The sequence below is a fragment of the Eulemur rufifrons genome, chromosome 28 (genome assembly GCF_041146395.1).
Source record: "Eulemur rufifrons isolate Redbay chromosome 28, OSU_ERuf_1, whole genome shotgun sequence".
Lineage (NCBI taxonomy): Eukaryota > Metazoa > Chordata > Mammalia > Primates > Lemuridae > Eulemur > Eulemur rufifrons.
Genome location: NC_091010.1, coordinates 47,305,714 through 47,362,318, shown reverse-complemented (window position 1 = coordinate 47,362,318; position 56,605 = coordinate 47,305,714). Strand labels below are relative to the sequence as shown.

At 39.2% G+C, this 56,605-nt stretch overlaps 1 protein-coding gene and 1 non-coding gene across 2 annotated transcripts; one reads left to right on the top strand and one right to left on the bottom strand.

Moving 5' to 3' along the window:
* Nucleotides 1-1,758: 1,758 nt before the first annotated feature.
* WNT8B (Wnt family member 8B) lies at nt 1,759-26,672 on the bottom strand. Its single transcript, XM_069460704.1, has 6 exons — nt 26,450-26,672; nt 6,706-6,739; nt 5,486-5,624; nt 4,395-4,520; nt 3,453-3,595; nt 1,759-3,243 (listed from the first exon to the last, which is right to left on the bottom strand). Exons 1-6 carry the CDS (start codon nt 26,515-26,517, stop codon nt 2,698-2,700), a joined length of 1,056 nt encoding a protein of 351 aa, XP_069316805.1. The 5' UTR covers nt 26,518-26,672; the 3' UTR covers nt 1,759-2,697.
* LOC138376727 (U6 spliceosomal RNA) lies at nt 5,205-5,314 on the top strand. The gene has a single exon (XR_011231707.1). It is a non-coding gene; the product is annotated as a U6 spliceosomal RNA (small nuclear RNA).
* Nucleotides 26,673-56,605: the final 29,933 nt, after the last annotated feature.

Below are 56,605 nucleotides of genomic sequence, written 5' to 3'. Positions count from 1 at the left end.
TGTGTGTATGCTCACAGGCCAGGGACAGGAAGGAATCAGTGTTTTGCCCACCCCAACCAGTGTCCTTGTCACTTCTCAGGACCTCCCTCTGCTTCTGTCCTCTGGCTGAGACAGATGTGCTCCTGAAGAGCACACAAGAGGAGGGAGGGGACCTGTGCCTCAGCAGTCAGTCTACAGTAACTCACTAGTTGGCGGAACAAGCCAGTCATCTTTTTCAGCATCGGTTTAAATCTGTAAAACAAAAGATTTGACTAGCTGACCTCAAAGATGTCTTCCCAAGCAACAGTTCTGGAGTTGTCCACTTTGTAAAGGGGAACACAGCCCTAGCAATTGAGTATAAGATGAGACCATAAACTCCATGAATGCGGTGATATCAGTGTGTTGTTCAGCACTGTCTCACTCTGGTGTTTGTTGAGTGAACAAGTGTATGAATGGATAATGCAAGAGGCTGAGAAAAGCAATACAGATCTAAGGTAGCTCAGTAATGTTTTCTTTATAGAACTCAAATGATTCTAGTATCAATCATATCCATTTGGGGATATAAAACAATAACCTATGAAAGAACTTTCTGGCAACATGACATGTTTCGAGTACTGACCTGGAGTTTATCAAATATGAAGCACAATGGTTCTTCTACATTTATGCTGAGAGACCTCCTGGAGAATGTAGCTTTACAGCATTGTACTTTTATATTTTCTAGCTGCCTTGCCAGACTTTCTTCCTGTGCACTATCAAGTAATTCTGCCAAGTGGGACAGCTAGGTTAGTATATGCTGCTGCTTGATTAAGGAAGAAGGTGAGTTGGGAGATTGAGAAGGCCCAGATAAAAGCTGAAGGAAGAAGCCAAGGGCCGTTTGCTAGTAGCGATGGAAATGAAGCACTCAGAGACCCTGAAGGGAAGTGTATCCCCTGGTCAGGAAGGAGACTTTCTCTCCTCAGTAAGTGTTAGTAGGACCAGAAGATATATAGGGATGAGGCCAGGGGCTTGGGGTCTGACCTGGCCACTGCCTCAGTTAGGAATATGGGAGACCTTCCACTCCTATAGGTCAGCCCCTCGAGTCTTGGCTTTTGTTACCTACTTGGAGCCACACCTCTGGTGCTTTCTCCTACTCTGGGAGAGGAAGGTTGAGGTTGTCTAGCATCTGACCAGTTCTGCTTCAGGAGAGCTGCCCAGTGCCCAGACCTGGGACTGGCCTATAGCAAGGGATCTGGCTGGGAAGTTCCTTGGGCTGCAAAGAGTGGTTAGGGAATGACTGTTCCCTCCCCAAGGGCTTGCCCTATTTTATAAACAAGTCTCTGCTGTACTGCTTCTCTCTGAGAATAAAACTAGAAGATTCAAGCACCACAAGCAGCAAGGTCTTGGCTACTGAGCAAATGTATTAGTGGAAGATTTATGTAGATGATTTGCTAATCCTTGGCAGATTAGCCTCCGTCAATCTTACGCCATCAGAGAAGCAAAGATCTAGGAAGGATGATATCTGCCAAGGTGGGAGGGAGGAGAGAGCATAGAGGTTATATCCTCTACCCCACCCCACTCCCAGTATCCTCAAGAATAAGTTCAGTACCTGGAAAAAGGGGAACATATCACAATAACTGCAATAAATTAAAGTTCAAGGTGCTGAACTTCCTATTAGCAACAGTTTCATTGCAGGAAGTTTATTCATTGAAGGAAGATATCCAATGATCTAAATCCTGCCTGTTTGAGAACCAGGTTAGTTAAAAGGAAGGGTCCCAGTTTCTCCTCTTATGACCTGCCTCTAGACCAGGGTCTAAATGGGAAATTGGCTTTATTTACCTCAGTCTTGACTCAGAGGAACAAAGAGCCTTTGGGGAAGGAAAAGAGGTAAAATTGGTTGCTAGGTTAGGAGCCAGAGAGAAGGTAAAACTTTAAAGGGGAGGAAATGACTGGCAATCTGCCTTTACATAGTTCCTAGGCCTTCGGGATATGTGTCTGGAGTGCCTTGGGTGATTGTCTATGAAGGTCATTGCCCCACTGGTAAAATCCATTAGTGATGTGGTATCACAAGGATGAGTAGCACCCTTGGTATTCAGCAAGTCGGCACTCTAGGGTTCCCTCTTCCCATCTTCAGCCTCTGCCTCCAGGAACAAACCCCCCCCCCCAAAACATGCTTTTTCCCAGGCCAGTTTCCTTAGTTTCTCTTCAGGGAAAGAAGGGAAAGGAAGAAGAAAGAGAAAGCATTAGAGATTCCTGGGGAGTCTATGTCAAGAGTTAGCAGGGAATCAGGAACAGGAGGAGCTCCGCAAAAGAGAGATACAGCTATGGTGAGACCTGGTAGCAGACAATGGGCAAAGGAGAAAAGCGTGGCTTTATCTGGGCCCTCCTGTCTGAGAAGTGTTCTTCCAGTTCCTAAGGCTTGATAGGCTAAGGTCAGGCTTTAGGGCACCTAGGAGGGGGAAGGAGGAACACCTATTTTCATCCTAGTCCACGGAAGGTCAATAGCACAAAATCTTAAAACAGTTCTCAGACCTAAGTGTGGTGTGAGGAAGGTTCAGACAGAGCACAGAAGAATTGGGGAAAACAGGTGGGAAGTGGCAAGCTCTGGAGAAATTGCCGTCTCTCACTCTCAGGATCCCTGGGTTTGGGAATGCGGGGTCCCCATTCCCGGGGTTCCTCTATTACTGGGGTCTCTAAAAGAAGCCGAGAACAAATGGGGAAAAGAGGCAGGAGAGGAGACCCTTAGGGTTTTCTCCCGGGTTTGTGCGCAGCGCCTCCCCGCGGCCGCTCCGCGCGGCTACAGAAGTACTTGGTGACCCGCCGGCGGCACTGCTCGCAGCGGACAGCGCAGCACCAGTGGAACTTGCAGTTGCAGCTGGACACTGTCTCCGCGCGGCGCTCCTCCACCGCCAGCCCGCAGTCCCCGCAGAGGCGGCGGCAGCTGCGACGCTCCCAGCGGCCGAGGGCCCTTCCGCGCCGCAGGCACTCTCGGCCTTCAGTGCCCAGCAGCCCCAGCGTTTTGTTCTCCAGGCAGTAGTCCGGGGAGTCCTCCAGGTGCACCAACTCACGGGTGGAGATGGAGCGGAAGGTGTCGGCGATGGCGCCGCGGCCCGCCGCGCTGTTGCCAGCACCCTGCAGCAGGTCCACCTTGAGTGCTGCGTGGTATTTTTCCTTCAGGTGCGCGCCCACCTCGCGGAACTCAGGCAGCTGCAGCCAGCAGGTCTGCGTGGTGCAGCTGCCAGACACGCCGTGGCACTTGCACGTGCGTTTCATGGTGCCCTTCACCGCCTGGGGAAAGAGCTAGGAGTGAGGCCCGGGATTAAGCGTATGGTGAGCCTCTGCCCCTCAGGGCTTGTGAGGTGTCTAGCTAGTCTACTTGGCCAGCTCGCTTGGTTACCTCATTTTCCCCATCTGTTAACTGAATTTAAGAGTTGTCCGCACCTGGGGCTGGTAGTGGATGGAGCCAGCTGTCTAATCCCAGGGGCTGCGGGACTCACCTTGCGGCCAGCCTCGTTATTGTGCAGGTTCATGGCTGCCCGTGCATCCTGTCCTGTTTCCAGAGCATCGACGAACTGCTTGGAAATTGCCTCTCCGAAGCCCACGTTGTCACTGCAGCCTCCCCACAGCCAGCCTTGGCCCCCTGGAAAAGGGCGGGGGAAGGAAAGGTCATTGAGCAGGCGGTGCGGAGGCTCCTGGCCTGCTGTTCCTAATTGGGTTGGGGGTCCGGTGTAGGAGAGGATTAAAGTTGAGCGAGTGCCCTGTATCTGGATTAGTTTCAATCTAGATTTGTTTTTGCCACTTTTGCGCTCCACTTCCAGCCTCAGCCAATCCCCTGCTCAAGGCTCCATGACGTAAGTAGTTGTTGAATGGATTCTCTGCAAGGTGCGCTCTCCGCATACAGTGCTCTAACCCATTTGGCAGAGGGTGCATGTGCCCTGCCGGTGATTGAGGTCCGGACGGGACAAAATGTCACGGAGCATTCATTGAGAGGGAGACACCGGCGCAATTGAAATAACGTGGAACAATCAAGGTGGAAATTGATCGGGAGGGCACAGAGGATTGAAGACGGCAGTGGAGGTAAAGGGTGGAAAGTAGACCGGTCTGGGCAACATGAAAGGAAGTTCCCCCTATGTTTGAGAGAAGGAACAAAGGATTGAGCCCTCAGAGTGGTGTTCCTTTATTATTATATTATTATTATCATTATTATTCTGTTTAAATTAAGGAAACCACTCAATGTGAGAAGAGGTTCCCAAGCTACATTTAGTCTGGTTTGTCACCGTAGGGTTTGGGTTCAAACTGGTTCACCCATCTTCAGCATGATTTTACTCATATTTAGAAGAATACAACTATTCTTCACCCCACCAAGCTACCCACCAACCTTTTCATTCTTTAAGTGAACTTAACTGGCCTGTGCTACCCATCCCCACATTGCTACTTACCCAGTTGCCCATTGCGGGAGTCATCACAGCCACAGTTATCAAAATCCCCAAGGCTGCAGTTTCTAGTCAGGGTGTACATGACTCCAGCAGAACTAATGGCATGTACAAATGCTGTCTCCCGATTAGCTGTCAGGAACCAAAAATCCAGAAGTTAGGGGGAGGGATTGCAGCCTGAACAAATGCCTGTCACGCTACTTTTCTTTAATGCTATGATCATACCTTCATTTCCCAGCTCTCATCCTATTCCCCCATCTTTAAAACGTGTCTTACCCTTTTCCAGGGTCTGCTCCATCCCTGGCCTTAGCCTTACTCCTCTCCCTTCCTGTCTTTGCAGGCCACACATTTTATGACTAGGTGGCTAGGTTATTGTTGACACATATGATTGTAAAGGATTTAGATGGAAAAGAGCCTGAGGAAGAAATGGGGAAGATGAATCTAAAGGCTAGGTTATAAAGAACCCATCCCCACTTCCTCCTGTAACATTGGAGTCTAAGAGGCATGTGTAGTTAGTCTTGAAAAGAACCTCTGACTGGCAGTTCTTTCATCTTTTGGCATGGCCGCTCTGTCTTCTCCATGGGAATCTGGTCTCCAAGTCATTTTTCACTTGCCCAGTACCTCTGCTGAGTCTGCTGAAGGAAGGGGCTAAGAGGTGTAGTAATTATGACCCCCTACCTACCTCCTGATGTTACTTATATTGTGAAGGAACCATTAGCCAAATGGAAGGCCAAGGATGGCATGGGATTGAGGGTGACGCAAGGCCCATTCATTGAGCAGTGACAGCGTTGGGGAAGAAAGAAAAAAACCTCTGTAGTGCTCGCTTTGGCAGCACATATACTAAAATTGGAACGATACAGAGAAGATTAGCCTGGCTCCTGTAAAATTAAATATTTAAAAAAAAAAAAGAAAAGAAAAAAACCTCTATAGTACGAAAGAGGAGGTGGAAAAGGAAGGAGAAGATCTTCCAGGGAGGAAGATGACCTGAGAGAAGAGAGCAGGTGAAGAATAAGGGTGTAGAGGAGTCAGAGGGCCATCGCTGGGGCTCTAACCTGTGACCAGGGAGTCCAGGGAACTGTGGCCAAAGCTTTCCTTACCACTGCGAAGCCCGCCATGGCTGGATAGCTGCAGGGCTCTCTCGGGGCAGTTCCAGCGGTCCCAGGCAAACTGATATTTGCATTCTTCAATACCACTCTGAGCGCCAGCTGCCACACTGCTGGAGTAGATCAGGTAAGCCTGCAGGGACACAGGGGTCAAAATTCATACTGAACTTAGGAGGCATTTGCTCTAACCTGGTCAAGCACCTCTCTTCCTGCCCACTCTCCCATCCCTCTAAAATAATCATGGAGTGAACACTTTAAATGTGCCATCTCATTTAACATCATAAATAACCTTGTGAAACAGGTACCATTTTATAGACTAGGAAACTGAGGCTCAGAGAGGTCATTTGTCCAAGGTCCCACAGCTAGCAAATGGCAGAACTAGAAACACAGTTTTATCAGACTCTAGTCCCCAGTACTATCCTTTATTCATTCTACTGCCTTTCCAAAATGAGCCCAAATCACATAATTCATGAAATTTCATCTATTTTCATTCCATTACTATCTTAGAAAATCACATTTTAGAGCTGGAAATGCCCTTCCATGTACAGATCATGTAATACAAATTCCAGCAGTTTAAAGTTGGGACATTTCATCCCACTATGGCACTGAGAAGGATGTGTGACTTTGCAGCCTGACACCCATGAAAGGCTGTTGACTTTTTTTTTTCCCCCAAGACAGAATCTTGCTCTGTCACCCTGGGTAGAGTGCAGTGGCATATCATAGCTCACTGCAACCTCAAACTCCTGGGCTCAGGGGATCCTCCTACCTTAGCCTCCCGAGTAGCTGGGACCACAGGTGCACACCACCATGCCTGGCTAATTTTTTTCTATTTTCAGTAGACATAGGGATCTCACTCTTGATCAGGCTGGTCTTGAACTACTGAGCTTAAGCAATCTTCCCACCTTGGCCTCCCAGAGTGCTAGGATTACAGGTGTGAGCCACTGTACCTGGCCCAAGGCTGTTGACTTTTATGGCTCTGGAAATTCTGGCCATAAATTTAGAATCAGTGCTCCTGAGTTCTTGGCACTGACATTACTTTGCTGTGTGCTTTTTGGGTGTGTCCCTAACCCTCTCTTGGCCTCAGTTTTCCTATCTATAATGTATATAGCATAATAAAAGATGTGTACATGGTGAAAAGAAATAGACATGTATAGTCTTTGGTTAACACACTAAGATTAGTGAAATCTGTATTAATCAAAGGAGTTTTTTCTTACCTTTGGACCAGTCATCAGGAAATTGTTCACTGACCTAGAAGGGGAAAAAAAACACAAACCACAGTGTATAATGGAGAGACATTAACTTGTTTTTGCTTCCAAGAGTTGTAAGGGTTATTTCAGCAAATATAATTGATAGGAAGAAAAGGAAACTAATTTCACCAAGGAAACATTGTGCATAAAACCTACTAAAATAACTTATTTAGTAAAAAAAATGAATAAAATTATTATGATTTCCTTGGATTTTTAAAGTTAGTTAAAATTCCCCGTACCATAAAAATTGAGAGTAATGTTTGATTATTATTTTGCCATAGGGTGGGGAGAGAGCTAGCATTAACTCATGATTGTGTACCAGATGCTGTTCTCTCAGTATTTTACATATTGATCTTGTTAAGTCCTTACTGCCTCAGGCATTATTATCTCTTTTGCAAATAGGGCCTCTGAGACTCAAGAAAAGTTAAATATATGTTCAATCTCACCCAGCTAATAAATGAAGGAAGCAGGTTTAAATCCAGGTTCATACTCCATGGGATTTTAGAACGATAGTTCTCTAATCAGGAAGAGGCAAACAGTGGAATATCTTTCTAGGGATTGAGTCACCATTAAATTCCAAAAATATATAATCTCATTCTGGAAAATGGTTTAGCTGTTTCTTTTAAAACTAAAATTAGATTTGCCACATGACTTAGCAGTTGCACTCTTGGGCATTTATCCCAGAGAATTTTGTGCTCGGTTCCAAGTCACTGCAAAGATCTAAAAATAAATTTTTTTTAATAAAAAAAGAAATTTATACTCAGATGCTCATACTTGGATGTTTTATTCATAATAGCCCCAAATTGGAAACTACCCAAATGTTCTTCAGTGGGTGAATGTTTAAAAAAACTGGTACATCCACACCATGGAATATTACACAACAATAGAAAGAAAAGAACTTCATGCAATTATGGAGGCTGAAAAAAAAAAAAGGAAGGAACTATTGATAAATGCAACAACTTGAATGAACCTCAAGGAAATTATGCTGAGTGAGTAAAGTCAATCCCAAAGGATACATGCTGCATGATTCTATTTGTGTAACAGTAGTGAAATAATGTAAAGCTGGAGAACAGATCAGTGGTTGTCAGAGATTTGGGATAGGGGATGGGTGGGCTATAAAGAGTAACATGAGAGAGTCATGGGGAGATGGTAGTGTTAAGTATCTTGATGACTGTGGTCATGTTTACACAAGTGACAAAGTTGCATCAAGCTACACATACATGCATGCACACTCAAGTACCTACAAGTGTATGTAAAAATGGTGAAGTCTGAATAAGCTTTATGATAATGTACTGTGGTTGTAAGATGTTAACACTGAGGGAGGTTGGGGCCAGGGTACATGGGACTTCTCTGTACATTTCTTTGCATCTTTTGCAAATCTGTAATTCTATAAAAATGAAAAGTGAAGTATATATGTATATACATGATCTGCATGTTAGAGATTTAGAGAATGACTTCAGTATAGGCATTTGAAAATCAAAATGTGTTATCTATTACCATTCTTTATCAACTATAATGTAAGAGAGTAACATGGGAATCATTATGTATCATTCCATGAAAGTTGGTGTACCCCTGCAATTCTGAAGGCTGATAAGATGCTGTACGTCACCAGAAAGGAGACTGGAAATGAAAGAGACCAAGAAAGTTTAGTCTCTTGTCAGAGGCCAAGAAGGGTTGGCTGACTCTTTTCATACAAAACACACACAACACATAAAATGTGAGTAGTTTTTGAAAAACACTATTAACAAACTGGGAGGCTGCCATATGAAAAGATGAAAAGGATTCTGAAAGAGATGTAATAGAATTTAAGAAAATCATAACAGGTTACAAAATCTAGCAAAACTGAGGCTTACTTTTTAAAGCTGGGCAGGCAAACTTAAGTCAACTGAAAAGAAGCACTATTCTTTTGGGGGTGGTAGTACAAGCAAAGCACAAAAATAAATTCAAAATTATTTAAATGAATTCACAATTGCCAAAGTCATTATGGGTTTGAAGATAAATTTCTGATCCTTAAAGATTGATGTCAGAGGAGTCAGCCAGGCCCTTGGCCTCAGGGAAAGGAGTTAATCTTGACATTAGGAATAAAAAGACTGTGTGTCCTGTGGTGAACACCAAAAGAGGAGGATCTTGTTCTTGATTAATGAGACAATGGCATGGTGTCCTTTTGCGGGGTAAAATATAGATTGCAGAAAGCATAATGAGTGTGTATTGTGAGAAGATGCAAAGAATTTAAGCGTTTGTATGGATGCCACCTAGGGACAGTCATATGACTGAAGGAAAGATGCTAACAAACGTGGAAGATATAAATGTTTAACAGGTGGAGGCTTCCCTACAGACAGAACATGATAAAACCAGTATCCTCCTAGATGGAGGTACAAGCTTCCCTCTTCCCATGAGGATGTATAGTTGCTGATGATACTACCCAAATTTGGGGCCATTCAAAGGGTTTATGCTTTCCTGGACCCTCCCAACTATTCTCAGACCTTTTCTTGAACTCTAGACTTGCATATCCAACTATATTCTTGACATCTCCCCTTCCATGTTTAATAGGCATCCCAAACTTAACATGTCCAGAACTGAACTCCTGATCCTTGCTGCCACCAACCGAAGCCTGTTCCTTATGGAGTCTTCTCCATCTAATAAAGGACAGTTCCTCCTAGTTACTCAGACAAAAATCTCAAGGGTCATCTTTGGCTCCTTTCTTTCCCTCTAATCCTGTAATCAGTCTGTCCTCAAATCCTGCCATCTCCAGCTCAAAATACATCCAGAATCTAACCAATTCTTTTCTTTCTTTCTTTCTTTTTTTCAGAGACAGGGTCCTGCTCTATCACCCAGGCTGGAGTGCAGTAGCATGATCATGGCTCACTAGAGCCTCCAACTTCCCCACTCAAGCGATCCTCCCACCTCAGCCTCCCAAATGAATAGCTGGGACAATAAGCACAAGCCACCATGTCTAACTAATTTTTTGTAGAGACAAGGTCTTTCTCTTGCTCTTACTCAGGCTGGTCTGGAATTCCTGGCCTCAAGCCATCCTCCTTCCTCAGCCTCCCAAAGTGCTGGGATTACAGGCATGAGCTACCATGCACAGCCCAGAATCTGACCAGTTCTTAACACCTTCACTGTTGTCACCTTTGCTCAAGCTGTCATCATCTTTTGTCTGGATTATTGTGAAAACCTACCAATTGATCTCCTTGCTTCCACCCTTACTCTTACCACATTCTATTCTCAAAATGATTTGTCCCTTTAAAGATTAATACCTTTAAAATACAAATTAAATTTTGCCACTCTCTGCTCTAAGTCTTCTAATAATTTCCTATCTCGTGCAGAGTAGAAGTCAAATTCTTATCGTGGTTTATGAAAATCCTTCTGGGCTCCGGTTATATTTTTGAACTGATCTGCTCCCTGCTTGCTGCTCTGCTCCAGCCATACTGGTCTCCTTGTTTCTCTCCCACACCAGGTGCTCTCCAGCCTCTTGCTGTACTTGCTGTTCTCTCTTCCCAGAATGCTTTTTGCCCAGACATCCACACAGCTTGTTCCTGCACCTACATCAAATGTGTCATGCTCCTTGAGGCTTTCTGTCATCATCCTATTTAAAACTGCAACTCCCCATTCCCTTTCTCTGCTTCATTTTTTTCTATGGCGCTTTTTATCATCTGACCGCTGTGTGTTTTACATATTTATTTGTTTAGTGTTTGCTTCCTCCCACTAGACTGTCAGCTTCATTAAGGCAGTTTTTTTTGGGGGGGGGGTGTCCATTTTGTTCATCAAGTATTACCAGTGCCTTGAGCAGTGCCTGGGAATAATAAACACTTCACAAATATTTGTTGAATGAAAGAATGATGGAACCCACATTTAGGGTTGGGAGTAGGAAAAAAATATCATCTAAGAAAACGCAGAAGGAGCAGCAATCTAGAAAGATAGGGAGATAGGAGAAAATTCCTCATTCGTGCCCATGGTTTTAACAATTATGATTAGGTGATGTCTTCCAAATCCTTACCTTCAGCCCTGACTTCTAGCTTGAGATCCAAAGCTGCATTTCCAAATGAATGCTACATTTCTCTACTGGGGATGTTTCAAATTTTAAGACAGTATATCTAAAAGCTAACTTATCTTTCCTGTCAAACTAGCCACTTCTCCTGACTTTACTATGTTTTATTAATGGAACCACTAATTTCCAAGTTTCTCCCAATCTGCTCTCACCATCCAATCAGTTACCAAGATTTGTGTGTATCGTACCCCTATCATATTTTTTACATACCAGCTCCCTCTTTTCTACTCTCACTATCACAGTTTTAGTTGTGACCTCCAACCTAGACCACTGTAGAAGCTCTACTAACTGACTTCTCTAATTACAATCTTTATCCCATTCCAATCAAATGTATAGTCTGCAGGTAGATCACTCTTCTGAAAGCCTGATTCTGATGTCATCCTTCTGAGGACTATCTTCCATAGTTCTCCAACTTTTGACACTCAAGGTCCTCCATGACCTGACCCTACATAACCTTTCCAACCTTGTTTCCCATTAAATATCCCTACTTGTCTAATCCTCTAGTCAAGCTGAACCAGTTGCTATTCATGGACATCCATACATTCATGCCTCTATGCCTTTCCTCATGCTGTTCTGTTAAATCTTACCTATTCTTAGTATTTTCAATCAATGGTGCTAGGACAACTGGATATCCACATACAAACGAATGAGGTTGGATTCTTACATCATACTATCTACAAAAAATAATTAAAAATGGACCATAGACCTAAATGTAAAACTCTTAGAATAAAGCATAGGTTAGGTGTGCATTTTTGGGACCTGGAATTAGGCAATAGTTTTATTGATATGATACTAAAAGCACAAGCAACAAAAGAAAGAATAGATAATTTGGACTTCTTCAAAATTAAAAACTTGTGCTTCAGAAAAGGCCATCAAGAAAGTGAAAAGACAACTCACAGAATGGGAGAATATATTTGCAAAGCATATATCTGATAAAGGGTTAATATCCAGAATATATAGAAAACTCCTAAAACTCAACAACAGAAAAACAATTCGATTGAAAAATGGGCAGAGAGGGCCGGGCGTGGTGGCTCACACCTGTAATCCTAGCACTCTTGGTGGCCGAGGCGGGAGGATCGTTTGAGCTCAGCAGTTAGGGACCAGCCTGAGCAAAAGCAAGACCCCATCTCTACTAAAAAAAATAGATATTAGCTAGACAACTAAAAAAAAAAAAATATATATATATATGTGTGTATATATATATATATATATAATTAGCCAGGCATGATGGTGCATGCCTGTAGTCCCAGCTACTTGGGAGGCTAAGGCAGTAGGATTGCTTGAGCCCAGGAGTTTGAGGTTGCTGTGAGCTAGGCTGATGCCACAGCACTCTAGCCCAGGCAACAGAGTGAGATTCTGTTTCAAAAAAAAAAAAAAAAAAGAAAGAAAGAAAGGAAGAAAGAAAAGAAAAGAAAGAAAAATGGGCAGAGAACTAGAATAGATATTTCTCCAAAGAAGATATACAAATGGCCAATAAACACAGGAAAAGATGCTCAACATCATTAGTCATCAGCAAAGTACAAATAAAAACACAACAAAAGTTCACACGCACTAAAATAGCTAAAATAAAAAAAGACAACAACAAGTGTTGCTGACGATGTGGAGAAATCAGAACCCTCACACATTGCTGGTGGTACTGTAAAATGGTGCAGGCACTTTGGAAAATAGCCTGGCAATTTCTCAAAAGGAGTTACTGTATGACCCAGCAATTCCATTCCTAGGTATGTACTCGTGAGAATTGAAAACATGTGTCCAAAAAATACTTGTACATTAGTGTTATAACAGCATTATTCATAATAGCCAAAAAAAAAAAAAAACGCCTAAATGTCTATCAACTGATGAATGATTAAATAAAATGTGGTATGTCTGTAATAGAATATTTTTCAACTGTAAAAATAAGTATTGATACATGCTACAACATGGATGAACCTTGAAAGTAACATTCTAAGTGAAAGAAGCCAGACAGAAAAAGGCCATAAGTTATATAATTCTATCTATATGAAATATTCAGAATAGGCAATTCCATAGAAACTGAGTAGATTAGCAGTTGCTGGGGGTTGAGGGGAGGGGGAATGGTGGGGAGTGACTGCTAATGGATAAGGGGTTTCTTTTGGGGGTAATGAAAATGTTCTAAAATTGATTGTGGTGAGAGTTGCACAAGTCTGTGAATTTGCTAAAAACCATTGATTTGTACACCTTAAAGGGGTGAATTTTATAGGATATGGATTATATCTCAACAAAGCTATTATTTTTAAGATCTTACTTATTCTTGAGTAAGTACTAGTTCAAAAGCCACAACCAGCACTTCTTGAGGTCTCACAGCAACTTTCTTCTGCCTCATATTAAGGTTTCCCTTTCCTCCCTTTTACAGGCTGCCTTAATTATCTCTATATACCCTCCAGATCCTAATCTAGTTGGTACCTTGAACACAGTAAGTACTCTATAAAAATGGATTGAATTAAAGGGTTTTGAAAAAATAGATGGAAGGATCATCAGATGCAACAGAAATTTTGAGGAGAAAAGGGACTGCAAAAAGGTTTTGAGGAACATGAGAAGGAAGTCTGTAGCAAGCCAGTGCTCCCACCAGTTTTTTAATGTAGTGAGCAGACAACTGTGCCACGTTAGCAGATGATCACACAACAAGAATAATAGACAGTGAGCACCAAGCATATGTACACAGAGGTTAGCGTTATAACCAAACCATTAGCAAAGTCAATCTGACGCACTTAATGCTATGTATAATTGTTATCATACTTCATAGTAATTAGGCATAAGTGGTAAGCAATTTACATAAATAACTATAGTTACTTATGCTTTTACCCTGCCATGTAAAAAGTTTATAATTGTTTCTTCTCCTTTTGTTAGTCTTCCTGTGTATATGTGTGTGTGTGCTGACATCACATAAAGCTTAATTATATGACATAGTAATAGCTAACACTTATCGGGTATATCAGGAACTCTTCTAAGTGCTTTACCTGTATCATCTTTTTAAATTTCCATAGCAACTCCACAGGGTGGGTACCATAGTTTTTTACTGAGTGTTTATTCTATGTACACCAAGTATTATTTTAAGTGTTTTACATATTTTAAGCTCACATAATTATCACAACAATTATATGAGGTAGAAACTATTATATCTTCCGTTTTACAGACACAGAAACTGAAACATAGAGTGGTTAGCCAGCATCTCAGAGCTAGTTAATCAGTAAAGCCAGGACCGGGACCTTGGCAGGCTGATTCTAGAGCACATACTGCTCAACTGCTATGCTTTTCCCAACCCATATTTCTCTTGCTCTTATTCCACCTGCTAATCCAGGACTCCTGATTCTTAAAAAATTCTTGGTAAGTATTTGTGGGAGGCCTAAGTGATCCTAAATAAGCCCACTTAATGATCACATTGTCTCTGCTACTTTTTTTTCAGAAATGAGGTCTCACTCTGTCACCCAGGCTGGAGTATGGACTGCAGTGGCTGGATTATAGCTCACTGCAGCCTTGAACTCCTGGGCTCAAGTGATCCTCCCACCTCAGCCTCTCGAGTCACTGGGATTACAGGTATGTGCCACTGTGCCTGGACCTGCTACTTTTTCATCTCTTCATTGCTCCAGCCCTCCCTTCTGCTTCCATGTCCACAAGACAATCATAACTGCCAGGCACAAGCTCTGCTTTATCTGGGAACTACCAGATCCTCTGGGAATGCTTTCTGGAGACTATTGCTGCTCACACTGGGTTCTATGTATAGCAGAGTAGAAAAGAGTAGGGACAAGCAAGTACTAGAGGACCCGGTGTGCAGCGGTGGTAGAGGGGATAGTCATGTATTGCTTAACGACAGGGATATGTTCTGAGAAATTTGTCCTTAAGTGATTTTGTCATTGTGCAAACATCATAGAGTGCACTCACATAAACCTAGATGCTGTAGCCTGTTGCTCCCAGGCTACAAACCTGAACAGCATGTTACTGTACTGAATACTGTAGGCAGCTGTAACACAATGGTATTTGTGTATCTAAACATAAAAAAGGTACAGTAAAAATATAGTATATAAGATTTTTTAAAATGGTACACATGTATAGAGTGCTTATCATGAATGGAGCTTGCAGGACTGGAAGTTTCTCTGGGTGAGTCAGTGAGTGAGTGGTGAGTGAATGTGAAAGTCTAGGACATTACTGCACACTACTGTAGACTTTATGAATACTGTACACTTAGGCTACATTAAATTTATTTCAAAATTTTTTCTTTCTTCAATAAGTTAACCTTCGTTTACTATAATTTTTTACTTTATACACTTAAATTTTTTAACTTTTTGACTCTTTTGTAATAACGCTAAAATAGCTTAAAATACAAACACATTATACAGCTCTCCAAAAATATTTTCCTTCTTTATAGTCTTACTCTATAAGCTTTCTTCTATTTTTAAAATTTTTTCCTTTTTTTTTACCTTTTAAATTTTTTTGTTGCAAACTTGGATACAAACATACTTTTTTGTTACAAACTAGGACACAAACACACTAGGCCTACACAGGATCAGGATCATCATTATCACTGTCTTCCACCTCCACATCTTGTCCCACTCGAAGGTTTTCAGGAGCAATAACATACATGGAGCTGTATCCCCTATGATAACAATGCTTTCTTCTGGAATACTTCCTGGAGGACCGCCTGAGGCTGTTTTACAGTTAGCTTTTTTTTTTTTTTTAATAAGTGAAAGGAGTATATGCTAAAATTACAATTAAAAGTATAGCATAGTATTATAAATACCTAAACCAGTAACATGGTCATTTGTTATAATTATCAAGTATTATATTCTATACATAATTGTATGTGTTATACTTTAGATGGCTGGTAGTGTAGGAGGTTTGTTTATACCAGCATCATCACAAACATGTGAGTAATGTGTTGAGCTGTGAAGTTAGGATGCTATCATGTCAACAGGTGATAGGAATTTTTCAGCTCTATTATAATTTTATGGGACCACCATTGTATAGCAGTTCATTGTTGACCAAAACATCATTATGCGGTGTATGACTGAATATAGGAGCTCTCTGTATATTCTGCTCAATTTTTCAGTAAATCTAAAAATGCTCTTAAAAAGTCTAGTAATTTTTTAAAAGGGACAAATGTCTTTATCTTACTTTTATACCAGTACCATGCTGTTTTTGTGTCTTTTAACCCCCTTTAGAATTTTACATTTCCACTTGGGTATCAAAAGGATCATTTGTGCACAAGGGTCTTATAGAGTTTTAGTAAAATAGTTTTCTCAGTTTTTGCTTATAGCATCCCTCCTAGTAACCCTCCAGCCCCTCCATTTGTCTGTAACCAAGGGGCTTGCTAAAAAATTCAAATGATAAGCTTCATTGCTGGATCTTCTCAGTTCTCTTCCTTAAGAGCAAATGCACTCTTGGGAAGATTCCATAATCACCCATTTAGATAAACTTATGGTACCCGAAGCCCTACTAATTTTCCTGATATATTGAGATATGCTAAATCTAAGTGGTAGGTCCAACTTGGAGCCCCTTCAAAGGTTGGTCCTTTCAAAGAGTGCCATCCTTGCAAAGAAATGGGAGAGTTAAAAAAATACATTAAATAGAGTCTCTCTGATGTTGTGTTAATACCATTCCTAGGCTCAGCCTTCAGGGACCTCATGTTAAAAGTGCCTTTCTCACCCAAGAGCAGTGTTCATTGGCCTTAGCAAGCTGGCCATTGTTGATTCTCCCACCCTAGACTTCTTCCACCTGTATAATGACTCCCTGGAGAATGAGCACCAATGCACTTTCTGATTTTAGGGAAGACTCTTTAAGACTCTTCAGTACCTTGGGAGCTGGCAGTTTCCACTGATTCAAAAGCAAACACATGGGGACTAGGGTCTGGCCATATTGAGGATCATTCCTCAATAAGACTCTGACTGAAGCTCTAGCCCTTCTGTAGTACCCAAGAGCCTGAAGAGGGTGGCTTTGGTGACAGCATCTCTCCCAGACTTGTCCCTGGCCTTACCGTGAGTTCCAGTGGTGAAGGGCATAAGCAATGACCATGCTCTACCAACTCCCATTAACTGTCAGGTGGCCATAGTGCCTGGCTTAGACAGGACTTTATTCTTTCCCTATCTTGCTCCTCTTTCGTGGAGTCTGTCTTGCTTTCATATTCTTTTAGAGGTGTTCTATCAGCCTAGGACAGTGGAGGACAAAGTGTCAAGTACAGGAGAATCCTCTGAGGGAGTTTATTAAACATAAAGACTCCTGGGCCCCAGCTCCAGAGACTCTTTTTCAGTGGTGGTGATGGGGGAAAAGGGATGATGAGTGGAAGGGACCTGCATGTCCAAGTCCCTGAGATGGTTTCACTGCAGATGACCCTTAGACACCCCTTGAGAAACACTGGGCCAGAGGGAGAACAGGGAAATGCCTACAAGCATCTAATACCTAAGTCATAATTTGAGGGCCTAGGAGACTCAAGTTATTTCTTTAATCTTCTGGAAAAAAATGGCTGTTCCCACTGCAGCAGTAACAAATTGGTGGATATTCTCTTTTTTGTATCTGGATGGAGCACTTCTGGTTTTGGTAGCTCCCAAATCTCTCATTGGTCATTGCCTTGAAGGGATTGGTCTCTGACTGCACTGAGTATTAAAGTCATGGATCTCTTTCCTTCCTTGCAGATTTTCTTTGTAGTATAGAGTGTTCTTCTAGCAATTACCACTGACTTGTTTATGCACATCTTCCCCAATCAGGAATAAAATATTTTTGGGGGTGAAATATGCCTGCAAGGACTCTGAGTCTTTGTCTAGGGGCCATCTGTCCTCTAGCTCCTCCACTCATGAAAGCCTTTAATGCCAGAGCTATTATTTTACATTCTTAGACCACCTCTGCACTCTTGTCACCAATCCCAAAGTGAGTCTTTAACTCACTCTTTGGTCTACACTTTTTTCTATACACTTCTAAGGCCACCTCATACTTCTTCCAAGTTAATTTATCAACAGCAAGAATTTGAGATCTCTCTCGTTTATTCTGAGCTCTCACAGTAATGTCCCACTGTAAATAGCTTCTGCTGACACTTGCTCCTACCTAGGCTGATTAGCCAAACTGTGTCCTTTTGTCCTTGTCTTCACCACCTTCCGCCACAGCTCCTTTAATATGAACACTTACAAGGAAGTTCTTTCCCCTTCCTTTCAATGTCTGTCAAAGTCCTTGCTATTCTCTTTGTTACTAAATATCTTTTCAACTGTTGTTAAACAGCAAATGGGTACAGATGCATTAGTAGTTTTGAGGCTGTGGGTGACCTCTAAACCAGAGCCCTGTAGACTTTTATATCATTGCCTATTGCTTCTCTGGTCTGGGGACCTGTTAAACTTACAACACCTCAGTGGCTATAATCTAGCCAAAATCTAGCCACAGGTAAAAATTCTTTTATTTAGGGCACTATAGCTCCTTAAACATCCACGTCTTTCTGCATTATGTGGCTTCTCTCATGGGCTGTATTGCCTCCCGAACTGCCTATTCCATAATCAGCCAGATCCTCAGTAAGCTTTTTCCCAGGGAGCTGGGACAGGAGGGGAGGGACTTTGGATCAATCCAAATACAAATGCCACAGCTTCTCTTTTAGCTCTTGGAAAGTCTCCAAGTTTCTTTGCTTTCATTTATTTGTTTGTCTGTTTGTATGCTTTGGTTGTGGATTTTGTTGTTTCTTTTTACCTAACATTCATTATGCATAGATACACATACACACTAATAGACAAAGCCTTTCTTCACCTGATACCATTTGAAGAAGTTTATAGTATTTTACCACCTTAGCAAGTTCACAGAAAATTGCAAGTTCTCATTCTCTGTCAATTTTATCTAATTGTGGACAAGGGGTTTAAGCCAGTATCCAATTAGTTTCAACCATTTCTTCCTATTTTGGGGCATTTCTCCAAACTAGCATAGCCCATGAGATGGTCTGTACAACATCACATTGGATGGGTAGCAGTTTAGTGGCCATGGTGAGAACACATGCCTGATTACATAAAGCCCATGCCACAGATGGGCACTGGACCAAGAGTGCCAAGCATCATGCTACGTTTAGACTAACTCCTCCCTTTGCAAAACTAGGACCTTGTTACTAAGCCAGTTTTTTTTTTTCTAAGCCAGTTTTGTGTGTTGGACTTACTCTATCCTTAGTATGAGCATTCTTTCCCAAGAAGCTATGTAGTCTCATGTCTTGCAGGCCACACTCACTAGTTTGCCAGTTGTGCCTTGATATGTTTGAATCCTAGTGGTTGATGTAGCTTAGACTTAAGGCAGGGTTACTCTTTTCCCCACCCCACACATAATTTTAAAAAGCAAAGGTTCTGAATTTGAATCTTCAGAATATGATATTTTCTTTTCAACACCCAGGACTTTCATCTTAATGCCCTCTGATCTCTTCTTTCTTTCTGTCTCTCTTAACTTTCCCCACAAGTCTTTCAGTAACATTTGTGGTTTCTCTCTACCCTTTAATCCCATCTCTCAAGGTCCATAAAATGTCTCTGAGTCATGAGGCTCTGTTTGTCCTTCTCCAGAAGAGACCATCTGATTACTGTAATTGGAGTGATGGCCCAAGGGGAAAGAAGTGGCAGTGAATGAATATAGATTGCAGATCTTCTCCATCTAGAGATTTGGCACAGATGAAGTACAAGGAAAAGGGATTAAAAGATTGAGGGGAGGGTCCAGAGTAGGGACGCTGCCTGGAGCTATAGCTAGAAGGCGCTCCAGTGACACAACTTTCTCTTAGAATGAGTTTCTGACAGCAGATTTCACTCCACAGAACTCTCAAGATGCCTTGGGCTGGGGAGAGCCCAAAGACAGCTCTTCCTGAGTAAGTTTCCTTGTGATTCTTTCTATCCTCCACAACATCTGACCCACAGAACACACATGCACAAGCATATACAGAGATAGGAACACACATACATACAATTAAATAGAAGGTAGATCTTACTAAGAACTGTGAAATAATACCCCATTATTCTCAAATTTTTCTTCACTATCCCTCTCTGACAATACCTGAGGGTATTTAAACTAGGAACAATTCACTGTACAATTACAGTTAAGTTTAAAATGCAAATTTTTTTCCAAGGGTGAACAGTGCAACTAATTTTTATTCATTCTAAAGTATAAACAATTGAAATCAGGCTTTCCTATTTAGCCAGGGGAAGGGATTAGGAAGTAGAAGGTACAAGATATCTGAAGTCTTGAAGGAAAGAGAAATATTAAGAATTTCAAAGACAAATTTCTTCCTGCTTAACAATGTGTCAAGAGAGAACAAAGCTGATATCAATAGAGAGATCTATTTCAGTAGGGCCATGGAACAGAAGCCAGATTACAGAGCGTAAAGAGTTATGAAATGAAAGCAGCTGGTGTCGACTCATTGGAGGAGTATGGCATTGAAAGGAAAAAGACAAAGGAGAAATGACTGCAGTGGAGATTGGAGCCCAGGGAAGGTTTTTGTCGAGATGAATATCAAAGGAAAAATTCGGGAACGGGTACTTTGCATCATATTCCCCCATATCTGTTTCACTGATTTAAATTCCATCTCTTTCTTCAAAGGGAGTTCAGCCCTGTAAATAATTCTAAAAATATTTTTTTATAAATGTGAATTTTGTATCTAATAATGCAGTGCCCTAAAATATGAGGGAAAAAAAGCCTTATAAACCAATTGGCTAAAAAATTTAAATAGGTGTGTCAGTTTTATTAGTAGTCCTTATATTAAAATGTATATTAAAATCCTGCATTATTTCAAATCCAGCCCTTGCCAAATAATTATTGCCAAAAGGCTGTAATAGCCCGCAGGACAACTGTGTATCATGGATCTCTCCAAAACAATCTCAGGCAGATTCCTTCCCAAACAAATCACAAATTTTCAAGGGATAGTCTTTTCCCCTGCAACTGACATGTCATTTGTATTCCAGGATATTTTATAGAGTGATAGGCTGTCTTTTCTTGTTCTCATTCCCTTACTTCTTTATGTGTTGTAGTAAGCTCTGAGAAACACTGAGCTACAAAATGTTTCAGCACTTAGCATCTAAATGAGGATTCTAACGGAGAATAAGCTGTACTCACTTTCTTTTCCTTGGTCTCTAAGTGAAAGCTGCTAAAGAAAAGCTCAAGCCACTATTCCCAGAAAGCCTGGGCTCACAGGACCTTCTTCCACAGTCATTACAGAAGCAGAGAATTTTGTTTTGTTTTTTTCATCTTGTTACCTGTCTTCCTGTAGTACAGACTTTAGAAAATATTCATGTTCTCAATTGCATTGATGTATACAATACCAATTTATTTCAGTATAGTAGAAGGTAGGTGTATGTGGTAACTCTAAGAATTATCCTGTAAAATAACTAGGTGAACAGTTCAAGGTAAGAAAATTGAAAGGCTTTGACACTTTAGTAACATTTTCACTACTTAATGGAACTATATCCAAATGGGTGGTAAAAATGTTCTCTCCCCAGTCTGATCCAACTATCCATTTCTGTTGCCTTTGTTAACCAGCCACAGCTCCAATAGAAATAAACTCAAACCTGTATTTGAATGACTTATCTCCTTCTGCTAATTTGTATTCTTGGTTTTCCCCCAAAGACAATCATATCTTGACAATGTTCCCCAAAATTCATTCTAATTATTGTCCTAGATTTCTTAGACACAGGATAGAAGATTCCTTTTCCTGGCTCTCTTCTTCCTATTTTGAACCATGGTAGTATTTGGAAGATTTAGACTAAGAGAGATATATGCAGTTGAAAATGCTACAGAAAGTATAAAAACATGATTGGTTAAGGATTGATAACAGTGGAAGCTGAGTTATGGGGGGGTTCATTATATACGCTGTTCTCTCTACCTTCGTAAAAAAAAATTTTCCAAATTATAAAATTTTAAAAACAGAATGCCCCTGAAGCAATAATCTAGAGAATCTGGGCTCCACCAGATGCCTAGGATTAAGGCAAAGAAATGTCAGAGAGGATAATGTGAACAATTTATTGGTACATTATTTATTATTCTGGATATTGGTATGGAATGGAACCTTCAAAGTCTAATATGGTAAACCTGAAGAGCCTGAGTACAGGAGAAGAACTGAGATCTATGGCAGCAAACAGTGATTACAGTTTTGAAAGAAGAGGAAATTCCTACTTATGTAGGATGGTTTAAGTTTGGCCTGGAGGACATAAGAATTTCATCTATAGAGTTGCATAGAAAGACCAAATATTGTCCCTCTCATAAGGTCTTATTGGGACTACTGGAACATGACTTCATACTATGCTGGAACCAGAGAATGATGAAGTTGAGAAAACAACCTATTAAAAAGTGAATTTGGGCAGGTCAGATAATGGTGAACTTAAATCATCCCCTTGTGGTCTGATTTTCTCTTGGTCTGGAGAAAACTCTAACCTAAGAAGCATACAGAGAAATAAAATGATCGATAACAAGGGCTTACAATAAAGATTGAGAAAAACAAACCATAAAAGTTTGGCATATAATGAGACTGGAGAGTCTGAAGTGGATGGTAGTTTCTTTTGAGAGGCCCTTGGAGTGTAGGTATATTTCAAACGGGAGGCAATGGGGAATGTTATTTATGTGAACCAAGCTCAGAGTTTCCCCCAACTGTTAACCCAGCCTGATCCTTTACCTAGTAAAAAAAAAAAAAAAAAAAAAAATCTGCTTTCTGAAAAATAAGGATTTATCTTAAGAAAAAATTGTATTGCCTACACTCTCTAAGCCATATGAATTCTCCTCTACCTTTCTGATGGAAATAGAATCATTAGAGCCCAGGAAAAGGAATTTTATTAATCATCCTAAGAGAGAATAGCATTGCCCAATATAGAGCAGCATTAAACCAATTGTCCCAGCTGGGAAAAAGAAAAAAAGCAATCTCTTTCCATGGATGAGAGAGGGTTTGGATTAACACTACTTTTCTTCTGGTTCTTTTTTATGCCCCATTTGTCTCTATGTAATATCACAAAAAGGAGGTCCTTTTTATGTCATATTATCTACCAAAAAAAAAGAAAGAAAAAAGAAAAATGAAGAAGGTGCACCTCCAGAGCGTCCTCCTCATCACTTGCACAAACTGGGTTCATAAGAAGAGCTGTAATGAAGTGTCTTTTCCCAGGATCTCATAGCCTTTGTTGTTAATAATAATTATAATAATAATAGTTATTATTGTCTTTCACAACAGGAGAAATACAGACTCTGAAAGGAAAAACATAGGGCTCAAGTTGTTGAGGAAATCAATGATAAAACTGGGAATTAAACTTCTCTGGTCATGTTTTGAGCCCTCAGACTTCCTACGGCACAGCTGCTAATCTAGTCCATCTCAGAGTTACTCCATGCACTTTTTTTTTATCGACCAGGGAAGCTATTACGTATGTGACTCTTCTTTTCTTTTCTTTTCTTTCTTTCTTTTTTTTTTTTTTTTGAGACATGGTCTTGTTCTGTTGCCCAGTAGAGTGCAGTGGCACTGCGGCCCCCAACTCCTGGGCTCAAGTGATCCTCTCCCCTCAGCCTCCTGAGTGTCTGGGACTACAGGCACACACCACCATGCCTGGCTAATTTTTTTATTTTTTGTAGAGATGAGATCTGACTGTTGCCCAGGCTGGTCTCAAACTCCTGACCTCAAGTGATGGTCAAAGTGCTAGGATACCATGCCTGTCCAGGATATGTGGGTCTTTTTTTATTGGTGTATTATTTTCTAGGTTCCAAAGCAGTTCCTCACATCTTACTTTTTATTTCTCTAACTTCAGAGATTCCGAAACTCTTCGAGGATGAGACTCCCTTCCTAATGTGACAAAGTTTAGTGGATGCTCACTTGATTGTACTTGTTCTTTTTGCATCTGCTGGTGGGAAAAACTCAGCATGACAAAAACTTAACGTGACAAAAAACTATCAGGAATTCAATAATTTTTAAATGAGTTTGTATTTTATTGTTCATAATATACATTTGAAAATAGGAGCACATATGTGTGGAGAGCAATAATTTTGGCTATACACAATGACGGGTGAGAAGATGGATTCCTACAATAACTGATCTCTTTGCTAATCAGGGGTCCCATGTGTCATTATCAGATGAAATTTTAAGAGCCACAGAAAGGTTACTCTAATAACATAAACGTAGAGCACCAAAGGATGATGTTTTTCAAAAGCTGTCTTAAAATTCAAAGATTTTAGATAAATGCTTACCCTACTGCAGAAGAGAAACTGACCCTGTTTAAATCCCGACTACAGATCTTTAAAAAGATGTGGAGGTAGTAATCTCTGTTGAAGACTGAGAACAGAGCCATGATTGATCTCTGTGTCCCAGTGCATCTTTCTCATTTGGTGACTGAGTTAGGCAGAGAGAGAGAGAGAGTAAGAGATGGACAGAACTAGACAAGACCCAGTATTTTCATGAAACATCATTTGGAGTAAAATGGGGTCAACTGTTAATAAAAAAAACATTTTCTAGGCCTATTTATTCTAGATGAGTAAGTGCATTGGAAGAAAAATCAAACTGGTTCATCTCTGACAACAATTATAATTACTACCCTCGGCTTGGCTGTATCATGCATTCCCATTCTCTCTCTCTCTCTCTTTTTTTTTTTTTTTTTTTTGGAGCCATAAGAATTAAAAAAAACAAATTCGAAGAAAAGATTTTTCTCAAGTCACAGAAGAATAATTCTCTTCAGAATTGTCCCAACAATAAGAAACTGTGAAAAAAAATATTTTTTAAAAAAAATTATTTTGTACTGATTTACCTAGTAAAACTGCTTATGATAGGTGATTGTCATCATTATTTTCTCCCTTTCAACCCTAGAAATTTCTACTGATGGACTCTTTCAGACAGTAATTTCAGACAGGCCTACAATTGAACAGCCAAGCAGAAATTGTGGTTCTCTATTTGTTAAATGCTTTTGAGGTCCTTACATAAAAGGTTGATAATAAAGTATTAAGAGAAACATTTCAAAGCCTGTGCTTGGTCAAATTTTTCTGCATGGCACAAAGGGGAAGATGACCTTATGCAAAACCCTGATAGTTTCATTACAAAAATAATCAAGATTTAATGTTAAAGTTAAAAATCACTTTTCAAATGCTATTAAAACCAGATTCTTGGCAAAGTGTAAATGTTTAATTCAAATTTGGGCTTATAGGAAAAGCAATTAAAATCTAATTCATTACACAGGAGATTTGTACATTTTCTCCTCAAAGTCAAGCAAGGCAAGAAGGGGTTCTTAAACCCTGTTTTTAAATTAGAAATTTCTTTCACATCCCTTTTTTTCTTTTTCTTTTTGAATCCAGACACTTGAATTTGGACAGACAAGCAACCCAGCCACCTTTCAGTGTGGCTGTGTCAGTATCGGAATGAAATGAACATGACCCCCTCCAGCAGGGAAGGGAACACACAGTAAAGGTATTTTTTACAGAACAATTCTTCACACTGCCCTGGTGACTAGGGAAAGGAATCTCGTGTTTCTCTTTTGCTGATACTGAATCAGCTGAAGAATACCATGAACATCAGTAGAAATGCTCTGAAATAGTCTCCTCTCCCTTTTGTCTTTTTGTTCTCATGAAAGGGAGAGAAAAGAGATTTTTTTTGAACATTGAAATATTTAATTAAAATGCCAATTAAAAATGGACCAATTATTTGGTGGTTCAGTTTATAGTCAGAAATGTTGCCAATTATCACATCAACTTGCAAATAGTTGTATTAAGTTGGCATACTTCTTATCAGCACTCCAATAAAGATGGTTGTACTCATTTATGATAAGAATACACTCTCAATAATTAGCACAAGAAGCTTATTTCAGCAAAGAAAGTCCTATTCTTGCTTCCTCAACAGTTTATGTAGCAATTGGATTTATATCTTGGATAAATAGATGGTCAAAATGAGAACTGATCAAAGGAGAGACTGAGCTTATATCTGAATTGGAGAGAAACTCCAAACACCCTAGCAACCTGCATTCTGTATGTTATTGTGTGCTTTCTTATTAACAGTTAGAGGTATAGATACTTTATATGGTTTCCTAGAGATAAATGAGAATGGTGATAATATTCTCTATCATTTGTGCAATGCTTTATAATTTACAAGTTTACTTTCACATATATTATCTGATTTTCTGAGCAATTTAGAAATTTTTGTAAATTGAACAAATTAAATCTGTAGAGAAGTTTAGATTTTGAAAAATATCTGGTTTTAACAGTGTTTGTTAACCCAATACTAACTCAGTAGTTCAAATAAATTTTTAATGCCTAGGAAATGATACTATGAGCAGTTACTTAGAGTATTCTGAAAAAATTAAAGTCAGAAAGTACAAAATAAGATCACATTGAATTTTGTCTCCAGCCTTCATCTCAAGATCAGATTCAACACATAGTAGAACCTGCTTTGAGACATCTCCTCTTCTCCTCAATACTGACATCAGGATTTGGTAAAAAGGGCTACTGTACATTTCCCCCCAAATCACTTGGAATATTTGTGGTATAGCAATTTATCAAAATAGGAACCCTTATCTTTTAATCCTTTATTGGTAGGGGTTCTAAAGATTTATTCAAATTAGCCAAAAATTTAGGAAGAGCCCTATTCCATAGGACAGTTTTTCCCAGGAGAGATCTCAAGGTTTCCTACATTTCCAGAAATGAAAATGACTTTTCTCCAATATATTACATACACTTACCTATTCCTAGTTCCAGGTAGGAGTCCAGATTACTTACCAGGTATGGCTGAGTGGGAGGACACAGGTGAAAAGAAAGATGCACACAGAAGGCTTCATAAGAAACATAATCCTCTGGAGTGACAGAGAAAATTCTAAAAAATAGAGAGATAGAGAAGCAAGATGGGAAGTATTCTCCTCAGAGGTAGTGGGATGGAATTCTCAAAGCCCAACTTCCTTGGTGTGTAAGCGATCCCAAACAGAGTTAAGGGGAGGTGAAATGGAGCTGCCAAACGTCCAAAGAAGAGATTATCTACTTAATTAAAGTTTTTTTTTCCTCTCTAAGTCCTTCAGCCAATCAGAACTCAAGTGCCAGAAAAAGATTGAGTCGATCAAAAGAACACTCCAGGATCCTCCCAGACAAATGCAGAAGAAGGGGACCAGGAGAAAGAGGACAAAGAAAGAAGGGGGGTGGGGGGAAGAGACATAGCAAATCCCTTCTACATAATCACTGCGTGGAGTCTCTCTTTCCTCCCTCTTGCCTGTCCCCTCCCACCACACCACAACCTTCCCCCACCCACGCACACTGACACACACACACACACACACACACACACAGCCTAGTCCCCAAAAGGGATTTAGAAGGGTCTGTGCTTTCCCAGTTGTCCTTTGTAGCGCTTTGAGACTGAATTTGCATTCAGAATAGCTTTCTTCAGAAAAAAAATAGACTATGTACGGGTGAACCTCAGGCCCTCTGATTTGAGCATGTGGGGACACAACTCAACCGTCTTGTGTATTCTCTCTCTAAGTTAGAAAGAAGATCAGGAAACTTCAGGAACTTTTGCATCACACGATTACTTATCAAACACCTATTGCATTGCCAGCCATACACTAGGCATTGTGGAAATGTTTAAAAACAAAAACATGATTTCTGCCCTAAAGACATTTATAACTTAGTAAGGTGATAATAAAAGAATGTAGTTTCAATAAAGCATTAAATTGCTAAAAACTGACTACAATCATGCAGGCTTATTTAGGGGAGGTTTTCTGAAGGAGGAATGTGAGTTTCAAAGAGGGGATGAGATTCAAAGTGACCTCAAAATCCTTACCCTCTTCAACTCACACAGTAGGGCCGTGAGGACACTCAAGCCCTTGCTCACACCTCTGAGTTGCGTCCCATCTGTTCCCCTAGGGAGGAAGGTTTGCCTCCGTCACAGTGCAAATGCTCCTCAAGGACTCCAAACTTACTTCCATCTGGCCACATCTTCTGTTTCAGCATTCATATCACCTTTCTTAAGGGCTCCCCAGAGGCTATTATTCTCTTCCTTTATCCTTGTTCCTCTTGCTTCTGAACCCTCTCTGGCCAGATCTACACTGGCAAACCGAACTGGAAAATAAGGAATTATTAAATAAATTCATTATCTAGATTATTTGGGTCAGATGATTTAGGGATCTTGACCTCAATATTTTGACTGTGTAACTTTGTTGTCCACGTGGAATCTTCCAGATCAGGTATTATTTGGGATTCCAAACCTTGTTGTGAGATGGCTGAGTCAGTTTTGACCCCCCTACACAAACAACTGTAGCTGAGTTATGGGAGGGTTCATTATATATGCTGTTCTCTCTACCTTCATAAAAAAAAAAAATTTCCAAATTATAAAATTTTAAAAACAGAATGCTCCGGAAGCAATAATCTATAGAATCTGGGCTCCACCAGATGCCTGGGATTAAGGCAAAGAAATGTCAAAGCGGGTAATGTGAGCGATTTATTGGTTCATTATCCTGGATATTGGTATGGAATGGAAACTTCAAAGTCTAATATGGTAAACCTGAAAAGCCTAAGTACAGGCTCCTTCTCTCTCTCTCTCTTCACTCAGAAAGAGAGCAGCAGAGTCAACCTCAGACCAAGAGTCAAGTCCTAGGAAGGTAAGGAATTTCAATCTTGACTTCTTCCCTGTCCACAGAAGGCAGAGTTGTTGCCATTTACTTGACTAGGGAATTCCTCTGGGATGGAAAAACTCAGGAGGTAGAGCAGATTTGGGCAGTTTGTGTGTGAAAAGGGAGAGCTAAGTTAAAACAAGTTCCTTGTGACATTGTCCTACCCCCTCAGAATTTCTTCCACAAAAGGAAAAATTTAATACTTTTATTGTTTTTTACAAAACGAATATATACTTATTATAAAAACTTACACATGACAGAAATAGAGAACGAGTGCAAATCCCCTTTGGTGTCCCTCCCTCTCCCCTCTAGGGTAACAAATGTTAAGTTTTGGATGATCTTTCTGGTTTTTAAAATATGTATATGTGGTTATAAATATATATAAACCTTTTTCACAAAATTGAGACTATGTAAATTATATTTTGCAAATTGCTTTTTCTCACTTAATAATGTATTTTATAGCTTTCTATGTTAGGTCCAAAAGATATCTCTCTCTCTCTCTTGCTCCCTTTATTTTAAAGAGTGGTATAATATAAACTATCAGGTGTCAAGTAATCTTATTTTGCTGAATATTTGGGTTTTAGTCCAATGCAGGAATTGGAAGCTTTTTAATTTATTTCAATTTGGATTTAAGTATTGTTATTTTAATCACCTTGATAATGAAGAATAGGGACTCTATCTCAATGGCATATATACAATGGATTATAAAGAAAATTATGAGTTCCACCATACTTTGTTTTTAACTTTATAACCCTCTTAGTCTCCTCTCATCATTTTCAAGTCCTAGGTCTGGAATTTCCTCTCAGTGCCCTCAAATCAGGAGTCCCATGTAAAATTGAGCTACATTACATTATTCAATAACTTTTACTATTATAAATATCTAAAACTAAGATGTTCTTAGATCGTTTGGGATTTTATACCAGTAACTGATTTATTGAAGCATTTTACAACCAAATTTCTTAATCTTTTATCTTAGTTTATCTTCTGAAAGTGTTTGCTTGATAATATTAATATTTTAGACCTAAAATGTGGAAATTAAGGCAGATGGCAGAAAAGCAATATACTGAATACTACTAGTGATATTACGCTTTTAAATTATTATTATTATTAATACCCTGATACTGCAATATTGTTTATTCTTTATTTAAAACTTAAATAGCACATTTGCTTTGTTGTATTTTTTCCTAAAAAAAAATGGAAACATTAACTTGTCTATGTATTTAATTGGCAAAAACTTAATGACCTATTATGTGTCAGGCCCTGTGTAAGACGTTGAATCAGTGATAAAGGAAGCTGCCATCCGTTATGGTCTCCTGGAAGAACAGACCAGTAAACACTCACAAGTGCCACGGGAGAGAGACACATGGAGCTCCTTAGGAGTGTGGAGGTGGTCTACTTAAAGGACAGGAGAGAGAGGCAGAGACTTTTTAGGAGATGCAAAGACTTGAAAAAAATTGAATAAGAGTTCATCAACAGTGATGGAGAGGAAGGGGTTCCATCTGAGGGAATAACAAAAGGTATTACAAATCTGTGAAGCAACAGGGTACTTTTGGAGAACTACTATTAATACTAGTTCATTGTGGCTGGAGTGCGTATAACAGAGAGATAGAGGAAAGGCCAGAGAAACTAGGTAGGATGTAGGTGGGGAAGGTACTGTGCTGAAGAGTTTGGATTTTATCATTACGAAGGCAACTGGAAGCCATCAAAGGGTTTAAGCAGATGAATAACATAAACTTTGTATATTAGAAGTATTATTTTTTGGCAGTGATGAAAGATGGCTTAGATGAGGGTGATATGGAAGACAGAGACAATTTAGGGCCAGTTGCAGAAATCCAAGTGAGAAAAGACAAAGGCTGAACTATGGTAGCAAACAAAAGAGGATGAAATTAGATATATTCAGCTTTACTAATTAAAACAGGCAAATTAAAACAATGAGAGGCCGGGCGCGGTGGCTCACGCCTGTAATCCTAGCACTCTGGGAGGCCGAGGCGGGTGGATCGCTCGAGGTCAGGAGTTCGAGACCAGCCTGAGCAAGAGTGAGACCCCGTCTCTACTAAAAATAGAAAGAAATTATATGGACAACTAAAATATATATGTACAAAAAATTAGCCGGGCATGGTGGCGCATGCCTGTAGTCCCAGCTACTCGGGAGGCTGAGGCAGTAGGATCGCTTAAGCCCAGGAGTTTGAGGTTGCTGTGAGCTAGGCTGATGCCACGGCACTCACTCTAGCCCGGGCAACAGAGCGAGACTCTGTCTCAAAAAAAAAAAAAAAAAAAAAAAAAAAACAATGAGAAAATCCTTATCAAATTAGCAAAGGTTTAAAAAAAATGAGATCCAATATTGACAAAGGTATTGTGTTTTGTCAAATGGCCATTTTATATACCGCTAGTAGGTGTGAATTAATCCAATGTTTTTGAAACGAATTTGATAACATGAACTTAAAACTTTAAGGATGTTAATACACTTGGACCCAATAATCATCCTTACAAATTTATCCTAAGGAAGTAATCAGATAATGTTTATCAAGATGTATATACAAGGTTATTTATTGAATTATTACAACGAGGCTGGGCATGGTGGCTAACACTTATAATCCTAGCCCTTTGGGACATTGATGCGGGAGGATCACTTGAGGCCAGGGGTTCAAGACCAGCCTGGGCAAGAGCAAGACCCCCTCTTATTAAAAAAAGAATTAGCTGGGTGTGGTGATGTTCACCTGTTGTCCTTGCTACTGGGAGGCCGGTGCGGGAGGATTGCTGGAGGCCAGGAGTTCCAGACCAGCTGAGCAAGAGTGAGGCCCCGCTTCTACAAAAAATAGAAAACATAGCCAGGCATGGTTGGCACACTCCTATAGTCCCAGCAACTTGGGAGGCTGGGCTGAGGATTGCTGGAGCCAGGGACTTTGAAGTTGCAGTGAGCTGTGATGATGCCACTACTCTAGCTGGGGCAACAAAGCAAGACACTGTCTCCCCACCACCCCCACAAAAATTATTACATCTAATAGCTTTACTAGAGCACTTTTGGAGTATCTACCCCACTCATAATGACCACTTTTATGAGCTATCTTACCTCCAGTGGGGGGCCTCCAGCAGTGATTTTGTACCACATGCCAGCCTTCTCCCACCCCCACCATAAATGGTTGTAACTAAGTGGGTGCTCTCCCCAGCTGAGCCAAGCAGGTTTCCTTCCCTGGGAATTTGGATGAGAGAGAGAATGACAAGAGAGGAAAATGTATCTCTGTCAGCCTGAGCTTCTCAGTGTCTCCTGAATATTCCATGTAATTTTTTTCAAAAGGAGAAGAATGCTGAGAGCAGAAAGGAGAAGCATGAGATAGCAAAATTCTTTCTAAAATAGATAACAAAGGAGAGAAGGATTGAGAGAATCTAGAAGCCCATATAGCAGTGAATGGGTTGGGGTCAAAGCTGAGTATATCTTTGTACAACAAAAAAACGACTGCATCAACTTCAATAACTGATACTTGGCTGAGACAGTTTAACATTGAATAACATAACTTGAGGAGACGATCCCCTTTTCACAGTCACTGACCTCTGCTCAGATTTCTCTCTCTTTGTGAGGACAGCCTGGGCAGGAAGTAATCAATGACTGAAGGGTCCTGTTTAACCCATTCCTTTTTACTTTACTGTTTCATTTCCACTGGCTTTTCAAGGATGCTCAGATTGGAAGCAATACGCCATGCCTGAGAAAGAAAAAATTGATATAAAAAACTAATTTTTGTGATATAGTAATTCCTTAGAGCTGCTACTATATAACAAAGTACCACAAACTGGGAGGCTTAAAACAAATGAAATGTAGTCTCTCATAGCTCAGAAGGCAGAAGTTCAAAATTAAGGTGTCAGCAGGATTGGTTCCTCTTTGGGGGCTCAGAGGAAGAATCTGTTCCAAGACTTTCTCTTAGCTTCTGGTATTGCTGGCAATCCTTGGCATTCCTTGGCTTGTAAGACCACCACTCCAGTCTCTGCTTCTGTCATCACGTGGTGTTCTCCCTGTATGTCTGTGTCTCTTTTCTTCTTATAAGCACAACAGTTATATTGGATTAAGAGCCTACCCTACTCCAGCATGACCTCATCTTAACTTGACTAATTACATCCACAACAACTCTCTTCCTAAATAAGGTCATGTGCTGAGGTATTGGAGATTAAGGTCTCAATATATCTTTTGGGGGGACACAATTCAACCCATAACATATAGCATATATACATATATAACTTTTAATGGGTACAAAAATACAGTTAGATAGATAGAATGAACAATATTTGATAGCACAAAAAAGTGACTATAATTAACAATAAGTTATGGTATACTTTAACACATTAACTGCCATGTGAGTTGTATTTAACTCACACTAGTGTGGAGCCTGGGGCCTCGTGAAGCATATGTATAATAACTCACACGTCTCTTTACCTTGAGCTGTGTGAACTATTTTTCGAGTTTCGTATAACTCACACACAGAAAACAAAAATTTTTCACTAAAGTACAAAAGATTGTTTGTTTTTGAAGTTTTTATTCTATTTTCATAATAAAACACTATGGTGCTGAGGAAAGTTTTTTTTTTTCTAGTGTGGTAGTCAATGTGTTAAAATAAGAGTGGAACTGGAATGTTCCTAACGCAAAGAAATGATAAATGCCTGAGGTGATGGATACCCCAATTGCCATCATCTGATTAATTCACATTGTATGCCTGTATCAAAATATCACATATATCCTATACAACTATTATGTACCCATAGTAATTAAAAATAAAAAATAAAAAATTATATATAACTTTAAATATTTAACAAAGCTTTTATTTGTATTCAGATGTTGTATAAGTTCAGATTTTATCACTTTGGATCCTTTCACCTGGGTGGTCAAATCCAACAGATCAGTTGATGGAAAGTTCTGTGATGCTAGAGCCTGCATTTGGGTATTGAGCCCTTTCTCATCGAGCCATTTGATTTATTTTGAGGAGAACTCTTCAATTATTTGCCGGAGAGGTAGGTGCTTGATGGAGGAAGGGAGAGTGAAACTGATGGACCAACTGTTCTGTGTACAGACTTTTAATCAATAAGTACCACATCTCACTTATCCCTTCTGTTGTACCTGGTGTTTCCCAATTAAAAGCTCCTCCTGGATTCTGTGGACTGACCAATGCCCTTGGCCGCATCACCTCCCCACACATGCTTTAGGCAGTAGCTTCTTATTCTTGGCTCCATTAATTACCCTTTCTTTATTGCTACTCTAACTTCAAAAAGTTGGTTGAAATCTTCATTTGCTGATGAGTCCCCTCATTATTTTCACCATTGTTAGTTTTATTTATTTGTATGTTATTTATTTGTCATATTTTAATAGAGTGGGATACTAGTAGTAAGAGGGAAAAACTATATGTGTTCAATTGACCATCTAAAATTTGTGGGTATATACACTTAAGATTTTAATAGATATCACCAAATTGCCTTTCCTTTTCCATATTTATATTTCTTGATTCTTTTTCTTCTTTTATTGCATTCATGAAACTTGAATACAATGTTGGTAGTAGTAGTGGGTCTCCTAATCTTGTCCTATTTTAGTAGAAATGCTTCTAATATTTCATCATTAAATAATATGATTTTGTGGAACTTTCATGAGTCTGACACATTTTCTTAATATTTCTGCCAAGTTTTTGAAAAATCTGTAATGGTTTGTAATCTTACTAAATTATTTTGGTGCCTGGCAAGGTGGCTTATGCCTGTAATCCTGTAATCCTAGCACTCTGGGAGGCTGAAGCAGGAGGATTGCTTGAGGCCAGGAGTTCAGGACCAGCCTGAGCAAGAGTGAGACCCCATCTCTACAAAAAATAGAAAAATTAGCCAGGCATAGTGGCATACATCTATAGTCCCAGCTACTGGGGAGGCTGAGGTAAGAGGATCACTTGAGCCTAGGAGTTTGAATTTGCAGTGACCTATAATGATGCCATTGCACTCTAACCAGGGCTACAGAGTGAGACTCTGTCTCAAGATAGACAAACAATAAATAAAAATAAATAAATAAAATATGAATGTAGTGAATTACATTAATATAGTTCCTAATTTAAAACCATTTATGGATTCCTGGGATGAAATTTTCTTGGTCCATGATGTGTTGTTTTATTTATTTATTTTTCGAGACAGAGTTTCACTCTGTTTCCCGGGCTAGAGTGCCATGGTGTCAGCCTGGCTAACTGCAACCTCAAACTCCTGGGCTCAAGCAATCCTCCTGCCTCAGCCTCCCGAGTAGCTGGGACTACAGGCATGTGCCACCATGCCCAGCTAATTTTTCTATATATATTTTTAGTTGTCCATATAATTTCTTTCTATTTTTAGTAGAGACAGGGTCTCGCTGTTGCTCAGGCTGGTCTCGAACTCCTGAGCTCAAACAATCTGCCCGCCTCGGCCTCCCGGAGTGCTAGGATTACAGGCCTGAGCCACCTCGCCCGGCCTGTCATGTGTTATTATTTTACTACATTGCTGGATTAATTTTCTGACACGTCATCTTGTATATCCATCTATGAGCATAAGTAAAATTGGCCTACACTTTTCAAAAAATGTTATCCTTGTTTGGTATTGGTAACAAGATTATGCTAGATTTTTGGAATGAACTGGAGGACTTTCATCTTTTTCTTTTATCTTTTGTCTAAGCCCTGATACAGATTATACGATGTGGAAATTATCATTTCCTTCAAGATTTGTTAGGGCTCGCACATAAAATCATGAGTCAGATGTCATTGTTTTGATGAGTAGGGCTTTGGTTACCTTTTCCATTTCTTCTGGAAACATCAGTCTTTTCAGGTTTTTTCCTTTTTTTTTTTTTCTTTTTCTTTCTTTTCTTTTTCTTTTTTATTTTTATTTTTTTTTAGAGACAGGGTCTTGCTCTGTGTTGGAGTGCAGTAGTGCAATCACAGCTTATTGTAAACTTGAACTCCTGAGCTCAAGTGATCCTCCTGCCTCAGCCTCAAGTGCAGCTAGGACTACAGGTATGCACCACCATGCCCAGATAATTTTTTATTTTTTTAAAGGCAAAGTCTCGCTATGTTGCCCAGGCTGGTCTCAAACCCCTAGCCTCAAGGGATCCTCCTGCCTTGGACTTCCAAAGTGCTAGGATCACAGGCGTGAGCCACTGCACCCAGCTTACATATTCTTGTCATTTAAAAGCATTGTAAAATATTTTTAAATATTTATATCGTTTATTCAGTGTATCCATTACCCAAATTTACCAAATTAAACATTTTCTTTTACTTGCTTAATTTTCTTGAAAGAAATAAAACATTCCAAATATACTTGAAGTTCCTGGCGTTCTCCCTCCCAATTCTATTCCTGTCATTTTCTCCCTTGGCATATCACTATCCCGAATTTGGTTCTTACAATTCCCATACATATTTCATACTTTACATATATATGTATTTATAATAACATAAATATTTTGCATAGTTTCAAAATTTATACAAATGCAATTATATGCCATGTATAGTTCTGCATCTTCCTTTTTTTATTCTTTAAATATTTATTCATGTAGATACATGTAGCCTAGTTTCTTCATTTAAACTACTGCGTAACATTTCTTCTATGAATGTAATAAAATGTATTTATCCATTCTCTTTTGGTAGATACTTGGGTTTTCTTTTATGCAGATATTCTTATCTCCTGGAACTCAGGTATCATACATAACTAGAAATGGAATTGTTAGTCTAAAAAACAAGCTCTTTAACTTTACCAGATTCAGTCAAATGTTCCTCCAGATTGTTCATACCAATTTATAGTCCCTCAAGCAGTATGAGAGTTCTTGTTTCCTCACGTTTTTACTCACACTTGGTATTATAACACTTAATTTTTTCAATCTAATCAGTATGAAATGGTTCCTATGAGGAAGAAGCAGGGGGAAGTTTGACTGCAAAGACAAAAGGCAGACAGCGACGTGATGATGGAAGCAGGGACAAATTTGAAGATGCCACGCTGCTAGCTTCGAAGATGGAGGAAGGGGGTATGAACTAGGGAATGCAGCTCTAGAATCTGGAAAAGGCTAGGAAACATTCTCCCCTAGAGCCTCCAGAGGGAACATGATCCTGCCCATACTTTAGTTTTGGCCCATTGAAATAGAGTTTAGATTTCCGGTCTCCAGAACTGTTAGAGAAAAAAATGTATGTTTTTTAAGCCAACATGTTTGTGGTAATTTTTTACAGAAGCCATAGGAAACCAACACAGCATGTCTTGTAATTGATGGCTCTTACAATCCCTGACAGCCAGGCAGCAAGTCATGATGTAGTGGTATTACTTGCACATGTAGGAACTTGGTTGTTACTCCTGATCTCATTACTGGACAACTACAATCCCTTGACAATTCAAACAACAAACTATTTCAAGGTTATATGGTGGAGAACTGTGAGTCCTGGTTATTGTTTGAAAATATTCCATTGACACTTTCTTGTAAGAAGAAGGAAATGCCAGCATCTAAAACCTTAGTAGAGAATTATAAAACTTCATTGAAAAACATTATAACATTCTCCATCAAGGTCTTAGATGTATCATGTTAGGTTTATTCCTATGTGCTTCATATTTTTCATGTTACTGTAAGTGAAGTCATTTTTTAAATCGTACTTTCTGATTGTCGCTGCCACAATTGATTTTTTATATTAGCTTTGTATTCATAAACATTATTTACCTTAATTCTACTATTTCATGGTGTCTTCTTTTGCATTTCTTTATTGAGATATATGATCTGAAAATATCGACTATTTCTTCCTTTTGGTTCTTGTTCTTGCTTTACTGTGTCAGCTAAGACCTCTTGTTCAATGTTGAAGTGATGATAGTGGCAACTTTTGTTTATGAAATTAAAGGGAATAATTTTAATGTTTCACCATGAAATAAGATATTTGATATGACATTGTGATAACCAGTCCCCAAAATGGGTCCAAATGATCTTTGCCTAATGATCTTTACATCCTATACCTGATAGGGCTGAACTGTATAGTAGTCTGTTGTGGAAATGATGGCGTGTGACTGCTGAGGCTAGGTTATGAAAGATATTGATCTTTCCACCTTGCTTTCTCTTGGTTTGCTTGGTCTGGGAGAAGTCAGCTGCTTTGTTGAAAGGACACTCAAGCAGCTTTATGGAAGAGTCACTATGACAAAGAGGCCTCCTGCCAGCAGCCAGCATCAATTTGCCAACTCTGTGAGTAAGCCACCTTGGAAGAGGATCCTCCAGCCCCAGTCAAGCCTTCAGATGACTGCAATACTGGCCAACATTCCTGACTGCAACCTCTAACAGCAATTGGAAGCCATAGGAGGATTTAAGCAAGGGAGTTTCATGATATGGTTTATATCTTAGAAAAATATATCCTGGTTGCTGTGTGAAGAGTGGATTAGAGGAGTGATAGAATAGAAGCAGGGAGAACCATTCAGGAAGCCTTTGTGGGAGTCCAGGTGAGAGATGATGGTGATTTGGCCAAGGTTGGCAGCAGTGGACATATACAGAAGAGGAAAAATCAGAAGATTTTTCCAGTACTTTGGTTCCATTATTCTCCAAAGGAAATATATATTTATTTTTAAATTTCAAAATATTAAGGTGGTACATATGTTTTTTTTTTTTTTTTACATGGATTGCTTTTATAATGCTTAAGTCAGGGCTATTAGTGTGGCCATCACCCAAATAGTGTTCATTGTACCTGTTAGGCAGATTTTTACCCACCCCTCCTGCCCCTTCCCTATTCTTGATTTCCAATGACTTTTCTCTGTGCCCATGTGTGTCATCGATTAATTCCAAATTATTAGAGCGTACACATGGTGTTTGTTTTTCCATTCCTGAGATACTTCACTTAGAATAATGGTCTCCAGTAGGAAATATATTTTTATTATTTTCACAATAAAAATAATGTAGACACGCAAGAAGCATGAACATTTCAGTTTTACTGCCTGTGATTTCACAATGGCTTGTATACTAACATTGTTTGGGGATAGAAGACATCCTTTGAAATGAGAGCACTTGTCAAATCAGTATCATACTGGTGATATGGTGTGGTCTTGATTGAGATCCATTCTCTGCATTGTACATGAGACAATCTCTCTTTTCTTCATGTCAATTCCCTGAAGTCACATCATGCTTATGGGAGGTAAGGCTAGAGAGATAAGTTAGGGCAGATCATGTGAAACCTTATATGGCAGGCTAAGGACATCATATTTTATTTTGTAGGGAGAATCATTGAAGGTTTTTCTGAACAGATGAATAACATAATCAAAAAATTTTATAAAGAAAGTTAATTTAATAAAGAATGGATCAGGCTGGGCACGGTGGCTCATACCTATAATCCCAGCACTTTGGGAGGCCAAGGCAGGAGGATTACTTGAGGCCAGGAGTTTGAAACCAGCCTGGGCAACATAGTGAGATCCCATCTCTACAAAAAATTAAAAAATTAGCTAAGCATGGTGGCACGTGCCTATAGACCTAGCTACTTGGGAGACTGAGAGGGGAGGATCACTTGAGCCCAGGAGTTCAAGGCTATAATAAGCTATGATGACACCACTGCAGAGGGAGACCCTGTCTCTTAAAAAAAAAACAAAAACAAAAAGGAACAGATCAACGGGGAGAGAGCCTGGAGACAGGAAAATGACTTATGAAACTCTTGCAATTTCCCAGGCAAGAAGTAACTATTTATTTTATTTTTTTTTTCTTCCAGGACATGAAGCAGAAGGAAGTAATGATTTAGACTAAGGTGGAGATAAAAGGATTGGAAAGGACAGGACTGATGAGATGAAAGACATCTTGGAGGCTGACTGCATCACAGAACTTACAGGTGGAACTGATTGGAGTTAGTGAGTAGGGTAGAAGTAGTCAAGAGTTGGTTCTGAGACTCTGAATCCGGATAACTGGGATACTGTTAAGAGAAAGGGAGATACAAAAAGATGGTTTGTGGCAAGAAAAAAAGGATAGATCTGTTTCAAAACAACGTGGATATATTTAACACTACTGAACTGTACACTTAAAAATGGTTAAGATGGTAAATTTTATGTTATGTGGTTTTTTTTTTTTTTACCACAATAAAAAAGAACTAGGATAAAGGGAAGAATGATGAAGGCAAACTATTCTGTGTCTGCAACAGCAATCTACCTAAGGACAGGCTTATTTTACTCTGGACTCCTGCAGAAATATGTTCCACGTTTTTTTTTTAAATTTATTTTTACTTTTTGAGACAAGGTCTCCTGTGTTGCCCAGGCTGGAGTGCAGTGGCAATCACAGCTTACTGCAGCCTGGAACTCCTGGGTTCAAGCGATCCTCCTGCCTCAGCCTCCTGAGTACCTAGGACTACAGGCACATACCACCATACCCAGCTAATTTTTTTGATTGTTTGTAGAGTTAGGGGGTCTCAATATATTGCCTGGGCTGGTCTTGGACTCCTAGCCTCAAGAGTTCCTCCCACCTTGGTCTCCCAAAGTGCTGGGATTACAAGTGTGAACCACCACGCCTGGACCATATATTTTAAAAATGAGCACCAGGTTACACAAAGTTGTCCCACCTAATTACTACTAGTACCTCTGCTGCTGTGTAAGGGGAAGAGTGATGAAATTACCTGTCATCCATGGCTATAAATGGTTTCTTGCCTGACGATTATGTGCATTGTTTAGCAACCTAGGTTCTCCTGAGCACCAGCCTGGATGGCTCCCTGGTAGGGTGTTTTATTGGTATGTTTCCCACTGGGCACGGCTATTCCTTCCTCATCAGTCATTCCCTAATCTCTCATTCTGAGAGAAAATTGTGATCCATATAGAGAGCTAGGAATTGGGTGACACGTTCTATTCCCATCTATGTTGTCATGCAAAAACACATATGTATTGAGAGTCTATTGTGCACAGGCTACAAAGTAAATGACCATTGTTTTATATGCATTAGCTTTTTAAAGATAATGATGTTGGGTCATTTCTACTATGTAATAATCTTAAACAATTAGATTACATGAATGCCCATTAAGCAGTATATCACTCATTATGCAACTAGGAGTTTTACATTTTATTTTTTAAAATTTTAACAGCTTTTAGCAGCTTAATTCCATTTGATTCTTTTTTTTTTTTTTTTTTTTTTTTTTTTTTGACACAGAGCTTCACTCTGTTGCCCGGGCTAGAGTGCTGTGGCTTCAGCCTAGCTCACAGCAACCTCAAATTCCTGGGCTCAAGCAATCCTTCTGCCTCAGCCTCCCAAGTAGCTGGGACTACAGGCATGCACCACCATGCTTAGTCCATTTGGTTCTTAAAAAAATTTTGACAGCTTTATGTAGGATAGTTGGTTATACAGTAAACTGTATATCTTTGAAGTGTAAAATTTGGTAAGTTTTGACATAGGTATGCACCTGTGAATCCATCACCACAATTAAGATGATGAACATATCCATCAACCCCAAAGTTTCCTCATTCCTCTTTACAATTCTTCCCTTCCCTCTTCTCCTTCCCAGTCAGCTCCAACCCTATCTTTCAAGCAACTACTGATGATCTGTCTTCTGTCCCTATAGATTTCTTTGCATTTTTTTACAATTTTATCTAAATGGGATCATACAGTGTATACTCTTTTTGGCTGGGATCTTGCACTCAATATAATGTTTTTTGGTTTTGTTTTTTGAGATAGAGTCTCACTCTGTCACCTGGGCTAGATTGCAGTGGTGTCATCATAGCTCACTGCAACCTCAAACTCCTGGGCTCAAGTGATGCTCCTGCCTCAGCCTCCCAAGTAGCTGGGACTACAGGTGTGTGTAACCACGCCCAGATAATTTTTCTATTTTTAGTAGAGACGGGGTCTCACTCTTGCTCAGGCTGGTCTTGAACACCTGGCCTCAAGCAATTCTCCTGCTTCAGCCTCCCAGAGTTCTAGTACACAGGTATGAGCCACTGCCCCTGAACACAGTATAATGTTTTGAGATTCTTCCACACTGTTGCGTTTATCAATAGTTCATTTCTTTTCATTGCTGAATAGTATTCCATTGTGTGAATATATCACAGTTTGTTTATCCATTCACCTGTTGATGGGCATTGGATTGTTTGCAGGATTTTGGTGGGGTTTTTTTTAGCTATTACAAATAAAACTGCTACAAGTCTTTTACAGAGGTATACTTTTACTTATTATGGGTAAATACTTAGGTTGTACCATTTTACATTTCTGTCAACCATTTATGAGAGTTCTAGTTACATCACATCCTTAGCAGCACTCTATATGGTCAGTCTTTTGGAATATAGCCCTTCTAGTAACTATGCAGTGGTATTTCACTGTAATCCTAGCATGCCTGTAATCCTAGCATTCTGTGAGGCTGAGGCAGGTGGATCCTTTGAGCTAAGGAGTTCGAGACCAGCCTGAGCAAGAGTGAGACCCTGTCTCTATTAAAAATGGAAAAATTAGCTGGGGGTGGTGGCACACACCTGTAGTCCCAGCTACTTGGGAGGTTGAGGCAGGAGAATCACTTGAGCCCAGGAGTTTGAGGTTGCTGTGAGCCAGGCTGACACCACAGCACTCTAGCCCAGGTGACAGAGTGAGACTCCATCTCAAAAAAAAAAAAAAAAAAAATTTGCATTTCCCTACTGGCTAATGATGTTGAGCATGTTTTTGTGTGCCCATTTACTATCTATATATCTTCGTTGGTGAGTTGTCTATTCAAATCTTTTCCCCATTTTAAAAATTGGGCTGTTTTCTTATTACTGAATTTTGAGAGTCCTATAGATACTCTGGATACAAGTCCTTTTTCAGATATGTGAGTTGCAAATGTATTCTGTTGCTTTTCTTTTTCCTTTTCTTAACATCTTTCAAAGAGCAGAAAATCTTAATTTTATAGAAATTCAAATTATCATTTTTTTTCTTATATGGAACATCCTTTTGGCATTGTATCTAATAAATTTTGCCCAATCCAAGCACATGAAAATATTCTCCTATGTTTTTCTCTAGAAGTTTTAAATATATTCAAGCCTATGATTCATTTTGAGTTAATTATTGCATAAGATGTATGTTTTTTGTTTTTACAAAAGTTTATTCTTAAATATACAACAGGCTCCAGTGCAAGACTTCATTTTAGCCATAGTTGGCAAAAGATGTTATGGCAGAGAATCCAGAAGTTTAAATAGGAGTGTAATCAAAGGTCACCATTGCCTCAGGCATAAGGAACAGCTTATTTTTAGCCAGATTTCTTAATTCCACCTGTGGCCAGAGCAGCCTTTGCTTTTAACTCCTTGAGTGTCTTCTGTTCTTTTTGTTTCTACCTGAAAGTCTTATCTTCCTCGGCCGTCTCCTTGGCCTCCTTCCTGGGCTGTTTCAGGGGCTTCTTGCCACCTTCACAGCTGGACATGGCCCTTGCCGCTGAAGTTCCTTTTTTTACTTATGGATATCCAATTGCTCCAGCCTCATTTGTTGAAGAGACTTCCTTTTTTCCCTTGAATTCAACTGGGTTTTTTAAAACTAAATTCAAGATTTTCTATTTAACCCTATAAAAGTTTATATTTTCTTCTCAGGCCCCCTTGATCTTCTAGCTTGTCAAGAATGGAAACTGACTTCCTTTCCCAGAAAACTAGCCCTTTTGCTTTTGATACCAAAAGAAAAATGAGATTCACTTAAAACCCCTCAAAAAATGGTTATATGTAGTCAATGATCCAGCTCAGAGCATCCAGCTAAAGCAGGAGATATGCAAGAGATGAGAAAAGATATTTTCTTTTCCTGAATTATAGCTCACTCAGGAAAGTTAGGATGGAAACAGAGCAAGTATAAGAGTGCGGAGCTGAGATGCCACAAGATTTCATTAAATTCCATGAACCTACTATGTGCTTGGTGACTGCTAGGCTCTGGAGAGACAACTGGCAATAGGACACAGTTCTTATCCTTAAGGTGACTCAGGTAAGTAAATAGGCAACTGCCCGTGCAGTGAGAGCACACAGGAAGGGAGGGATGCAGGTTAAGTGTGAAGATGGAGATTGTGGCAGTGAAAAAGATGCAAAGCTGTGAAGATGGAGCTGGGAGTATTGATATGGTGAGCATTTTCTTGGACCGCAAACCATTTCTTTCCCTTGGATTCTCTTTATTGATTGCTCCTGATTGTTAATGTGAGATAGTGTTATCACTGCTATGACTCTTCCAGCTTCATATATACTTTGACACACTGTTATATCCCTGAGGGTTTGTTTCTTTGTCTTTGAGATAGGGTCTTTCTCTGTTTCCCAGGCTAGAGGGCAGTGGCATCATCATAGCTCACTGTAACCTCAAATTCCTGTGCACAAGTGATCCTCTTGCCTCAGCCTCCTGAGTAGCTAGGACTGTGGGTGCATGCCACCATATCCAGCTAATTTTTCTAGTTTTTTGTAGAGATAGGATCTTGCTATGTTGCCCCGGTGTGTCTCAGACTCCTGGCCTCTAACTATCCTCCCACCTTGGTATCTCAAAAGTGTTTTGACAGCTGTGGTCATGACTTCCAATGAACAATTATGTATCTCATACAGAGAGAAGAGCCCCATGAAGCTCAGGAAGGGATTAAAAAGCTAGAGGACAGCCCATCCTGCTATTAGAAGTAGATAGCAGAGGTGCATAAAATAAGGCTGTATTGGGACCCCTTGAAGTGCCATTTGTTTTTGTAAACTTTACAAAAATAAGGTATTTTTGTATTCTTTTTCTTAAAAAGGGCTCCTTAAGTTGTATAAGCTCAGGACCCATAAAATCTGGAAGAACTCAAGATACAGGGGATCCTGATACATATTATTCTCTTCATTTTGTGTGTTCTTTTTTGTAACTTGCTAGAGGATGCATTCCTAGGGAGGGGAGATTTGGGTTCTAATCAGTGAAACCACCTGAAAACCATTGAATGAATTTTTTAACTTTTTTAGTTTAAGTTAAAATTAAAAGTTAAAATTCATAAAAGTTAAACTTTTATGTTCCCAGTATAGTTGGGATCTCTCCCAACAATGAGAGTAAAGATCTTTCATTAACCATATGATGAATGTTCTTCTTTCATCTTCAATATTTGTCACTTTCTCTTTAATTTTTTTATTTCTTTTTTATTTTAAATGTTCTCTCTTTTTCACCTTCTATTTCTCCTAAGGCATTATCTATTGTGTTTATTCACTCTGCTGCTCCTGGTATTAATAATTCAGTCTTTTTTTTTTTTTTAAAGGCTGGCCAAGTGAAGCAGTGGAAACAGTGAAATAATGGAGTGAAGGAGTAGAAATAATTCAATCTTTACTTTAGAATTTTGTTCTTCTCTTTCTAATTCTTTTATAAGTTCTATTACTTTATTTCTGAGTTTTTCTATTTCTACTATTCTTTTGTGTCTTATGTAAATTTAAATTTTTCTAATTTGTTTTGAAGCAAATTGTGGCAGTTTTACTCTGTTTCTAATATGCTTTCATTGTCTGTAGAAATGTTATTCTGCTTCTTATTCTCCTTTTCCTCATAATAACTATGATTCCATTTAACCTTGATATTTTTCTGTTGCTTATTTTTGTTGTTGTTGTTATTACAGCAGTCATTTTCTGACCAATGTTGCTTATTTTTGTGTGATGTTGGCTTTCTCGAAATTTTAGGGATATGAGTGTGGTGTTTAAACATAGGATGGTTTGCTTCCTGTGACTTCCTGACATCGTTCCCTTCCCCCACTTTATCTGGACCTTCTCTTTCATTAGCTCTATTATCCCAATCCTGCTTAATTTTGATTCTACTCCCAGAAGTTTCTCTTCAGCGTATGTCCTGTCCTGAAATGGAGCCCTGGTTGGTCTGTTTCATGAGGTTCTAGGGATTAGATCACTCTAACCAGATTCATGGGCCCCATGCCCTCACCCACTAATAGGATTAGGCCAGACTCCTCCAGTTTTATCTCTCATTCTCCAGTTGACCCACCTCACTTTCCTGTTGGCTATTTTGGGGTTTTCTAGTTAGGAGTCTGTCAGTTGCCCTATTGCTGCCTTTGCTTTCTCCAAGACAGATGCTGAAATGGGGCAGAACTCATGGCTATTGATTTTCTCTCATTTGCTTGTATATGGGGCTCATGGGGACAGCTCCTCACCTGGTTTTGCAAAATGTGGTCCATGCATTTGGGTTTTGCTATCTAGTTGCTCTCCCAGTGTTGATGTGGGAATTTGGAGAGATTACATACCTGTGCCTTCATCATTGCCATCTATCTAATATTTGTATTTGATTTGGGGGGGGAGTACAAAAATGATAAATTCTAGTTGCTTTTTTTAAAAATTCAGAGGTATGTAAAATAAAAATGATATGTTCTCCTAGCCTCAGTCCTATTCCCCCAGATGTATCTACTGTTAAGAGTTAGGTATATATCCTTCCAAGCATCTTTCTATCCTTTCATTACATATGTATTTTTCTATCACTTTACTGTCTACATTTTTGCTGCAATTTTGTTTTCCCATTTAACAATATATTGGGGATATCTTTAAGGACTAATAGAGTCTGATAATTCTTGCTATTGATCACAACTACCAAGTGGACAATTCTCTCAGAAAGGATACAAACTGCTTCTAGTTGCTTTGAAAATAAACATTTAAATAGCATAAAATTCCATCACAAAATAATTGATCATATTTGTCTGTAGTTTAAGGGATCTCAGCACTCAGGACCACTGAGCAAAGATCTCCTCAATGTACTCTAGGCTGCTTCACTTTCAGAAAAGTCTGTTTGGGGGAATAGTCAAGGCCAACGTAACCCTCTGAAGTGGGATATCTCAGTGCTGTTTTTCCTTTTGCCCAACTAGGTATGAGGTTTAGTCTTGGACCAGAGAAGAAGGAAAACACTGACATCTATTCATGAGGCTATAACATGGTCTAGGAACCAGGGCATCCACAGCTCTGACACTACTTGGGTAACGTTGAGCAAGTTACTTTACCTCTCGGGGCTCAAAGATGAATTGTATCTGTCTAGAAAACTAGTTTCAAAATGCAATTTAATTTAATCCCCAAAAAGTAAAGAAGTATGGGGGAGGAGATGGGTAAATTCACCCCTAATACAGTGTGTACTTTCTGGAGGATGGGCACACTTGTAGCTCTGACTCATGTGATCCAAAGGCAATATATGTAACCGAAGTTTTTGTACCCCCATAATATTCTGAAATTAAAAGGAAAATGACTGTATAGCAAAAAAAAAAAAAAAAAAAAAAAAAAAAAGTAGAGAAGATATAGAGGGCATGCACTTTCCGTTTGATTTGGTAAGCTACCCTCCTTTTTTCTCTTGTACTCTGCTTCTTCACATGTGTGCATTATCTGCCTGGCCTCTGAAAGCTTTTGAGTTTGACACCCTGGGACTAGGTGATTTTTAAGGCCATGTTTCTCAAAGTGTGCTCTGAGGGTTTTTTTTTTTTTTTCTTTTTACACAATTAATTTTTCTTTTACCTCACATGAGATGACAGCTGATCTGAGGGGTTTGTTAAAGTGCAGATTCCTGGGCTCCACATAGGTTTACTTATCTTGCAGTGTTGCCCAGGAAACTGCACTTTAATATGTGCTCCTGATAAGTCTGTTGCTCACCAAGGTTTGAAAACTCCTGCTGGGCCGGGCATGGTGGCTCACGCCTGTAATCCTAGAACTCTGGGAGGCAGACGCGAGAGGATAGCTTGAGCTCAGGAGTTCGAGACCAGCCTGAGTGAGAGTGAGGCCCCATCTCAAAAAAAAGAAAAAAACAAGAAAACTCCTGCTAAGGTAAGTTTCAATGATAGCATTCTAATATTATAGATAGAGGGGTGGGGAAAGGGAATAAAGGATTGACAAATATATTCATTTTATCTACCCGCTACAATTCTGAGGCGGGAAGGACATTTCATTTACACTCCTTTCTTTCCAGGTTATTGGAGGCAAGGCCAAACAGCTCTCCTCAAGGAGACCACTAGGACATAGAAAGAACACGTACATAGAGAGTCTTCAGATTAGGAAGGGGCAGAAGAGAAGTTCGAAAGATTAAGGTAGCAGAAAAAGTGATAAGGCTAATACCATTGCTATTAATAACTAACTTTCATTGAACACCATGTGCTAGGCAGGGGGCTAAGGACTTTATGTCATCTTATTTGAGTCTTATATCAGCCTTCAGAGGCAAATATGATTGTTCTCTATTATAAATAAAGGTTCAGAAAGGCTAGGTAACTTTTTAATGTCCCATAGTGAATGAGTTATTAAGTTAGGATTCAAACCCAGTTCTGAATGATGCCAAAGATAGCCAGGCCCGCCAGTTCCCTGACTGGGACACTCAGTACACAGAAAGGAGGCAGCGGAGTCTGGTACTAGGAAATTATAAGTCTGCTGGGCCATAAAGTCTTTGCCCAAAAGGGGCTGGAGAAAACATGGAACAGAGGTTCATTGAGTAGGAAAGTTTCTAAAGGACATAGATGGGCTTACTCAATAAATTGTGCTCTCATTCCCCAAAGAATTACAGATTCTTAGTAAGTTTGTTATTACTGAATTGAAAAACAGAAGCTGTCTTTACAGAGTCCTGTGAGGACTGATTCCCCTTAAAATATGTTTTCCTTCTAAATATTATATAAATAATACACTAATGATCTTCTGAAGAGCTTTTTAAAAAGACGGATGACTGAATAGGCCCCTCTCAAAATTTATGAATCAGAGTTTCTTAGGAAAAAATCTGGGAATCTGTATCTTTTAAAATGTTTCCCCTGGTGATTCTGTTGGCCAGCCAGATTTGGGAACTATTGGATTAAACCATCCCAAAATGAATTACTTGGACAAGGGGACAACTTTCCTAATAGCAATGGGTCAGATTTGGGGTGCTAGGGTAGCCCTATCTGGCAGAAGGAGCCTGTTAGTTTTCTTCCTTAGCTTCTCCCTTCTCCTACTTCCCTGGCACCCTCCCCTACACGTTCTATTTCTTGCTGTCACCAAGTCTTTCCTACCCTAAGCTAGCTGTAAAATGACACTTAGAACAGCAGCGCCACATTGTGGACAGAAACAATATAATGCTACAAAAAGCACAGGACGCAGTCCTGAGATCCCTGGGGCTGCAGTTACCAGTTTTTCCTGCAGGGTGCACCACTTCCTTAGGTATCACGTTTCTTCGCCCTACCTGTATGAGTGAATGAGCTCAATAAACATCCCCTGAAGAGTGCACGAGGTGAAGCATCTGTGCCAGATCAGAAATCAAAACCCTCCACGTTGTGACACTAGAATAAACTGGGGAAGAGACTTAGTGCATAGGTGTGAGCAAGCCTTCTGCTGAGATTAAAAGCCAATCTCTCCGACAGTCTTGCTCAGGGTAAAACTATGGCAGTCCCCAAGTCACTGTGTGACTTGATAAGCACATGGCTATCTGGGATAGTATGCACTGTCAGATATGTCTTAGAAAGAGTTCTTTTTTATATGGCACACATGAATCAGGCATTAAATAATAGACCTGGCCTCTTGACTGATGATATTTCTACCCAATGACACACAGGTTTATGTTGGTGGAGCAGGGATGGGTCACTGTAGTGTTGTTCTAATTATGCATCTTTTGATTGATTTCCACCTGGTGAATCTCTCTCTCTCTCTCTCTCTCTCTCTCACACACACACACACACACACACAGACTTTTCTGATACTTGTACCTGAACACACCTCCTTCAATGGCATGCTTAGTGATCCAACTAAATTAATACACCTAGAAAAAAGATTTATTAAAGTTTACATAAATCCACCAATCTACCTGGTTGCTTTCTCTTCTTATTCTCTAATAGCTGCATTTTGGCCCCAAATTTGGGAGGTAGCATGAGAAAGGTAGACACCTCTGCAGATTTACATACGGTTTCCTGGCAAATGGTTGCATGCTTTTGTTTCTCTCTCAACTTTGACTGTTTCAACTGCTTGGTTTTCTGAATGCTAGAGTTACACTGGTAGCCAGGATCCCATAGTTTAGTGTAATGGTTTCCTTGTTGTCTTGTTTTCTCTGATATGTTTGCTGTCTCCCTAACTAGACTGTGAGCCCTTTGATAAAAGGAAAATGGAAGAGGTCTAATCTAAAGCAACATGAAGACAGAATGTTGGGGTTTTAGCTGTTTCACAAAATGAAAATGCTATTGTGGACAATAATAACTTCTCAAGAGATATTCATGGTCAAAGAAATAAGATTTTCTCTCTAATTTAAGGAAAAATTAATGGGTATGAGGGGTATCCTGTGAAAGAAAGTTATAATTTGAGAATGAGTTCAGATTCATGAATGAGTCTACAGATTTAATAAAATAGGCTACGCTTAAAACTCTCCCTGTTACAAGCAAATATTGAATACCAAAACCACTTTTAAATCTTGCTTTCTTGCACTGTGGAGTTGAACCAGTTTATATGTCCACTAACGTTTCCAAGAATTCTGCTGTAGCTTTAGCTTCTCAGAAACAGTGAATAAAAGAGGCCAGACTTTCTGACTCTCAGTCTCATCATTGAGGTACATTTTCCAAGACCCTTATTTAGCATATTTTAAAACGTATAGATATTAGAATTTAGAAACAATTATGATTTATTGAAATAAAAAGTATACTTGGAAAATAGATATTTTATTTTTTATTTGCTCTTTAATTGCACATATACTTGATAGAATACATTGAAGTGTTTTCAAGCAAAACTCAGAATCTTCTCATCTCACTCATGTCTGTTTCTTATTTAAATGATTTTCTGTCTCTGAAGTGATTGTTTTGGTGGAAGCATTTCATACTGTTTGAGGGAGAAATAATGCATTGATTTTAGTGGTATAAATGTGAAATGGCTGGGATCTGGATCAGTGACTTGAACGTGGTTGTAAAGAAAAATAAGTAAGTCTAAAAACAGTGAAATCTTGGAATAGAGCATCCGGTTAATTGGGTTTCTGATTAACTATGGGTTAATGAGAAGATACTTTTTGTTTGAAATCTCTCTAAATTGCCTCGGTCCATTTTCTTGCTTTAATAAGTAGTTTAATGAACATAATTAAATCTTCTCTTACTGATTCAGCACCCTGCAATGCCTCAGGATCATTACTCTGAACATGATATATAATTCGACACTGTATTGTAGCTACAGAAGGTGTAGGAGTTTAGGATAACTCTTAGACATTTCTTTACTTTAAAAAAATAAATCCTTGTAATCTGTGCATTTCATTGTATATAAATTTACTTTAATTAAGTGAGCAAATGCCTGTTGCATGTCATAGAATAATAGACTGCTCAATAACTTAATCCATAAGGGACTTTTGGATTATGAAATTCAATGCCATTGTTTAACAGATGAGAAAACTAAGAACCAGAAAATATTAATAACAAGGAGTATTAGTACAACCAGGACTCCAATCGATGTCTCATGATTGTAAATCCAGTGGCCCTTTACACCAGGCTGCAACTTTCAAACGATTTGGGCTTCTTCTTATTAGTCTCTCTTCCCTCACACAAGTGGAGTCCATTCTCAAAATTGTTTATTTGAAATCTTTGGTTAAATACATGTAAACTCCACTAAAAAGTCAACTCCACAGGAGCAGGGACTTTTATCTGTTTTGTTCACTGATGTATTCTCAATACCTGGAACAGTGCCTACCCCTTAGAATGCCCTCAATACATGTTTGTTGAATGAAAGAATGAAATGAAGATCGAATATTTATTATACACAAGATAAATTGATTTTGAGTATATGGGCTATATATAGCTCTATATTAACCTACTCAATATTCATTAAGACTGAATGTATACAGATTACAGTTAGAATCATTATAGTCAAAATTTTGAGAACATAATTAGAAAATAAAAGAAAAAGAATAAATGTTAGATAATTGTTGTGGTAAAACAACTTGAACTTTTGTCTCACTTTGGCTGTATACCTCAGTTTCAAAAGCCAAGTGTTTAAAGTGAGAAGCCCAGATATTAAACTGTAAAAATACTTTTCAGATAGTCAAATGAATCCTCAAAATAGAAAAATGTCAAAACTCAGCATTGCAAAGCTGATTTTAAATATGAATTCTACATAATAATTAAGCACATGTCTCTTTAAATAAGGCAAACAAAGCCAACAAAACTACGGAGAGCAGAAAGTTCTTGAACAACATACCCTGTGTTTATTATCAGATATGCCCTTTGACTCTCAAAATTGGTGAGTATGTTTTAATTATCCGGTAAGTCCTTCAATATTAAGAAATACCTCAGAAACAAACCCAAGAATGAATGAATTGCAAAAGCTGTCTACTTAAGAACCAGTTTAATATTTAACAGTGTAAACATCTAAGGTTATATGCCTACACAGGTGTATTTGGACACAGAGTCATGGTTTCAGTAATATAAAATCAGAAGATGGTACTTATCTACAAAAGGGGACCCATGTGTTATCACCTTTATATTCCAGAAAATGCTTTAGGTCTCCAAAATTTTTTTAATTTCTTTTTTCTTGAATCACTACTAAATCATAAGTTCTTTGAAGTCGAGGATCATGTCTCATTGACCTTTGTATCTGCAGTGTTTGGCACAACTTCAGAAAATAAAAGGAACTTAGTAAGTATTTGTTGAATGAATTAATTCTAGGAACAGACTTAAGAGCCCTCTTCTAGATTGTAATGATGGATAGAAATGTTAATAGAAAGGAGTTTATGGTGTCCAGATAAACTTAACTGGAGGAGAAGAGATGGGTAAAGATTAAGGGAAACGAAGACTTATCTTTTTGGAGCTCTAGTGTTGGGTATTTTTGAGCTTGCTTCTAAGCCCCTTAATCTTCATTATCACGAATGTCCACTGGGAGCAGAGCTTCAGGAGAAACATACACACAAAAACATGTTTGCAGTTGCCAAAGGACAATAAAAGGATAGCTTTCCTATCATTTCTTTATTTCTTAATTTTGCCTGATTTTTGAACTAATTCATCTATTAATAAGTCTTAGTGTGCCATAGAGATACTACTTTCTGGGTAGAAATTTGGCTTTCTGTATTCTTAAGCTCAGATTGCTATTCAAATCAACTTTAACATCTTCTGGACCAGAAGGTATATGGTAGGTGGTGGTGAAAATGATTGGACATGGAGAATACAGGGAAGAGGGGACTCTTCCTCAGACCCTTAGACTAGGAAGATGTGGCCTTCAGGAAGCAAAGGAGCTGAGAACTGGCTAGCCAGCTAGGTGGATGGAGTGTGCAGGCTCCTGACTGCAGAGATATTAGGATCCAAGGTCACTTGGAGGTCAGTTTGAGACCTCAAAAGTCAGGGATGTTGTGAGGGTCTTATTTTCTGTACTAAAGGCTTGGAAAGGCATTTTTCATGCTAACTTTTCCTGATCATATAATTTTAGAAATTTTGAGAGCAGGAACAGAATCTGTACTTTATCCTTCCACTTTCCAAAGATGGTCTAGTTAGCAATGGGCTGAATATATAAACCTCTGGTGGTAAACGGCACTTCAGGTTAATGTTTAATTTATGAACCTTTAGGAAAGGAAGTGCCACCTTGTATTTTTATCATTGACTTTAAGGTTTAAAGAATTTCACACAAATAGGTTTATTTGTTCTCCCAATAACTAGCTAAGATGCAAGAATAATAATATACAGCAAATCACATCCCTGAACCAAAAAAAAAAAATTAAAAAATAAAAAAAATTTTAAAAAGAGGTTAACTATTAATCTCAATTTGTCAATTTAGAGAGGTTTTGTTGTTGTTGTTTTAATATTCTTTGCTTTCTCCTTTGGAAAACGTCTTTGCAGAGGAGAGGCTGAGAAACTTAGAGAAATCCTAAAATTTCTCAACAGAGCTTTATCTTGCTATTCGAGTTAAGATCCTAAGCGAAGTTCCACTTCTCACTGGTTCACTAAATCCTGACAATAAATCCTTTGACCTTTTTTGAAGGCAAGGATTAAGGCTGACCTAAGGCAAAATGGTGAAATAATCAGTTATCTACACTACATCCACTCTTAGACACTCACCCTGAAACCTTCCCCTTGTTCATGGAACCTCCATGTTACTGCCTCATCAAAGGCTTGACCTTTGTCACACACTAGTCTCTGTCTCTCTTTTTAAAAAATTCAAGTTCTTCATTTTATTCTCTTTATTTTGAATAAAGCCTTTAAAGAAGACAATTGACTAATCTGATAAATTAATTAATAAGCTGCTTACATTTGTTAAATCCATTTCTCTCCTTTCCACTTTCACCTTAATTCACTCTGGTTTTGCCAACAACTATTTGAAACTGGTTGTCAATTACCTCCATTGTTTGAGTTCTCAGAAGCATTGGACACTGTGACCTCCTCCTTCTTTCTAAAATATTCTTCCCTTAAACCTTGCAACTCCATTTTTTCCTGGTTTTCCTCTGACCCAGAACACTCTGGCCATCCTTTCTCAGTCTCTTTTGTTGGAAATATTAGAGTGCCCTCCTAGGGTCTCTTTTCTTATTCTCCCTCTAATTAGGCTATCTCATATGCTTCCTGGCTTTGATTTCCTTCTCTGTGCTTCTCCTGTATCTGCTTGGTGTCTCTCCCTCTCTCTCCTGAGGTTTACATTTTTATTGCCAATTGCTTCCAGGATGTTTCCATTTGGATGTCTCACAGGTATCTACAACTAAGCACAGTCAAAACTAAACTCATCCCCCAAACTTCTTCCTCCTCTGTGTCCCTAACTCTAGTGAATGGCACTACCATAAACCCAGTTGCTCAGAACCAAAAATATAATTTAACCAACAAATAGTTTTGAAACACCACTATGTGCCACACATTCATGTAGAGCACGTACATAAGGAATAAAGTGTTTAAGATAAATCCTATCCTTGAGGTGCTTCCAAGCCTATGGGGAAAGCAGACAAACAGATAATTGCACAAATAAGTAGTCATAATTGTTATAAACCCTATTAAGGAAGACATAAGGTATGAGCTTTGATGCTTGCTCCTTCCTACATTGAATCACCAGGTCCTATCAATTCTAACTCCTAAATATCGCTCTAGATTGTCCTCTTTTCTCCATCCCACTACCATCACTGTCTCCCTCTTAGGCTGAAATACCTTCCTGACTGGTTTCCCTGTGTCCATGCTTGCCCCTGCAGTCTATTTACCACACTATATCCATAATGACCTTTTAAAAATGCAAATCTGCATGTCACTGCCCTGTTTAAAACACTTCCTTGTTTTTCTATTGCCCTTGGGATAAAGTCTCTACTTCTTACCACGGCTTACAAGGCCCTCTATACCCCAGCCCCTCCTTGCTTGTATCTTTACCTTATCTCTGGCCACCTTTACTCCTAGTTCTCACTACTCGTATGATTCTCTACTTTTAGAGCCTTAGTATATTCCTTTCCCTCTGCCTAGAGCACTCTGCTATCCCCCCTTCACTGAATTTTCCTAGGTCACTTAGCTAATTCCTATTTTCTTCAAGCCTCCAGAAAGTTTACCAGGTTAGTTCCCCATATTATACCTAATCCGAGCACCTTTGGTTTCTGTTTTTGTAACATTCATCATATTCGTCCTGTGATGCTCCATGAGGATAGGGACCATGTCCATCTAGTTCACTGCCATCTCCCTAGCCATACGTGGCCCAAGGAGGGTATTCAATCAGTATTTGTTAATTGAACTTATTGCATAAATCATAAATAGGGGATATTTAAAGGACTCTTTCTTTAAAGTCTGCTGTCTCTCAGGCAATAAGTGTGCATTTAAATAAAGACTAACTGGAAGCTGTACCCCAGTGGTGTCTTTTGTTTGTTAGTTTGTTTGTTCCTTTGTTTTACTTCCAAACTCATGAATTTCAGAGCCTGCAGGAGCAGAAAGTGGAGATGGGACAGATCAATGGGGAATATTTTTTTTCCAACAAATATACAATCACACTGTATAGACACTAACTCTACCTATAATTTCTAAAAAAAAAAAAAAAAAAAAAAAAGTCAGGAGCTACCTAGACAAAGGAAATAGAGGCAAAATGATAATTTGACCCTGCCATTTTTTTTTTTTTTTAGAGAGGGAAGAGGGAGGAGAGAGAAGATGGGCTGCAAATTTTTTATCCTAACTTAGCTAGCTAACCATTTGCCACATGACCTAGATAAATCTCTTTCTCAGTTTTTCCATGTTAAATGGATATCACAGTATGACCTTATCTTACCAAGGAGAAAAAAAGAATAATAACTGAAAGGTAGTGTAGCAAGTAAACCCCTATTGTTTTTAGATGCAAAAGAAGTGTTTTCTAATATTGAATTAACCTTAATTCGGATTATTCTCATATTCTCCATAATGAAAGTAAATCAATATTGCTCTTTCTCTCTTCTTCTTCCTCTACCTTTTTCACTTCCCTTGCCTCCCCTCTTCTCCCCTTCCCTTCCTTCCTTTGTTGAACAGTTTTAATCCAAAAGCCTAAAGGTACGCAAGTTAGGTGTCTTCATAGTGGGAGAAGTTGGGAGCAGCAATGGTGCCTAGAATGGAGCACTGGAGTCTGAGCAGGACAGGGGCGTCTATGCAGGGGCTGCCTGGCAGTGGGTGCTGGGGCCTGATGGGTGAAGAGAACGTCCATGTGGAGGGCAGCCCCGTGTGCAGGGCTGGATCCTAGGTGCTGTGAGAAGACATCCATTTGCTAAAGAACAGGATAGTCAATAGTCTCAAATCATCTCCCCACAGAATAGTTATTAAATGCCCTTCCTCTAACCAGCTTAACCAAGTGAACAAAATTAATATGCCCAGTAATGGGACAAATCTAAATCATGTGCCACCTGATAGAATGCAGTGAGAATACAGCATCAGCACGTTTGTGATACTCCAGCCAAAGGCATATAACCTGAAACTCATCATGAGGAAATATTATACAAGCCCAATTGAGGGACATTCCAAAAAATAAGGGCCTTTATTCTCCAAGAGTGTCAAGATCATGAAAGTCAACAAAAGACTGTTGTAGATTATAGGAAATTAAAGAGCCATGATAACTATATGCAATGCATCGTTCCAGATTGGATTCTTCTGCTCAAAAGAATGTTCTTGGGACAATTAAATGGAGCCTAAGGATTAATTGTTGTGATATAGTTATATAGGAGAATGCCCTCGCTTGTTGGAAACACACACTAAAGAGTACAAGGGTGATGGGTTATCAAACCAGCAACTTGCTTTCAAATAGTTCAGAAAAAGTTCTTTGTACTATACTTGCAACTTTTCTAAGGTTTGCAATTGTTTATATTAAAAAGATAATATCTAAAGTTGATAAATTAACAAATGGAAATAACAACACAATCTAGGGTTATTGAAGTAAATGATGGAAGACCTGGTAGGTCAAAGAAATTGCCTCTAAGAAGTGATCTACTCTATGTACATGTATTACTTTAACAAAAATAAATGAAAAAATTTGCAAGTTAGTATGCACTGGACCCAAGCAAGAGGAGGCCCTG

Coding starts and splice junctions, on each gene's coding strand:
- WNT8B (XM_069460704.1), bottom strand. CDS start 26,517: ATGTTTCTTATGAAGCCTTCTGTGTGCATCTTTCTTTTCACCTGTGTC. Junction 6,740..26,449: donor CTCCCACTCAGCCATACCTG/GTAAGTAATCTG, acceptor TTCCCCTTCTAG/GTCAGTGAACAATTTCCTGA. Junction 5,625..6,705: donor TCCTGATGACTGGTCCAAAG/GTAAGAAAAAAC, acceptor GTGTCCCTGCAG/GCTTACCTGATCTACTCCAG.